Genomic DNA, 55,886 nt, shown 5'->3' with positions numbered 1-55,886 from the left:
TATGCGTGTAAAGTCATGAAGTGTGTCTGTTATGCTAGAAGAGTCAGAGTTTGGAACGGAGTGGTGTGTTACCAGAGTTTCTGGAGTGCTCAAATAAACAGGCCTTTTTCCCGAACGCTCCTCTGGTCTCCTGCTCGTGAGGGATTCATTACAATATCGTAACATGGTTTAGATTTCTAAATAAACATTCACCTCGTGGCTAGATAGACCTACTCCTGAAAAAGTCGTGCGCAAGGCTTTTTGTCCCTACGAGGCCGCTGTCATTTACCTGACAGGAGGGGTGAGCGAGTGAGCCCTGCAATCTAGAATTTGACCACTGATGTCACTGTTTTCAACCCATTTTACACACTGGCCCTTTAAAGTCGATCTCTCCCTAGGAAGTTTGACCGATCTGCATGAAACTGGGTGAACATAATCTAGGGACCAATATCTAAAGTTCCCTCTTGGCAAAAGTTGGAAAACTTACTAAAACTGAGCTTCTATAAGGCAATGAATATTGCAGAGGGCGTGGCTCATCACATAAAGGTGTATAACATCTCAAGGGTTTCACCCATCACCACGCAACTTTGTAGGCATATGACCACACATAATCTGAGGGGACCCCTCCATTATTGACCCTATCAAACAAAATGGGGGCGCTAGAGAGCTAATTTCTTATCTAGGCCTAACCGCCATATTGATTTTTACTAAACTTGGTAGATATGTAGAACAGGACGCCTCAAGGTGACTGGAGAAATTTAACTCTAATTGGCAACTGGGTGGCGCTATAATAACAGAAAAATGTTTAAAAATGGCTAAAATGTGACCGATCGCTGTGGCTCCCCCTGTGGACCAATGTTGTTGTTTTTTTCCCCTACTTTTTGGTATGACTAAGTCATGGTATGGTATGCTGTACATAATGGGTATGGACTAGTTCACTAATACTTTAAAGATGAGTTAAAAGTGATTATTAACACCAACTTTTGGGTTACAATAGCAATAACATGCTGCAGGAATGATTCCAAAAACATGGACATGAGTTAGCATTTTAGCACTCCCGGTTCCCTCATAAAGTCAGTGGGATTTTGGTTGGACGCCTAAAATAAGACATGCGGTAAACACAATCTTAAGAGACTTTCACATTTTCCTCTGCAACAGAAAATACTTAATCACCTCACATGAATTTTGAAGCTTTTGACGTCTTTATAAAAGCCGGTTGCTAATTTTATAGCCTAACATTAGCTTTTTTAAAGCTGACGATTGCATTTAGGCTTCAATAATTAAAAGTGTTCATTTGTGAATTTGATCTTGTTGAGCAAAACATGTAGGTATCAAACATTTGTTTGCCACAGAAGTTATTTACTGTTGTGATCCGAAAAAGTCCCACAGGCCCTTTAACGAGGGAACCAACACAACACCAATTTCTGGGTTGGCCTGCTTTCTCTGGCAATGATCAGTTGCCAGGCAATCAGCAGAGACACCCCCCGTAAAATATTAAATGGTTGTGCTAACACTTAGACGTGATCTGTTGCATTTTCTTTCATCTCTAAAATAAGCCAGGCAAGCTTCCAGACCGTATACTAAGATAAGCTAACTGGCTGCTGCTTCATATTTACCGTACAGGCATGCAAGTGTTATCAGTGTTTCATCTAATGCTCTGCAACAAAGGGAATATAGGTGTTTCTAATAATGAATTATCTCATAAATACCTCTGTGTCTCACTCTCTAATAAGCCTTCAGATCTGCAGTTATTATTATAAATGGCTTTTAATTATAAAGCACAGATGTACGTGATCAGGTGTGACAGATGAAGATGAGCCAAGTTAATTGCAGCTCCTTATCTCTCCTCTTTAGGCAGATCCTGATAAGCTCTCAAACCTTTGGCACCTCACAGCTAATGAGACTCCCCACTGAAAGGCAGCAGGACTCTGTGTGTGTGTGTGTGCGTGTGTGGTGGGTGAGGGGAGGTGGGGGTAAAGAAAACACAAAGATCTTTAGGCTGTCTCTCAGCACTTTATCACTCGACACCCACTGGCCAGCAAAAAAAGAGTGTTGTGGGAGGAAACTTGCCATGAAAAACAAGAAATCTTTGTATTATAATCATTTAAGAGGTGTATTTTTCTTAGAATCAAAGCAATGTAGATTTCTAAAGTGGGGATTTTTGCAGACCCCTTTTGTCTTGAAAAAAATGGAAGCAGGGTAAACATGTCAAAATATAGAGCTCTTTAATTGGGATGAGAGGTGAATATTAAATGTTCACTTTTTGCATGTGAAAAGTCAATGCAGCAGTGAAGGAAGAAAGTGAAACAGCACAAATAATTCCTGACTGCACTGCCTGTCACTGAGCATGACACATGTCTAGGACGCTGACTGGATATTTGGGTGTAAAAACACGTTTGTCCTTGCAGCTGTTACTAGACAACCTTTTCAAACAGGCACATGAGGCAATAAAAAACAGAAGTTTCTTAAACTGAACTCAGGCTCACAGCCATTCTTCTCCAGTATCCAAGCAGCTGAATATATACCAAAGTACAGAACATTAATATCAACTCATGTTTTCCCCACTGGCTCTGTAAATTCAATGCAAAGACCTGCCCTGTTCATCTCAGCACCGTGTTTAACGGATGAAGCTGACAAGGTTTTGTTCCTGTGTTTTTGGGTCCCAGTGTGGATGTATGAGGCAGTTTTGCTCCCCCATCAGGCTGTGTGGGGGCATTGCAACCCAGTGAGGACAAATCTGTCAAGTCTGCTCTACAACATGTGACTGTAGAAAGACTTCTGTGCTTGAATGATTTTAGACGCACTAACAATAAGCCACCAGAAATCTTGCCTGCTAAACTTTTGTTTAATCGTTAAGGCACATCTCTATACTTATCCAGAATTAATGTTGTATCACCTCGATTGTTAAACTCAATATATGATCCGTTTTTCAGGCAAACTGCTCAATGTCATTTTTCCTCTTCTTCTTGGATTTTGGTGTTTCAGGACCTTCACTAAAACCAGATGTGACATCTGTCCCAGTTTCACGTCTCCTCTTTTTGCTTGGCTTGTCACTAACATAGCCGCTCGAGTCACTGCCGTGGACCTCCATTGCAGAGAGCTCAACCTCAACCTCCTCTTCTTTCACATGTTTCTCCTTTTTCTTTTTCTTCTTCTTCTTTTTCTCACCGTCTGCCTCATTCACTGTTCCGTTCAGCTCTAATGTCGTGTTGCCATCCAGCTGGCAGGAGGGTGTACCTGTCACCTCCCCTTCTCTCTCCTCCTCTTTGACTTTGTCCTTCTTCTTTTTCTTCTTCTTCTTGGGGGTGTCTTCAGGAGACTCCTCTGTGGGTTCTGGGTTCGGTTCTGTCTCTGGTGGCTCTGGCTGGTCTGCGGGGGCGCCTGACTCTGAGCTCTCACACAAGGCCAGCAGCTCTTGCACCCTGAAACACACACACACAAAACAGAGTAATCAATCAAGGGCTTAACGGCAACTTTCAAGTAGGTGCAGCTGCAAACTAAATTGGGCAAAGAAGATGACAGCATCCAATCAATTTAAATATCTTTAGGAACCTGAAGACATCACCTCGGGCTCTGGGAAATTATTGAGTCTTTTTCACCACTGTTTGACATATTTTTAGACTAAAACAGAAAAACAATCAACAAAAGAAAGCTGTATAAAGATTGCAGGTTTCTTCTACTTCTCTCCTCTCTTTTCTACAATTGAGGATGGCAGGCAAAACACGTTGGAGTCACAATACTGACAGAAGTAGAAGTCGCACTATGGTGGCCAATGTGGCGATCCGGGGAGCGGATCCGGGGAGCGGATGTGATCAAACCGCTGCTTTTCTGGAGAATCAACGTGCACCCAGACGCTGCCTGTGCGCAGGACTTAACATAGAGAATAACAAGCGCAGGTATTTTGACACAAATCTTAACAGCTGTACTGCCTTGAGAGAGAAGCATCCTATCAAAAATGATGAACTTTTCCTCACCTACACAACTTTTAATTAGGGCCGTAACGGTACATGTATTTGTGTCGAACCATTCGGTACGCGACTTTCGGTTCGGCACGACCCTGTACCGAATTATTGGGTGCAGAATATTATTTTATTTTATTTTGTTTTATTTTAATTCCGTTTTTGCGAGCCGAACCATTTAAAATATCTAGTTCCCTGACGGACATAATTGAGTGACGGACCGAGTCTCCGCTTTCACTTTGTGCAGCGCATTCTCGCATTTTGACAACATGGCAAGTGAGACTGATGAACCTGAAGACCCACCCGCAAACCTTAAGTCCTCTGTTTGGGAACACTTTGGTTTCAGGGTAAAATACGAAGATGGAAATAAACAAGTTGACAAGACAAAAGCAGTGTGCCGACACTGCAGAACAGCGGTCGGGTATGTGCTTGCAAACACGTCTAACACGCTAACGCATCTAAAGCGACACCACCCGAGTTTGAACGTTAACCGGCGCGACTAGAAAAAGCAATCTGGTGCAAACTACGATATCATCGTCGTTTAAAAAGAAAAAGCATTTCCCTGACCATCGTGCTAAAGAAATAACCAACGCCATTGGAGTTGAGTAAAATTGTTTAAGCTGCACTTTAGATATAAGCATGTTTTGTTTACTGCACTTTAACAAAGTGGGAAAGCTAAGTAGGTTCCTAGTAAATCTGAATCTGAGCAGGCTTTAAAGCTGACCAGCTGCACTATACTTTTTATTTTAATTGAGTAAAACTGTTAAAGCAGAAATGTATATTTATATTTTTCATTCAAAAAATGTGTTAAAAAAACAGCAGGATTTTATTTTTCACTTTTATATTTCTATTTTCATTCAAACAATGTGAAAAAGCAAGATTTTATATATATTTGTTTCATTCACAAATTGTGTAAAAAGAGTTAACTGCTGTGGTGGTATGTTTTAATAAGGTTACCAATAAGTAAAATATATTAAATAGTTGTCTATTTCTTTCATTACTGTACTGAAAAAAAAAAAAAAAAAAAAAACGAACCGTGACTTGTGTACCGAGGTACGTACCGAACCGAGATTTTTGTGTACCATTACACCCCTACTTTTAATTGTTTTCTGCTGTCACAAACAAAGTTAAAATCCCGCTCTGCAGCTCAGTTGAATGCCGACATTACAAGTAACAGCGACTGAAAACTGCTTTCACGACAGACATGTCATCAAACACAATCCTACATCAAGTGCAGGTGTGATTTGCCGAGGTGAAACATGGACTTGATGCAGCACTGTGTTCATCTTTCTTTGTCAAATATAGCCACGCGTTGGACTGTTTCTTCCTCTCTGTTATGACTTCTTGTTGCAACTAGTTTCCAGCAGTTTAACATCATTGTCAACTGTCAGAAATACATGCCAGCATTGATAAAAGGACTCGATAAGCTTAGACGATTTGGACAATTACTCCATGAAACTGGTTCTTGACTCCTATCCCTACCAAGAGAACGCAGGTTACTTTAATCCTCATCCAGCAACCACCACAGCACACTTGCCTGGTCCTGTTCAGCCGTCCTCTGATCAGCAGCACCCCCGCAGTGTCAGCGTCAAGTGTAGTCACCTCGAACTCCAGCTCTGCTCCGATTCTGGGCCCTGCGTCCCGCCAGGTTTCCATAGACACCAGGTTGGGTTTAGGGATGCTGGCGTTGAAGCAGCCGTGCACCAGGCAGCCCACGTGGCTTGCTCCTAGTTTATTCACGTTACCCTGGGAAGAGAGACAAAGTAGAAACACATTTACATGAATAAAAGTGGGCCAGATATTAAGATTATATTAATGTTGTTGTTTGTTTTTTGCCCTATGAATATCTAATCACACGAAGAGAATGTTCTGCACATCATTATTGTTCACACAGAGAGTTTAAGAGTTTACCCGCCAATGCCAAAACTTACTATCAGTGTCTGTCCTTTTCGGGGCTGAAAGACAATAAAGTTGGCCTCTATGTCCATGTGGATGTAGCCGCTGTCGTTGTAGATGGCTCCGTGCTGGCCCACTATCCTGATGTTGTCGTAAGCCAGGGGTACTCCCTTTAGACTGCACGGGTCAAACAGGTAAAGCTGAATCAGTTCGACACAGATCCACATGATATATTGAGACTTTAACTTTCTATCCCATGACATTTCTTGGACAGCATTAGTAACTAGTTAGCGAGAAGTTTACACACAAAATGTGATGCACAGACTAAAATTTAACACATTTTTTTATGTGCTCTGCTCCTCTCACTTAGAATAACCCTCGAAAAGATCTGAAGCTTTTGAAACTACATAAACTGGTCTCTCCTCCTGATTTTAAAGCTCTCATAAGGACACTTCTACTTGATACTGAGTATATTTTATGTTTTTTATAGTGTGGTTACTTGGCTGTAACTTTTTCTGTGCAGCTGTCTTGGCCAGGCCTCCCCTTGTAAAAGAGATTATTGATCTCAATGGGACTCACCTGGTTAAATATGGGTTAACTAAAAAATAGTACAAAGTAGTAAAATCAGCTTTACTTACTGGCTGCAGTCTCAAATGTTGTAAACACAGCAATGCAACACTAATAATGACATAATAACGTAGTGTAACACTGACACTGGCTTTTACTTTAGATACTTTTAGGATGACGTTACTTTCTGCACCACTGCCAGAGCCAAACCTTGTCTTCAGCTCATCAGCACTGACAGGGAGGTGAAAACTTACAGTAACTACAAACCAAATGCTAAATGCTAACGCTACTAGCTAACGGCTAACGAAATGGCTGCCATGTCGACAGAGCCGAGGCAGCGTCCGGTGCCCGGTGTCGTTACCTCTGAGAGAACTTGAGCAGCTCGGCCTCCAGCTCCTCCTGAATACCTGTCCTCTTCTTGTTCAGGTACACGGGCGGAAGGGCGACGTGTCTCCGGTGCGTGTTCATCACCAGACACGAGTACGGCGCTGACAGCAGCTCTGAGGCGGCCGCGAACGACGGGACGGAGCACGGGAGCGCGCCCGCACCTCCGCCCGGTAAAGAGGACTCCTCTGTTGGCGTGACTTCAGCGCCGGTGGCGGATACTTCACCTGACATTCTCACATGTTTTGGTTCGTCTTCTGCATGCTTCAAGTTCGCCATGCTGTTTGGGAAGACCGGAAAATGAAAGACAGGCCACTTCCGCTTTGAGGAAGGCTGTCAAATATTTGTTTATATTGCCACCTGCTGGCCAGGAGGAGGAATTACAACCAAATAATAATATAAATACAGTACAGGTACAGCATCAGTTATTTAAATAACAGTAATATTTACACATATAAACAAAAAGACTTTGACTTAATTATCAAAACGAATGCATTTAATAATTAATTACATTTTTTTACTGTTGTGGTTGAAAATTAAAGTAAACCATCCCTTAATAGCAACAGAAAATAGGCTCTGTATAACTCCTCATGTGTTAGTAAGACCTGTAATGGTTAAATTATTGACTTATAAACATGTAGCCACATTTAAAGATGTGCTGTTGTAGTGGTGAGTTTAAAAAAATATATAATAATACATTTTTTTACCTGTTTAATTTGCATGTCAGATGCTTCCTTTTATGTACCTGCCTATCTGCATGTACATATTTATACACATTTATGTATATTTATTTGTTTTTATCACTCTGTTTTACCACTTTATTATTTACAGATACCTCATTGTTTATACTCTTGCTTCATTTACTTGTTTTCATTGTTATGTGAAGCAACTTGTAGCGTCTGTTTTGAAAAGTGCTATATAAAAAAATGTGTTGTTATATTATTAGTATGCTTTTAAATGCTGCAAAATGAAAGTACTCAAGTAAATGCCTCAGCATTTGCACTAATTGACACCTGAGCGGGTGAGGCTCCAGAGGCCCCTGAAAGCCTCATGTTCACAATATGGCAACTGGTTTGTGGTAATGTGATTAACTGTAACTAAATCTAGAGTTTAGAACATTATTTCAGGCGATGCTGTGCTTACTTGGTGCATTTAAGCAAACTGAATTGTGCTTAATCAGTAGGACAGAAAATCTGGGAGTCATGTAATGTTCTAGCACAGTGATACAGCACACACTGCACAGAAAAACAGGAGGTTAACAGAGGGTTAAAAGGGGTCCAGCAGGGCACAGCCAGCAGGCAAATCCAACGATGCTCCCTGCATTCAGTCCTACAATAAACCACATCCACTGACAAAAAGCTTTACTAAATGGGTTCTTGGAGAGAAATGTTGAGGACAGTATTTTGATAAGTGACATGGATCTTTCCTGTTATGTAAACCACTGAAAACGATGCATTTCCTCCCCAACATGCCCTTTGGTTATGTAAACTGCAAGGTGTGCACCGCCTACCCTGACAAGGATGTTGTAAAGCTGTTCGTCTGATAAGAGACGGTCATTGATTCTGTATCCTGTTCTCACCTGTGATGGCACATGAAGATCATTAGGGTGACCTGAGGTGTCAATTAGTGCAATCTATGCACACGTGGGCACACACACACACACACACACACACACACACACACACACGCATAGAAAAACACACTTGCACACACATAGTCTAGTGTTACTGTATTCTGACAGAACAGCATGACAGGAGGTCACATGATTCAGCACACACACGCACACACACACACACACACACACACACACACACACATAGTGCGGTGCAGATCTGGGGCTCTCTTGGGCGCCATGGCCCACTCCTGTCTGTTGTCACGGTGATAAATTGTGACGTGGTTTCTTAGTCAGCAAGAGCTCCCAGTGGCTTCTGCTGCTGTGGTCCCTAGTTATCACACACGCACACACACACACACACACACACGCACGCACGCGCACACACACTCACACATGGCAAGCACCATAATGAGGTATTGAGCAGCGTGATGTTGTCAGAGGAATTGTATATCTTCATTAGAAGTCACAGCTGCGTGTCTGTACGTGTGCATGCATGTGAGTGTATGTGATATTGTTTATCATTGCATGACAGGGGGTTTGAGATGTGCTATAAAACAGATTTACTTCATCACTTAACTTTACGATAAGTGTGTGAACCTCGAGCGGAGCCAAAGGCATCACTGAGATAAACTGTGGTCCCGTTGGAATGCACTGACTTCTTAAATCTTGCTCCACATTGATTATGTTGACACAGTGGTGCGCAGTTTATCAATGTGTGATACTGTACACTTGGTTTTTAAGATTTACTGCATGCATTTATAGAAAAGGTTAACGTTTAGCGTACTGATTAAAAATTCTGTGAGTGGGCAGCTAGCTAAGTAATAACTCAAAACACCTGCATACTTACAGAAACATGCAAATAGAGACACACACTGATGCACGGCAATAAAAACATCACACTCAATTCTACTGCAATAATCCATGTAAGAGAAATCATCACTCAGGTTTATCATACTTTAATTGAATTCACTTTAATAAGAAGCATTTATAAAAATATGTTTGATTTATAGGTACGACTAGATTCCTGATATACAAGCATAGATATATGGTACAGTACATTGCGCATCACTGTATTTCATATCAAAGCATTCCATTATCGGACGATACATACAGTTTACTGTGGGCTATCCCAAGATCTGCATTCCATAAATCCTTAACAAGACAGAGAGAGAGAATAAAGACACTGAGTCTGAAATAGCAGTAGCTCTTCAAGTGAATCAGCTGCATGCTCTGTTTGTGCTCATCACATTGAGGCATCTCATTGCATTATAAAATATCCTGCTTATTAGTTTAAAGGTCAGATGATGTCACGCAGATGTTTGTCACCTGAATCATGACCCAAACGGCAGCTCTCCCTCGCGGCTTTGGTTTGAGTTGATCAGAGGGGGTTTGAACCCGTGTTTGCATAACTGTTCAGAAGCACAAACACCTTCCCCTTGTTGTCAAAATGTCCTTCTTTTACTCCAGCGGCCCAGAAAAGGCGTCCCTGGTTTCGCTCCCTGCGGTCAGGATATAGACACTGCGTATGCCGCAGGATGTGTAGAAAGAAGTACATGCTGTATTTGTTGCCTGATAGCAAGCGATTTGTGAACCGTCTCTATTTAAGTGTGTGCAAGTCGCTTTTGGTGACACGTTGTCATGGTGACGCTGTGGTGTGTCCGTTGTAGGAGATCTGAGGAATGCCGTTACTGGAGTTGTCAAGGATCTCCTAGGGACACACAAGGACACTTGTTAAATTAACAGCAAGTGGCAAGATTCAGAGCTGAAAAATGAAGCCAACGCAGAAGTGCCGAAAACTGCAGTTCCTCAAATGGCCACTTGAGGCTGGCCCCCAAAGTGAGTCGATACCCAGAGACACTCATGTTAAAATGCCCAATTTTACAGCAGAAATATACATATTTACAGCCTGGTACAAAAAACATTTTGTCTCTGTAGCTTATTTCCTTGTTCATTACAACTTTTGTCACTTCCTGCTCCAAAAAACCAAGATGGTGACGGCTGAAATGCCAAACTTGAGGCTTCAAAACATGAGTCCACAAACCAACGGATGACGTCATGGTAGCCACGTCCATTATTTTATACAGTCTATGCTTAACATACACTACCACAACACAAACTTAAAAATTCTCCTGGGTCATAAAACATACATTTTCTGTACTGTTGGAACTTAAGGCCATACTGTGTAAGCTGACCAATTAGAAGCTCTCCTCTGCTGTAACATCCTACCTTCTCAGTCATTTCGTGCGAGTGGTGCAGCGAGTGCTCCCTCTCCAGGAACATCCTCTGCTGCTCGGAGCTGGCCAGGCGACAGGTAAGCCACGTGGATAAGGTACAGGAAGAGATCCCTGGACAAGACAGGAAAAAGGAAACCAGCTGGAGAAACAGTGGAAGAATTTTTATTTTTAAGGAAGAGTGGGCTGTCCATCTTTAGTAGTTTATACTTTTTATTGCCATGCTAGTAGCGCGTCTGATGTGGGTAGGCTAAATCATGGCAATTTAAGTCTGTTGGCTGGTCGATTGGTCCATCATTACAGTCAAAACTAAAATATCTCAATGACTACTGAATGGATTACCATGAAATTTTGCAAAGACGTTCATGTTCCAGAGAGGAAGAATCCAACTGACTTTGATGATCCCCTGATTTTTCCTTTACCACCACCAGTCGGGCAACATTTTCACGTATCTATTGAAATTTATTGACAATTATTGGACAGATTTCTTTGAACTTTGGCACAGATGGTTATGTCCCCCTGGGGATCCATCTGGGGCCAACATAGGTAACCTATTTTGACTTTTCCACAACATAAAAAATTACTGACAGTCCCACCAGCCTCAGCTTTACATTGTGCATAGTGCGGATTAGCAAATGCTACCACACTTAATTTGGATGGTGAACATGTTGAACATCACACCTGCTAAACCTTAGCATGTTAGCATTGACACTGTGAGTATTTAGGCATGTTGAAGTTAGCATTTAGCTCAAAGCAATGCTCTACAGCCTCATCAATCTGGGGACTGCCAAGTTTTCCAACGGCTCACTATTCCAAAACCTCAATAGTCCAAAAAATGTCCCACTGGACCAAAAGCCCATTTGTCCAAGAGCCTGTTGAGTCCAAAATAAAGGCCGATTATTCTCCCAAGCAGATCATGGGACCATTCCAGGTTGCTTTTTTTCTCTGACTGGATAGTGCTCATTGCCTCAGTTGGTTGGGTTGGTTAGAGTTAGGCAAGTGGAGTAAGATTTGTTATGTATGGGGTAAGAATACTCAATCCAATCCAAAGAAGCCAATGTCATGCCTTTGCCATAGTAGGAAAAAAAATATTGTAACAAGGCCGATTGCAGGTCATGAATCTTTCTAAGTACAGGAGTGTGTATTTTCAGAGCAATGGCTGTTTATTTTCCAGATAATGGGCTGTCGGACCAACAGGCTTTTGGTCCAATGGGACATTTTCAGAATATTGGGATTTCGAAATAATGAGCCATTGGCAAATCAGACCTGCTAGCATGGCTGTAGACTGTTAGCCTTGTTAAGAGAGATGAAGAGTGGCAAAAGACACAAATTGTAGGTGAGAATCGAAAGAAAAGTGTGGTGGAGGTGGAGCTACAATGAGTTTAATGCATACTGATAAGATAATTTGCAGTATTGATAGGTGCTTTACCTTTACTTTAAACTTCTGAATGTATCTGCTCCCATAAGACAGGTCGTCGAAATAAATTCTACCAAACCTCCTATATTTCGATAGCATACACATGTCACATACAACAGACATTAACAAATGCTAATGAATGAGTTGTCCAGTTGTGTTGCATTGCATCACATGGTGTAATTCCTTGTTTACCCAGACAGGCCAGAGTCATGGCAGCCAGATGGATTGACTGCATGGAGTCAGGTCGTTTGTTCAGTGCCCGAACAAACTGGAAGTTGAGGATCCCACCAATCAGACCGCAGATACAGCATGCTGAAAACAGGATCATCTGAGGGACAGAGACGGAGAGAATGGTTTATGTTAATGCAAATGGCAGAATTGATATCCTCTCAAGAAAACTACAAACAAACTGACAAAATGAGATGGGATGGGAGATATACAAACTCCTATTGAGCTTCCATCTCCATCATTCTGCTGTTTTGGACGACGGCTGCTCTGATGAGTAATGCGTATCAGTCAAAATAAATCTCATTTCCTATTAGAAAATTGGATCGCTCTCAAAGCACACTGTCTCTTCCAGAAATATTGCACGGCTCGTAAATATGCTTGCATCACTCACTTGTTTTAGTGCTTGTGTGTGTGTGTGTGTGTGTGTGATTTGTGTGGTAGACGGTTGGTGAGATATACATTTCATTATTTAATCAAACAAATTTTACGGATTACTTTGTTAGAATAGTAAAGCAGCTGGAAAACTCAAAGCCATTATGGGAGTCAAATTTGTTTCCCAGCAGGATCTGATGGGAAAATGACTGCAGGTCCATTACTTTGCATTCAAAGTATGAAAATCCAATTGATTTAATATCACTCCCTGTATAATGTGTATGCACGTGTGTGTGTATTGTGTCTGGAGTTCAGGCTCTCTTTCATTGCTCCCAGTACAGATGCCTTTAGTGCCTTTAACCGCATGGAAAAGGGCTTCTCCAATTTCAGTCATTACCCGGTGAAGTGTGGAAAGCGGGCTGGCAGGACTCCGGAGCCAAACCAACCTAATGCAATCATCACCCCTCAGGCAAACAAGGAGGGAGGGGATAGAAGGGGATGAGGAGAGGAAGATGGAGAGAGTCAGAGCATCAAAACGACTGGCGAGAATGAGATTGAACAGTGAGGGTAGGGAGATGGAAGGTAGATGGATGGGAGTGATGAAAAAGGGAATGTCACGAAGATAAAGACGGCGACAGAGACAATACGCGGGGATACGATAGGGCGAGACAGAGGGAGAGAAAGGTTGAGGGATGTCTCTGTTACAGCAGATTGTGCTGACATTGATCCATCATTAGTGCCCTCCCCACAGGAGACAGAGAGAGTCAGAGAGAAACACGAGGACTCGGAGACACAGAGAGACTGCGACGCGAACGCTGAGCGAAAAAGATGGAAGGAATGACAGAAAGAAAAGAGGAGAGGTGACTGCTTGTCTCCTCTGGTTTCCTCAGATGTCTTTTACAGAGCACACTGTATGCACCTGCAGGACAGGACACACACACACACACACACACACACACACACACACACACAGCACCTTTGGGTGTCTGATACAATTAGACAGTCTTTACTTGCAAACTTCCAGGAGTACAGTAGATACGTGTCAATATTCATGAAACAGGCTGTACACATATATTTGCATCAAAGTGACAGTATTTGGTGTTCAAAATAAATCTGTCAAAGGAAAATACTCAGTACATAATAGTGAATAATTATTTGGGTTACATCTTCATCATCTCTCAAAGGCTCTTTTGCCTCAACAAATGTTGATCATCTCGGAAGCTGTGTGTCCGAATCTAAACTGAATTTTGCTGCCAATTAGAATTTGGCATCATGAAATCTGCAACAGAGGGCACTGATAACATCACAAACTCAAACTCTAATCTGCAAAGGTTTGTTTGAATTGACGCAACCAAGAGCTTGCGATTCAAGCAAAAGCTGTGGAAGACGAGAGTTCGAGTGAGGCGAAAGATTAAAAAAAAGTCCAACATTACTCAGATGTACATTTTCTACTTTACAACAGAGTGGCCTTTTTTCTCTAGCATAAAATGCTCAACATTTTCGGATACATGTTTATTCACTTTCTTGAGAAGATTAATAGCACTCTCATCTGTTTGTTAAAGCTACAGCCAGCAGATGAAGAAATGACAGCTTCCCCAAAAGTGAAGCCAAAACATCTTGATCGCCCCCTGGTGGCTGGCTGCAGTATAGGTCATAAACCCACCCCCTCCATGTTGGCAAATGGGATATGGGCCAGTGAATTTTCCCAAAGATGGTGTCTGTCGTTTTAGATAGTTCTTATCACACTGATGTGTCTTCAAGTTTGCATTTTTCTGATTGTTATTTGTTAGTTATTTGTTGCTATAAAAAGGGGTTTTGATCAATGGAGCTGCTTGCGATTGGACGAACGAGTGTATGGGTGGGAACTCGATACCATGGAGACTGCTACTGCACAAGATGGCAGTGGCCATATCATTGATATTTTTGCTTCTTTTTTGCACAGTGGAAGTAAAATCAACCCACCAGAACCCCCGAAATGTTCACTAATCAACATGTTATATATCCGGGTAATCTGCCAGACTGTGTCTTGGCCAGGGAAAAACTGCCAGGCTACCAGACTACAGGAAGTTACTCACCCTGACCACATAATACTTTGGCACATACTCGATTTGTGCAAACAAATTATAATGAATTGATCTATGGATTTTAGACAGACTGATAAACAGACGGTGCATCTATTTTGAGTGTTATTACTCTATTAAATATGAGTTGTTAGTGGTTATCAGCATTATAGGTATCGTTTAGAAGGCTTCTGCTAAACCAATTAGTATGTTCAGAGTGCTGTTATCAGCACACAGGACATGAACCCTTCTTTTCTGGCTGAAAGTCCTGTGTTTGTTTCATCCACCACCTTGACTGCCTCCCCTTGCAGGGTTTCTGTCACTATTTATACCAACGTTACGTCATCAGACTTCCTCCATGGCTGCATTACAAGAAACACTGTGGTTTAATGAGCTGATAATGACACTCTGTAGCAAGAGCCCTCTAACCTATATCTATAACGCTGATATCCACTAATAGGGCCATTAATTAGAGTGATGAATTCAAACTGGGTGGGCAGAGCCAGGCTAGCTGTTTCCCCTTGTTTCCAGTCTTAAGAGAAGCTAACTGGCTGCTGGCTGTAGCTTACTGTACAGATATAAGAGTGGTATTGATCTTCCATCTGGTAAATAATCATATTTACCAAAATGTCAAATTATTCCTTTTAAACACTCCTTCATGTGTCATACTGTGTCACTGGAAAGCATTTTCTGTTTGCAGTTTATAAAGAGAGACTACAGACTAATACACATAAGAAGGGGCAACAAAAATGGCTCCTGGGTCTTAGGGGAACAAAACAACGACAGCAAATATATGCATGTACTCACAATAAGACCCGTCCTCTTGCGAGCACACAGCACTCCGCACATCCCACAGACCAGAAACTGTCGGGAAAGAGAGAACAACAAATGAGTAAATGAGCAGTTTCAAAAGCTGCAGTCAGAAGAAAATTACTGGTTCAGAGACGATGTGGAATTCACGCTATTTAAGCTCCATCATCTCCGTGTTGACAACAGGAAAGGGTGAATGTATTCTTTACACTTGCTTATTCAGATGCAACTTTCTAGCTCTAAAAATAGAGTGTGTTATTGTGGGCTCCTAGCAGGAAGCCACATTGTCCTGGATGTCAGTGATTCAGACTGAACTGGAGCAGCACGGTGGTGAATTACGCCGGCAGAATACACTTAGAAGGGGGACAGTACAATGAACTGTGCTGCATTGTTTTGCTGAAAGATGCTGGAAGAAGGAGTCAGTGTGTGTGTGTGTGTTTGTGTAAAGGGAAGGTGTGAGGTCATTCCTGGGTTACCTCTCAATGTCAGCCTTCTGTTACACCTGTTGTAGTTTTAAATTCATTTTGGAAGCACCTTAAAATCACTCTACTTTCACTTAAAGAGTAACTTCAGTATTTTTCAACCTGGACCTTGTGTTTTTGTGTCTACGTGACTAATGGAGACAATCATTTTTGATACTGGTCCAGCAGGCCTGTTGAGTGAAACAGGCTGCAGTGTAACACTAGGGTCATTTGTGCATTGTCAATTTACGTCCACTATAAGTGCTTGTTTTTGGCACTGACAGGCTCAGAAAACATTATGGAAAGCATCCCCACAGAGATAGACCTTTTTTTAACCAGAAACAGCCCTGAAATAGTGCTCACCACCAGTCTCCATTTAGAAAAACCTTAATTTTAGCGTGTATAGAACGGGCATGTTTTCCCATTTAACGGTGAATTAAGGATCTCTTTCAACCAAACCAGAGCTGGTGATTGTTGGCACTGAAAAGACGAGTCAAGGTGGCTTCTGAGAGTTTTATTTTCTTTCTGTCTACTTTAAAAGTAGTCTGTTCTACAATACTAAAATGTCTGTTTATCCAAATGGAGTCTGGTGGGTTTGGCGATAGTGATTTTGGGGCTGTTTCTTGCTTCTTGACACAGAGGTCTATCTCTGTAGGGACTCTTTTAATAACAATCTGAGCCTGTCAGTGGCAAAACAAACACTTTTGGTGGATGTGAACTGACAGTGTGCAATTGCCCATTAAGCAGTGATTTTCATGGCTGCTGGACTATTAATATTAATACTACTAATATTAGAGCAGCTTTAACATCAGTTGTCTCCATTAATCACTTAGACATGGGAAACATGGGGAAACAGGGTCAAGACTGAAAAACACTTAAGTTACCCTTTACTGTTGAAGGTTTTGAACTTGGGGATTTCTAAAAGTAACTTCAGATCCACTTACTTAATTTCTTTCAGAGCTTTCAGCCATATCTCATGGCCTTCATCAGAGGACAGAGTTTGCTAAGTTGGCGTCTCTGGAAAGAAATCTACTGAGTCTCGTGCTTTTTGGGTAGTTTTAGTAATTGCAACCGTTTAAATGTGAGTTCTAGTTTCTTAACTTCAAAAATGATTCTTGTTCGTCCACTAATTATGGATTAAAAATGAAAATATGCCCCAATCCTTGAATCCTTGATGTGTGACATATGTAGATAAAATACAATACACAGTAGATTTAAAGCGTCTGTCTGTCTTTAACAACAAACTTTTAGGGATTAATTGGTTTAAACAAAGACTGGCACTTCTGATTTAGAAATTACACACTCAGCAAAATCACTGAATGAAACAGATGGCCTTCCTGTTATCAAAGCGTTGCCCAGTAACTTGGAACAATATTAAAACAACAGATTGAAGTAATCTTGAAGAAACAGTTTCACAGCTGAACATGTACTGACAAACACAAGATATGAACGGGGATCACTTTTCCTGTTTCAGCAGGACACTTAGACCAAAGGTGTGACATTCAATCTACTTCTAGGACAGCGGTCAGTCGATCTGAGTGACTCCCAGTTCCTGACAGGAGGTCTAAAGTTTTGGGTAGTCACGAGACACGGTGGCTGACTCAGCAGAACAGCTGTGAGGTTGAACACACACCTGTCTCAGCGCATAACAGCTTTACAGCAACTTTATACACAAGCACTTACACTCAAATATACAATCCCATATATACAAGCCTAACAAACCTTTATATTGTAATATCACTACTAGCTTTCCTTGCACATATTTAAACACACCTTAGGAGTCTTTGAGATACTTTACACTTTGCAAAAATCAGATGTTTCCTTCTTTCATTCTTTATTTATTTCTCTACTCACATACCACCCGAGCTCCAGGCACTTACAGCAATAAGTCAGAGTGTGTTACCTCAGCTGGAGCAGCACTCATAGTACAGTAATTGAGTTAAGGTTATAAGGTTATATATAGCAACTAAAAATGAAAGTCAACTTTTCATTGCTATGCAGCAAAATCAAGACAATGAGGCTGAGAGCGGCACCACAACAGAGGGAGACATATGCAGAGGAGTGAGTGTGTAAAAAGCTTCGACCCTTACGAGAGCCGAGCAACTATTCAAGCATGAATGAATGAAAGTGATCTTTAGCTCCGGCACAGAATCGTCTCGGCCAAATGGCTGTGTGAGTCTCTATAACATACAACGGACAAACACAATGAAGGAGAACCATGACCAAAATATTTAATCTTCACCACACCCTGGGTCTTAATACTTGGGGATGAACCACAACTTCCAATTAGTGATTAATATTAGATAAACAACCACCAGCATGAACAAAAATATTTAATATCTTAACCTTTCTCAGAGCAAAAGCTTTATAAAAAGGAAGAAAAGTGACATGTAAACTGAGTATTGAACCATAGAGAAGCCCTTTATTAGGGAGACTTTGCTTTTTAAAGAAAAGTGTTTATTTTTAGTCTGATTTTTAAGTGTTTTTTAAGTTAAAGTTATAGTTGTTGCAATTTTATATAAACATATGACAATAATTTTAAAAAGAGATGAATTAGAACCAAACTTCTACTGATATATCCCAGTCAAAACCACAATAAAAGAGCAGTTAACCTTCAGAGTAGTCAGTCATGCCCTTCTCTTTATAAAGCCAAATAATAGTCATATATATGCCTTATTTTAATTCCTATACAGCCCATACTCTGTGAGGAATGTTTTTCAGTGGTAAATAAAAGCTGATAGTTCCAATAGTTTTAGCTGTGCCTCTGCCCTCCACAGTAACCCTGAAGATGCTTATTCTCTCTGGATGTAAATAAGGAAAAGTAAGGACCAAAGTTGTTCCCAGGACGTACACAGAGTCCGCTCCACACCGGGGACGCGTCGCCCTGCTGCGGCTTGTGCTCGCCCCGGACCCAGCTGATGCCCACGGCTCCCAGGACGATGCTCGCCACACCCAAGCCCACCTCCACCACGGACAGCAGGAGCAGGCTCCACAGGATCTTGCGGCTGGAGCACATCCTGCCCCGGGCATCTCTCCAGCTCCAGCAGGAGGAGGCGGCAGGAGGCGAGAGAGGAGTCCGCTTCTCGGTGCTCCGGCTGCGTCGCGGCTCTACTATGGTTTCATACCCGGCTGGAAGAGAGGGGTTATCCGAACAAGTAGGTCCAACTGGGGCAGAAAGGTTAAAGTAAACAGAGCTGGAGGAAGGAGGCTGCTCTGCGGCTGGATGTTGTTTGGGAAGAGGGAGCGCTCCGCTGAAGTTCCTCCGCTCGCTCAAGTGCGTGTGTGCAGCCTGGCGCTGTCCGAGGTACTTAAGCACACACACACACACACACACACACACACACACACACACATGCACGAATTGGCGCGCACGCAGACACGCGCGCAGTCCAGGGCCGTAGCCAGGAGACCAGAGGTGGCAGCCTCCGCCCACATGTCGAAACATTCAAACACCAAAACACCTTCACTCCTCAGGCTGATTGTGCTGCTTATTAAAAATGGACTTAATCACAGATGACAGGTGGCAATACAGGTTTATTTGTATCACATCTTCATAAACAACAACAAAGCACTTCTTTACAAGACACATTCAAGGGCATTAGGACAGGATTTAAAACTAAATCCTATTTAAACTCAGAATGTTTTATTTGTAGTTTCAATTGTAGTTTTGTGCCCCATCAACTTGATAATCCCAGCCCATCCTCATTCCCAACTCAGCAAATAGTGGCGCTGTATCAGTGATGTCAACTTCAGGTACTGGTGCACAAAGGCAACTTTTATGGCGTTATGAAATGCACTGACTGGCAGAAGTATGTAACACCGCAGGCAACTACCATACTACAAAGAGGGAGAAAGTCCCTATCAGGTAGGAGTGATGGTTGATGTGTCAAACTCCGGACTCTCACCCAATCAGTTGGCTCTTTATATCCCATGGGAAACCCAAAGTCAGTGGAGTTATTTTAATGAGAAAGTATTAGTGACTGTATGCACATAACAAGCACAAACATTTCCTGTGAAAATGGAAGTGTATTTTGAAAAGACACCATGCATTTAACAAGCTTAAATTGACACACCATCCAGACTGTCCAAAAGTGATGCAGGAGGGTAGCTGGCATGTCATATTTTGATGTTTAGGTCCACTGACAAAGCTGTGGTATTTGACGAGTTGGGATGAGAACAGGTGGGTAATACACCAAACACACCCAGGGCAAATAAAACCATAACAATGTGCATGTCAAAAAAAATCCCCAGAGGTAAGTATGAAAATGTTTTTGTTGATTTTTGTTGAGCGTCTGACTGCAGTTCAGTGTCCAATACAGCTCTAACGTTTTAGTGTTTCAGTAATATCATCTTTTTCATCACGTCAAACAGTAAAGAAAATTTAAATGACAGCAGCTTTAAAAGAAGATTAGGTGTATTAAATCATCAAGAATGATAATGTACATCACATAATCTCCATAAACAGATGTCTGTATATGTATGCAGAATCTGTAGGCAACATGACAGGATTTCAATGTTGGATGCACAAAGTAAACCCAAAGTAACTGAAGGCTGTTGTTCCATTTTTAATACATGTATATTCATGGTCACATTTGAGAGGAAACACTCAATTTTGTCCCCCAACAGTCAGAATCACTGCCAGTACTTCTGTCATTGAGTTATATTTTCAACACACTGAAATAAAAAAATGTTATTCATTTTCGCTTCAATATTTTCTTTAAAAAAAAATGCTGCAGATGACTACAACAGGGAGGTATTAGCTGGAAAACACAATGGAGCCCTATCATGACGCCCCACAGTCAGAATTCAACAAAGATAATAACAATATCACAGAAAATAAACAGCTTACTTGTGTTTTCTGAGGTGTTGTACAGGTGCTTTTAACAAAGTAGAGTAAAACAATAAGTCAGCAAAGGCAGAAATGTCTATTTAGGAACTTACTGTATGTAAAAACACTTCCAGAAATGCTAAATTGATGAAAAAGACTGTTTTCCCCCCCTTAAGACAACATAGGAGCCATTTGTTTATCATTTAGGTACATTCTTAATAGACTGTGATGACAAGAAACAGTTAAAAACTCCTCTGGAGGTGATGAGCATCATTGACTACAAGACCCATAAGCCATTGGGCCAGTGGGATGCTATTGATTGGCTCTGAGGCCAAACAAAGTAGGAAGGCACTACCTTCAGCACAGTTGGCTATTGAAGCCTGGACTGTCAGTATAAAAGCTTCCATTGGCTCCAGTGAGGAGTCTGTTTATTTACATGCAAATGCAGGATATTATGGAAATATCTATGGATGTAAAAATGTGTGTGGACTAAATATTTAGCTGGATTTCAATCATCTGGCTCTTTGGGAGTGTAGCAGGACTGTATAAACAGCATATGTGTTGGCATGTAATCCATCTGTGGATTATAATAACACTTCACAGGTGAGTTATAACTTTTTATTTGTGTGTTTTTTGTCCGATAGAAGTGTTTTTTGAGCCTGCTCTGGTGGTTGTATCTTAAAATGGTCCGCATCAGTGAAACAGCTTCTGAACGATAGATCATATGAGTACACCACTTAAACACACCAAGTACATACAATGCTGTTGTTGACACATGATAAACATGAAATGAAACCTTACGAGGGCCCATGGCTGTCAGATTCCTATTAACTGTTTGGTACTCTGTATGGCGAGATGCCAGTTTGTATTTTAACCACTTCAGAGGAACAGGTGATCAATACCAGCATCACAGTAAGAGCCACTTGTACAGATCAGGTACAACTCTGTACGCACTGTTCAAGCCCACATGATGACAGGCCTGGCAGATAGCGTGTGCAAACTCGTGATTCTCCTCAACAGGATGGCGTCTGGCAGTATAGAATCGCCGCCAATTAAAGTATCTCATATAAGCCTCATTATCTTTATCCAGTGTCAGAAGGAACTCAGCCAGTGTTGCAGCATCACGAAAGTCATTTACATGTATGAAGGAAGTACCTGGAGCGAAATCCTCATAGTTCCTTCTTGGTGGGCCCAAAACTATCGGCACAGTGCCGGCTGCCAGAGGTCCGTTGAACGTCTCAGTGATGTAATCTCTGTGAGTTGACTCCTCAAAGGAAAGGTAGAATTTGCAGCTGCTGATAGTCAGGAAGTAGTTCTCACCCTGCGAGAACTCAGCAGAGGATCTGTCATAGACATCCACCTCGATGTGTTTTATAAGCTCTCTGAAGTAGCTGTATCCCTCCGTTGATTTTGTGTGCAGGTCGTCGCCATCCACAATCCAACAAAGCAAGCACTCCTTCTTCGGTAGCACAAAATCATCCATGTTCTTCTTGGGAGTCAGTCGCCAGCGAACGTGGATATCTGCATCCTTCCTGTAGCTCATGGTTAAATTAAAAAGGCCTTGAATGCCTGCTATCCTGCGCGTGCTGGCAGGTGGGTCCATGTTAAACCAGATCCACCTCTGAAATCTGGCTCTAGGTGACGGGGGAAGGTTGGAGAGGTCATCCTTGATAGCTCTGTGGAATACCAAAACTCCATGAGCTCTGGAGTACAGTGATCTATCATCTGTGAGGTGGCAGCTGTCGATTTTGAAGAGCGTCTTACAGTCTTTAAAATCAAAGCTTTTATTCTGAGGCCAGAACCACAGCAGCAGTATGGGCTTGTCTGTGTTTTCTGTCACAGCAGGGCTGTTGGGCTGCTCTGTAACCACTGACGTGCCGGAAAAATTAGCCGGGTTTGTCAGCCACCCTGACTGAGCCGGGCGTGGGTGACATTTTGGAGATGGAGGTGACTTATAGTACATTGATAACAGAACTATGAATCCAGCCACAGCAAGAGTCACCGTGAGGGTGGCTCTTAACACACGAAAAATGATAGCCATATGTAACTAAGTATACTTACTCAAGTACTTTACTTAAGTACAACGTTAAGGTAAATTATGGTGCAAATATTCCATTTAATATATTTGACAGCTTTAGTTACTTTACAGATTTTTAACTCATAATAGAAATCAACTAATAAATTATTATGTATTATCACAGGTTAAGACTCCAACAATAGCTCCACCTTTAATTATACAAAAAATAAATGGGACATTCTACATAAATATATTTGATGTTAATATTTTTGTACTTTTACTTAAGTGTGTGAGTGCAGGACTTTTACTTGTAGTAAATATCTAATGTCTTCCTCCACCAGTGGCCATATAAACCCTGCAAGGAAAGAAGAAACCTGTGTAAGAATCACTGGCAACACATTCCCTCATTGAATTATTAGCAGTCTGCCATTTAAGAATTCCCAAAGAAGGTATCACATAAAGCTGAAGAGTCTAAACTATTGAATCAAAATCATTTAAGAGTTCATAATCTTAAGGTTGCCTTAAATAATCTAAAGCAGTTTAACCACATGTAGCATGAAAAGTAAAGCTGGATGGCTTCCTCCACTCAGATATGGTGGCAATGATCATTTTCAAAGAAACAAACGTGGAGAGTTTGGTCAAAATACTTGCGTACTCTTGGAGCCAAATATGACTTTGCTGCTTGGAAGGTGAGCATGTAGATATCCTGCAGGATCCAGACTGAAGCTGCACGGGTCTGATAAGTGAAACACAGCTTAAGGAAACTCTCTCATCCTTCATGGAGTTTTCCTTTCAGATGTGACATCTGACTGATGCTCCACCTACTCATTAGCTGAACCAACACAGACCAGGCAGTCAAGCAGCTGAAACTTAGAGATTTGACTTTGAAAATGTTTATTATTATAATATTTTTTCATTTGGTTGAGAGAGAGAGAGAAAGAGACTTTATTTAGTTTTTATTTGATGACTACTTGTGCAGATATCCTGAAATGTTGCTGACTGTAAAATCACTTAAATTAGTCGATAAGATTGTATAAAATTAAAAACAGAGCAAAACTATCACATCTACCACATAGAGTGAATTTAACATTATCAAAATTCATAAAAGATATCGCCATTATCAGCCATTTTCATTCATTCTTATTTGTGTATGTGGACATTACATGTGTGACAACACAATCACAGAGAAGCAGTCTGAACTCAGCCTAGCATACCATGTTTTATCCCGAGATATTTGCATCCTCATCCATCTTCTTCAGCTCAATAGCTAACCTTTCACCCACACTAAGGTGTGTCAGTGTAAACCATAAAGAAAGCAGGAGTGGACAAACAACATGACAGATGACTCTAAGCAAATACTAGACACAAACAGACGGAAGCATCCCTGTCTCCATGTCAACTGGATTTTCTTGACCGTCTGTGCAATATACAAACAAACAGATTTACCTGCCGTCAATACTTCTGAACAATTAAGCTGGAGATGTTTACACTGATGAAGTTGAAACACTTAGAGGTAAAAAGAAGACTTTAAAGAATACTTAAAAAAAAATGTTTTTCGATAATGATCAAATGGGCTTTACATTTCTGAGAAAATTACCACTTTTGTTTTATCAGAATAACATTTGACCTGTTCATAAAACTCTAATAAACCCTTTGAAACCTGAGCAAATTGGCTTGATTTTTTTTTTTTAACAAAAACAGAAGAAGGCAATGAGCAACGAAAGAGGAAATTACCCCCAAAAATTGCAAGAAATTACCCCCCAAAAAAAGTTAAAAATAAACAAACAAGGAAATGACCTGGCAAAAAAACTTAAAAATTCTTATAATGCTGTGCAAAATTCTGAGTATGTAAGAATTATAAATATCTAATTTTTCCTAGCTTTTTTCTTTTCTCCCAATTTCAGCCTGTGGGACATTTCTCACCAAGCTGCTAACTGCTTTTCCCTGATGTTTTTGAAAGAAATTGTACCAATTTGCTCGAGGTGCAAAGGTACAAATATTTGTGAAAGGCGTCTGAAAGCAGCACAACAAAAGTGATGTCGCTCCAGGTTTCAAACGGTTAAACTTCATTTGCTTTCTTGGTGAGAATGAGATGAGAAGATTGACAACCACTTTTATATGTGTCCATTAAATATAAATATGACGTTTTCAAGTAGAGTACCACTTATAAAGGTCATGAACTACATGGAAATCCTTGTCTCTTGACATGTGGTCGCAGGCGAGGCAGACAGGTTGAATGAATTCATTGTTGATTGACAGGAGATGAGGGGTAGCTGTGTAGAACTTCCTCCACTCAAAGTAACGCATGTACGCCTCGTCCTTCATGTCAAGCAGAAACTCCGCCAGCGACTTTGCATCAGGAAAATCATTTATGTGAATGAAGGCGTCAGAGGGGAGGAACTGCTCATAGTTTTCTCTCGGTGGACCCAAAACTACAGGGACCGTCCCTGCCACGAGGGGCCCGTTAACCTTCTCTGTTATGTAGTCTCTGTGGATTGAGTTCTCAAATGAGAGGTAAAACTTACAGCTAGCAATGGTTGAGTAATATTTCTCATAGCTCAAACGATACCCTGCATAGGCTGTACCGAAGACATGGATCTTGACGTGTTTGGACAGTTCACGACAATATCTTTCTCTCAAAGCTGTTCCAGTGGCTTTGTCCTTGTTACTAACAATCCAGCACACCAGTTTGTCTTTCTTCGGCAGAACGAAGTCATCTTTCATTTCTGTCTTCCTGATGGTGAGCTCGTTCCTCACCGTGATGTCAGCATCTCTTCTGTAGCTCAGCGTCAAGTTAAACAGGTTGGTCAGACGGGGTTTCTTTGCCGTGTTCGTCGGGGATTCCACATTAAACCAAATCCACTTCTGAAAAGCTGGACGTGGACCCTTTGGCATGTTTCTCAAACCCCAGTCTATGCTTTTATGGTAGAAAATGACCCCCTGTGCTTTGCTGTAGAGGGATCTGTCCGCAGTCAAAAAACAGCTGTTAATGTTGAAGTAGGAAGAGCAAACTTTAAAATCAAACTTCACACCGAGAGGCCAGAACCACAGCAGGACTATGGGCTTTTCACTTGGATCCATGCCTTCATCATACTCCTCATCGGCTAATGTAGATTGGCAAACAGGAGATGGAGGCTCAAAATACAGAGAGAATGCAAGAATAGAGCAGATAAGGCCGAGAGCAGCCATACTTGCTAAGTATAGTGTTTTCTTGGGAGCTGGCATCATCATCTGTGGAAGCAGAAAAAGAAACTGTGAGATCACTTTGATAACTGCATTGCCACTGGTTGCACAAGTAAAAGTCCTGTTCATTTTTCACAGAGTCAGTTTTATATGACCCACAATTAAAGCTTGGACTGGCATTGAACTCCCAGGTAAATCATTGGTACCAAAGATTAACAACTGTGTTAGAAAATACCTGTTTACTTGCTGAAAAAATGGAACGTACAAACTTGTGTACATAACATTTTAGGTAGCTATGACTCCTAAGGTGCATTTCAACATGAAACATCCAATCAGGAATCACAAGGATTGTGTTGAGAAAATGGATTTTAAAATCTACTGTTATTTCACTTTTAATTTCTGAGTTAATTTTGGGGAAATTGAATTCACTACCACTCTGACTCATAACTCTGACTGGCTTCTTCTCCTGAGCAGCCGAGGCCGAAGCTGAAGGGTAGGGTAGTTTTGAGAAATGGTAACGTACCAGTAGAGTGGATGTCTGATCGAAGAAGTATCTGGCAGTGAAACAAATAAATCTGCACATCAAGAAGCTCATGGTAAAAAGGTTTTTAATGCTGTGTGACTTTGCTGGCTTGAAATGTTACACAGCATTCAAATGTTGTTTCTGTTGTTTCAGAAACGAAGGTGAAATTATTATGTAACATTATCCAGGAGAGGCATGTTTTCTCTGTTAAATAATATTGAGGACATCGTTTGCCAAAACATTTAAAATGGGAATACTAAATAGGGAAAAAAAAACCCCACTAGAACCAGCAGCTCCACCCAAAAGTTGTCTTTTTTAGCTAGCTAGCTACAGTAGCTAGAAACAACTGTCAGTACAGTCACGACAATTGACAATTGTCAGTTGGAAATAAGAAGCCTGATTTTGTATCTTTCTGTAATGAAGGACCCATGGCTTCAAATACAACCAAGAATTTAAAGGTGTAACTGTGGAACTATGGAGGACGAGGCTTATTAAAAGATCAATTCTGACAATATTTTGAACCTAGAATGATATTTTAAAGGTCCAGTGTGAAGGATTTAGGCTGATATATTGGAAGAAATTAAATACAATATTCAGAACTATGTTTTCACAAGTGTATGATCCAAGCTGTAACCTTCAGGGCTAAAAAATAAAGCCAACACAGAAGTGCCAAAAACTGTAGTTCCTCTAATGGCCACTTGAGGCTGGCTCCAGAAGCCAGTCAATCCCCATAGACCCTGATGTTAAAATGCCGAACTACAGCAGACATAAACATATCAATAGCCTGGTAGACAGACAGGATTTGGTCTCCATACCTAATTTTCCACATAACTGTACAGAGGGGGTGGATTTTTATATAACTCATCTGTTTAGGGCTTAAAGGCTTAAAGTTACGCATAATTTAGGGTGGGCTGCTTTGAGTGACAAGCTCTGTCCCTATAGTGTCCTTGGCTTCTCAGTCAGATCCACTCCTCGCTCCTCCACAGCTCCTGCCTCCCTTCCAAATAGTCACTTCTGACTCCAACAAACCAAGATGGTGATGGCCAAAATGCCAAACTCCTTCAGAACAGGAGTCCACAAACCAATGGGTGACATCACGGTAGCTAAATCTATTATTTTCATGGCCTATGCTGAAACTAAGAATCATTGTGTTTCTGCTTTTGCGTCGGCCACCATAGTTCTTTTACATGCTTGGCACATGGGAGAAGTTTCATTTGGTTGCAATCTGCAACCTCACAGCGAGATGCCACTAAATCCTGCACACTAGACTTAAAGAAATGCATTAAACAGAATTATTGTAAGTAACGCAGCACAAGAGACTTCTAACCATGAATTAGAAATCCAACATGTCAACATTCTTAATTCATTTAAGATTAACACCACTGAATAAAACATTCTGTTCTCACCTTTCCACAGAGTAAAAAGGGCTGGATGTCTCTCTCTGGTTGTCAGTAGACCAACTGTGGCAGGCGTTTGACACTTAAACACACATGTGAATGCTGAGAAATAGATAACCTCCTGAGCCCAACAAGAGAAACCAGTTGTGTTTGCTTCCACTGCTGACCACCTCTAAAGTTAACGCATGTTCCTGTGGACTGCCTTTGTGATCATCATGCTACACCTCTGTCATTTAGTGTGATGATAGTCAAGGTGGTCCAGATGATAGTGATCAGGTGTGGGACACACAATCAGTCTGATAACACAGTTATCAAAATGACAAACTTGTGAACTTTAAAGATCTGAGAAACTATTGGTAAACAAAACTACACTCTGCACCTGCAGAGGCCTCCAGCTTTGTTAAACAAATGAGGGGCCCCAAAGAAGAAAATGTTTACATACTATGAGCATGTGCACATGAAATTTGTAATTAAAGGTGGAAGTCAAACTCGCGTCATTGTCAGCTTTTGTAAGAAAAATGTTTCTGTCACTTGTAGATAATACATGAACAATGACACAGCGACTCCACACAGAGCACTCAATGGATGATCTGTGAGAGCAAACAAACCCTGCCTGAAGAAACACAGGGAGTGCACACCTCCTGAGATATGCTTCTGAAAAGACTGCGGGAAATATTACTGATAACAAATAATGTTATCTCATGCAATAGGACCTCTCACCACTTTTTTTAGTACTTGTCAGAGGTACAAACAACTAAAATAAAGCTAATTTTGATTTTAATCACATAATTTTAATCTTGTCTGCACTTGTCTTGAAGTCATTAAAGTCACCTTATTATGTTATTATAGTTTTCTATGATGTCTCACTAACCTTACATTGAGTGATAGGCCTACACTAGAAGGATGCAGTCGAAAACATAGCTAGATTATCATACCCTGTGTGTAACTAATTACGTGCCTTACCCTTATTGATCCAAAAAAAAATACCACGAAAAACAGGGAAAAAATTATTCCGAAAAACAGAAAAAAATACACCAAAAAACAGAAAAATAAATAAATTACACCGAAAAACAGAAAAAATTACTCAGAAAAACAGGGCTTTTTTTATTTGTCAAGGGAATGCAATACGCTTCCGTACTATTTAAATAGAAATATATTATATTGTTTTTAATTTCCCTTTACTGCACATGCTACTAGAGATTAGGGAAATTAAACCACTTGTGTTTTTGCAGATAACATATCACTAGATTCAATATTAGGCTTTAAGAATAAAAGTAAAAAGAGTATAAAGAGTAAACAATACCTCCTCTCTGATCAGCTTTTTCTGCTCTGAGCATACATGTGATTTATCATGCGATCACTTGAGAGCTGCCCTTACAGTAAAGGTTACTCTTCTGCTTTGCAGTAAGTAGCAGCAAGCCACTTGATAAATGTGTCTTATTGTTCACACACACCAAAGAGCCCTTTGAGAGCTTACAGTAACCATAGCATCTTCTCTCCATGTGGAGACAGCTCCCCACAGACAGCATGCATTTCCCAGCCCTCTCTAAGAAAAGACACACTATCAACAATGCGACCTACAGCAGGTTACTCTCACCCTTAAATAAAATCGATGCATTTGCGTGTGTGTGTGTGCATGTAGAGGTTTTTAAGTGATCAATGACCAGCTCGCTACAGAGTACAAAAACAGCCACCGCAGGATACGATCTGTGTGTTTCAGGGGTGTGTTTGGAGTTGGACTTCATTTTCTCTGTAGCAGTTCCTGGACTCTTACAGCAGAGGAAACTTTGCAGAAGCAAGAAGCAGCAAAACACCAGATTAAAACCGACATAGGTTTATTTGAACACATGGATTAAAACACATTTTATTACTCTCTCTACCGCATGAACGATCAAGTCATGATCATGTTGGATGTGTTGCGGTTTCAACAAAACCCGAACATTGTAATTCCAGCTGAGTTTATCACTGTAAAATTCCCTGAGATACAACACACTCCCCTAGATGAGGTAAAAGGTTTCACTTAAACAGCAAGGTGTCCTTTGTTGAGCTTCTATGGGTAAACAAAGGCAACAAGTTAGACTGGTGTCCGGTCTGGACTGGCCATCTGGCATAGGGGACACTTTCCAGCTGGGCCAATGTGACTTTTGGGCTGACACAACTGTCTCTCACTTTGTTTTGTAACAGGCCAAAACACAGGTAGATTGGCCCATAGGTTTATTTCCTTAAATGACACTGGGCTGGCCCTATCACATATTTAAACCCCTCCCCTCTAGGCTCAGTGCCTTCATTAAACAGCATCTGCGGAGAAAAAGAGTGCCAAAATGTTAAGACAAAACACAAGGAACACAGAGAAATAATGGGCTCAACACTGGACTGCTCAGACCTTTTCAGCGACTTGCTTCTCAGAATAAACTCACAGCAGATGTGTCTCTCCTTCTCCTTCCTCGCCAAGCACACCCAGACAAGACTGAGTTACAATGATTATCAGCGTTGCCAGGTCATTAAGCCTGTTGTAATGTTAGCCTATTTAGAACTCACAAAAACATTCCCAGCTCTGTGTGCGCATTGCGGGAGATGGTCTGATGGTTCGTGATGGGTGACAGAAGTTACAATAGGAAGAGTAGAGGAGGAACGGCAGAGCAACATAACTCCTGCTCATACGACCCGCTCATTTTACTATAACCCAGGTCAAACTTTTTCTTTAGTGGAGAGAGACAGATAGATAGACATTAGTTCAATCAGGAGAGACACACATGAAGGCGGTGCCCATGTCTCATGGTCTCACGCAAGCGCACACATGAGCGTGGTGTACAGAGTGGCAGTTAGAGCTACAGGCTACAATGAGGCTAAAAACAGAGTTCAAATGACGTTTTTCCAAACAACTTTTTTTGTCAGGGCTTCAGGACACTTGGATCACTATGGACGAGCAGTATGGAGATATTTTGTGGTTTCAATTATGTGTTTTTGGATGTTTGAATGTGGGGCGCCGTAAGCCTCCATTAGGTGGAGTTGTGTTGCTACCCCCTCTCCCCTGGGATCGTGTTGTGAGGACTCTAAAACTTCACCGGAGCCTCCCTTGGCATATGGGTGAGTAGATAATGGCTGATTTTTCATTTTTGGGTGCACTATCCCTTTAATGTTGGCTTCATCACACTGTGACCTCCAGCATGCACTGGGGAGGTTCACAGTCGAGTGTGAAGTGATCCAGATGAGAGTCAGCAACTCCAAATCTGAGGCCATGGTTCTCTGCCGGAAACTGGTGGATTGCCCTCTCTGGGCTGGGGGAAGAGTTAATGCCTCAAGTGAGGGAGTTAAAGTATCTGGGGTCCTGTTCATGAGTGAGGGTAGAATGGAGTGTGAGATGGATTGGCTGATGCAGCTTCTGCAGGGATGGGGGCGCTGCGCTGGACTATCATGGTGAAGAGGGAGCTGAGCCAGAAGGTGAAGCTTTTGATTTACTGGTCCATCTACGTCCCAACCCTCACCTATGGTCATGAGCTCTGGGTAGTGACCGAAAGAATGAGATCACGGATACAAGCAGCCGAAATGAGTTTTGTCTAGGGATGGCTGGGCTCAGCCTGAGAGATAGGGTGAGGAGCTCGGACATCCGGAGGGAGCTCGGAGTAGAGCTGCTGCTCCTTCACATCGAAAGGGGTCAGTTGAGGTGGTTCAGGCATCTGATCAGGATGCCTCCTGGGCTCTTCCCGCTGGAGGTGTTTTGGGCACGTCCCACTGGTAGAAGGCTCCGGGGCAGACCCAGAGTACGCTGGAGGGATTAAATATCTCATCTGGTCTGGGAACGCCTAGGGGTCCCCCAGGAGGAGCTGGAAAGTGTTGCTGGGCAGAGGGACGTCTGGGGTGCTTTGCTTGGCCTGCTGCCCCCGCGACCTGGCCCCAGATAAGCGGATGAAAATGGATGGATTTTGTAGTTATTTTGGAGCTTATGATTTTCAAATGTCAAGAATTAAATTTCCCTCTTACATTCTTTGTTTCTAGCAGGAGCTGTAGTGGATACTCATTTATCTGGATGGATACCAAACCCTAGGAACATGTTTCAGGTTGCCAAAAAGCTGAATGAGCGATTGCATTAAGTCACTTCTGGCCAGCCTGGATGTGGCGTCAGGAGATCGGCTGTCTGTCATGTTTCTGGAACGTTTGGTTACATAAGCGTGTTTTATAGCAGCAGCTTCAGTAGAAAGTCACTGCTCACTCGGCCCAACAGACTTTTATTAGTCTGGGATGAGATGCAGCCGCTGGCCCGTTGCCCGAACTGTACAGTAGCTTCTAATCAATGGCAGACTTGATGACACACTGAATTTCTCTCTTTGCCTTGCTGCCTTTCAAACCAACACCCATCCACCTCCTCTGTCTCCAGCATCTTGGGCCCTTTTTATTGTTTTAACTCAAAACAGCAGTGTTTTGTGTTCATTTTCTATCATTGGCATTGTGGTAGGGTGTAACCTTCCTGTCCTGTATGCTGCAGAGAGTTAAAAATAAAAGTGCTTAATGTGGCCCCCCTAATGATCTTATTGACGATAACAGCTCCAGGTGGCTGGGTGTGTATTTGTCAAACAGGAACCTGCATGCTGAAGCTAGAATATGTGAATAAAACTGTGCAGAGCTGTTTTTATGCGTATCACACTTGAATATTAAAAATAAAAAGTTAAAACTAATTTCCATCATTGTAGCAGATATAGTTTGGTTTTATGAATTATGGTTATTAAGGTTATTGACAATTTAAGCTTGCACTCTCAAACACCTCCTGGCATCATTTACATTCATATGAAAACCTCTGTGTGTTGATGCAGGTAATGGTCCTTGTTACTGATACACATGGGTTACTGTATGTTAAAGAGACAACATGAACGTCAGATTTCCATCATGCTTTCCACATGACTGTCCATCATTTTGAGGTTTGACTGCTGCCCTTTTTATTATGTCATCCAGCGCTGCCAGATAGAAAATGTTAACCTCTCATGCCAGAGGCTTAAAATTCTTTTTTTTTTTTTAGAAAAAAAAAAAGATTGTACACGAGTCATGACCACAACACCAAAGGGGCTCAAATGTGTCAAAACATGGCACAGTGGTGGAGTGGTTAGCACTGTCTCCTCACAGCAAGAGGGCTTCTGGTGGGGGAGCCCTTCTGTGCGGAGTTTACATGTTCTCCTCATGTCAGCGTGGGTTTTCAAGGGTACTCCAGCTTCCTCCCACAGTCCAAAGACATGCAGATTAATTGGTGACTCTAAATTGCCTGTAGGTATGAATGAGAGTATGTCTGGTGACCTGTCCGGGGTGTACCCTGCCTCTCACCCAATGTCAGCTGGGATAGACTCCAGCCCCCCTGCGACGCTCAACAGGATAAGCGGTTACGGAAATGAATGAATGAATGACCAACTATCTACCCACATCATTATTTTTGTTGTTGTTTCTATTGTTTTTTAAAGCAAGCCAATGAGGTTATTATGCCTGGAAGGAGGTATGTGTCCATAAGCCCTGTTATGTTCATCATAGCTCACACCAAGAATGACTAGCTGGAAAGAGTTCATGTGAGTATATTAATTCCAATAAGACATTCATTCATTTTCCGTGACCACTTATCCTGTTAGGGGTCATGGAGGGGCTGGAGCCTATCCCAGCTGATATTGGGCGAGAGGCGGGATACACCCTGGACAGGTTGCCAGACTATCACAGGGCTGACACATAGAGACAGACAACCATTCACACTCACATTCACACCTACAGACAATTTAGAGTCACCAATTAACCTGCATGTCTTTGGACTGTGGGAGGAAGCTGGAGTACCCTTGAAAACCCACGCTTACACAGGGAGAACATGCAAACTCCGCACAGAAGGGCTCCCCCACCCTGGGCTTGAACCAGGAACCTTCTTGCTGTGAGGTGCTAACCACTGCCCCACCGTGCTGCTACGCTAAGACAGTGCAGATTAAAACTGACGACTAACTGTAAGTGTCACTAGAATATGATGATTAAGGGGTTAATTAGCAACAAATTATTCTAACAAAAATCATTTAACTTTCTATGATGAATTGTTTTTGAGCAATACAGAACTATTGAATATTTAAATTTCATCTCTTTATTGAGAAAGGTTTAATCCCTTGAGTTTTTATCGTCTTCCTGTTCTGCTTCTGTACAGTCCACTTGTAATAAACACAGAGAAGAAGAGTGTTGTTGTGCAAAGTCTGCCTTGTAAATAAACGAACAGACGGCAAAGCAACATGGTCGTTTCACTGCTGTTATTGCCATTTCCGCTCCACACATATGGCGGTCTCCCATTCATCCTTCAGATGTGGTTATTAACAGAGGTTAGTGAAGAATAAGGAAAATGCTCTACAGATAGAACTACAGTGGTATTGATCTTCTCGTCTAACTCTCAGCAAGAAAGTGAACGCGCGGATTCCTCTAAATGCCAGACTTTTCCTCTGTCAGCTGTCGGCTTGTCCTCATGCAGCAAGGTGCGTGGTGAAGAAAAAGAGGGCAGTTCCAAAACATGTCAGATCCAGTCCATCAAAGACAACTCTCAGACTTTCTTTTTACTGAGACAGGGATAAACAGATTTAGGTTAGGAAAGCTTTCATTAAATGATTTATTTTGATGAAATTAACTGCAGTGTGTTTGTCTTTATCTCACTGAATCACAGGAGCAGGCACCTTGCTCTTTACGGAGGCTCATACACTATTTTTAGTGGCATAATGTTTTCACTTTGGCTGTTGTCTCTTTCCTGTTACACTCTGATGCTCAAGGAGGCTGAAAGAAATGATTCAAATCTGCGTCTCATTCAAGCAGGTTGTCATTTTAACTGTGGATAATCATTTGTGCGCTTCACGGAACTGGATTATTACAATGAAGAAAGCTGAAACCGCGGGGAAGGAATGACACATACCAGTCCTGCTCTCTCACACACATCCTTTGTGTTGGCCCAAGGCAGCAGAGTGGAGATATATAAGATATATAAACTTCTACCCAGCTAAGTGGATAAAGAGAAGAGTTAGCAGGAGGTGCCTGGAACTACGGTGTCCCCAGAGGCCCATTATAAGCTTCTCAGTGGTACCATCCACTCTCAGTGTGACTCTGAATCATTAGGAGATACAGTATATAGCTGCTGGCCCATAATGAATGTAGCACCGGGCAAACGTCAATCTGTCATTGCTCCCGGGAGAGGGGAGGAATGAGGGAGATCGAAGGCGCCGCGGGCCACTTGGAGATTGCCTTTGTATCTCAGATGCTTCAGTGTAGGTGTGACAGCATCAGGTTAGACGGGCGACTCTGCTGTTAAATTGTCTCCTAAAGGAATATTTGAAGTGCTGTGACACCCTGTTTTCTGACGCCGGATAGTTACATCTTTCAGTCTGTTAGTAGATTGCACCAATTCCCCTTGTTGTGCATGAGAAGGACAGAGACTAAACACCCACTGCACTCCCACAGCACAACAGTGTTTCTATCACAGTGATGCATACTCCTGATAATCAGAGAAGAAAAACCCCACAGTGTCTGCAGGCATGCTCACGCTGACGCCCGGAGCAGAGACAATTGGTTTCAAGACTCGTTAATTGAAGGGAGGCAGTTAAAAGAATTTCATACCCAGTCAATTTTAGATACTTTTGTCAAATGCATGCCACCATTCATTCATCTAAACATTGTCCTCATCTCACTCAGGTCTGCAGTCTCTCTGTTTTTGAATTTTGGAATGGGAGCTTTCCCCACCATGACAACTAGAGTATAACTATATCTGCATTTCAACCAAGTCATGTTATGTCATGTATTATTTTACTTTTGCTTATCAGTCTACTTAGTGTTTAATATTTAGGCTTCATTTAATAGACACTATTTAAAAACATTTGAATGCTGTGGTGGAATATAACTGTGCATTTACACATGCACTTTAATAAAGTTCGATTTTACTTTTACTTAAAGGAACAGCTTGTGGGATTTAGTGGCCTCTAGCGGTGAGGACTGCAGATTGCAACCAGCTGAAACTTCTCCCAGTTGGAATTCCCACAGTATTCATTGTTCAGGAGGATTTTACTGGGAGCTGACTGTGTCTGCTGATGTCTCTTCCTCTCTAAAAAAGGGACCAGGTGATGTAATCCACTGAATAAAGCAGTTTATTGTCAAATGCTTCTCTAGTGCTGTTTGGCTCATTGCAGAGAGGCTGCTAACTACGATAGTTAACGTACTCGTACTCGTACTCATCGTCCTCTGCTCATCCGAGTCCGGGTCGCAGGGGCAGCAGCCTCAGCAAAGAAGCCCAGACAGTCCTCTCCCCAGCCACTTCCGTCAGCTCTTCCGAGGGAACCCCGAGGCGTTCCCAGGCCAGCCGGGCAATGTAATCCTTCCAGCGTGTCCTGGGGCGGCCCCGAGGTCTCCTCCCGGTTGGACATGCCTGAAACACCTCCCAAGGGAGGTGTCCGGAAGGCATCCTTACCAGATGCCCGAACCACCTCAAATGGCTCCTCTCGATGTGGAGGAGCAGCGACTTTACTCCCGGATGTCCGAGCTCCTCACCCTATTTCTAAGGCTGAGCCCAGCCACCCTGCGGAGGAAACTCATTTCGGCCGCTTGTACTCACGATCTCGTTCTTTCGGTCACTACCCAGAGCTCATGACCATAGGTGAGGGTTGGGATGTAGATCGACTGGTAAATCGAGAGCTTCGCTTTCTGGCTAAGCTCCCTCTTCACCACAACGGACTGGTTAAGCGCCTGCATCACTGCTGACGCCGCCCCAATCCGCCTGTCAATCTCCCGCCATCCTACCCTCACTTGTGAACAAGATCCCGAGATACTTAAACTCCTCCACCTGAGGCAGGACCTCCCCCCTGACCCAAGTCCGAGGACCATGGCCTCAGGAGGTGCCGATAGTCAACGAGAAAACATAAATGGCTTTACTTGGTGACAGTTTTTAGTTTGTCCGTTCTGAGGCCCTACTACAAATTAGTATTTGGTGCTCTGGGGTTTCAGTACTATGAAGATTCTTTTCTTTTTACCAAGATAAATCGCCATGGTAACTTATGCTGAACAGTTAACCTGCTCCGGAGCAGAGTATCGGATCACAGCCTGTCAACACCCCGACCTCTGACCAATCAGATCACTGAAGAGAAAAGTAAAGGGTAAAGAAAAGCATTTCATCGTGTCAGGGCTCTGTTTTCATTGGTATTAAAGCAGAGCTTCTAAAAAACAGAGAGACTGTTTACAACACTAAAAATATGATTTTAATCTGCATTTTGACTTTGACAAACTTTATCTTTGTGTTGCTGTTTTTACACTCTAGTTCCATCACTGCAGCTCAATAACACCTGTGTAATGAGAACTAAGAATACAGATAATATTTTATTTATTAAAATAATCCACATGCTGTTAATTGGCTCCCATAACATTTGGGTCAGATAGACCCCATCAGTCATTAACTAGGCTACTTTTGCACCCTTTACTTTGGTAGCAGAAGCAGTCTGGTGTTACTTTGAAGTGTGTCATGTGACATATTCAGAGTAGTTTTGTCATGATCCAACTAAATAGCAAAAAAATACTCTACACTACATGTAATTTAAGTCTCAGTCAACACCACATTTTCTGTCATAAGATGACAGAGTATCGTTTACATCCCACACCTTTGACATTTTACTGTCTGGCAGCCCCAGACACACACACTTCCGGTACTGTTTCATCTCATAAGATATGAAGTAGCCTTCTTCATTCATGGTTCTCATGATGTTGCTTGTAATTAACACCTCCACCTCTTTCATTATGACATGAACAAGCTCGTGGCTGGATAGGAAAACCCAGAGTTGACTGAACTAGATGACAACCAGCTTTGTGATACCGGTTATCCAGACAGCCAGTGTTCGGGTTACTGAAGCCAGATAGCAAAAATATATCCTGGGTAGGTTGAACTGGCTTCATAGTGCAGGCCTCTGGACTACTGTAGGAACATGATGGTGCAACATGGTGATCTCCACAACAAGGACAAGCTCCTTATGTAAATATAAACAGGTCATTTAAGGGAACAAAAACATGGTGATTGTTATTTTCAGGTGATTTTACACTGAAGAAAACATACTTATTATATTGTATTTCATATCTGCCAATACAGCCCTCTAATACCTACACCGAACCCTTAAAATAAGTATTTTAATTTTATGCTACTTTATAAAGTCAGAGCTAGATATTGTACTTTTAACTCTATGACATTTATCTGACATCTATAATACTTACTTACTAATTACAAAATAATTTCCGATAGAAAACACATGATCAGCACTTAATAACACTCTGCACAGGGCCATTCTGCGTTACGTCTACTTTACCTTCAGTACTGTACATTTGGCACACACACAATTTTGGGATGCAAAAAAAAGCACAGACAGCAGCCGGCCACTTCCGTAAGTCACTTGAGAGGACCCTGTTACACACACATCATTAACTCACAGTATCTCTTTCACACACACACAGCTATTTTCAGTTATTAACCATGTATTAGCACAAGAAAATACACACACACACACACACACATACAGTGCACTTCTGTCCGTCCAAAGCCTCCAGATGGTGTGTGTCCACACCTCTTTCTGTTCCGGTTTGAGGGGATATGGCAAGCTGGACATCCATTGCATTCCTGAGCTCCAGATGTTGCCATACACACACACACAGAAACACACACAGAAACACACAGTAACTGCTTCGCTTTCAAACAGGAGTTTGGATTATTTATGGCTCATTTCCTGTTGCGTTTTTTTTTTTTTTTTTTAACATTTCCTTCTTCGAGGAGTGAGAGTAAAACAGGAGAGGTTATATTTCACCTCCTACTGATGACTTAGGAAAAGTGCACGAATCTGAGATGATGGTGTGTATCAGTGTGTGTGTCTGTGTGTGTGCAAAGTAGGGTTGGATTGGCAGGAGAAGGAGGGGAAGGGAGGGGAGAACAGAAAAGCAGTGTAGAGACTCCTGTAGAGGAATGAAAGGACGATGGAGGACATGAGTACAGCAGAGGAATGAAGGACAGAGGAGATGAGGGATGAGAGAAGATGGAGAGGAGGAGGAGATGAAGAAAGATTATGCAATCAATCAATAGGTTCTTACAGTGTGAGCTCTGACAAAGACAACCAATTCTAAAATCAATTCACCCTCTGGGGCTCACAGCAAAGAGGCCTCTCTCTGTTACTGTCTCTCCATTTTGTTCTTCCCTCTTCCCTCCTTCTTTCCAATCTCCTCCTGTTCTTTAATACACGGAGCTGGAATCTCCACCCTGATCTGCTGTCACCTTCTGACTCAAAGCTGTAGCCAGCACTCCTTCTGTCAGCTCGTGACAGGATGCCAAACTTGCTAAGCACACGATGAGAGGCTTTTGGTCATGGGGGGTCAAAGGTCACACGGGTGGCTCACTTAATTAGTGCCTTTACGGTGAGAAAGGTTAACAGAAAGGACTCAGTTGCTTGTAAGAAAAGGGGATGCTGTACGACTAATTGGCGTTGGTGTGTGTCTGTTAGCGAGCGTGTAGAGAAGACAGGCGTTTCGTCCTTCCACCTTGAATGCAACGTGACTGAGCTTTTAACCACCTGTCATCTGTCAAGAAGCATGAAGTAGAGCGATCATTTCCTGTTTCGTAAGGCAAGCAGTTTGTGTGCATGCGTGCGTACGTGTGTGTGTGTGTGTGTGTGTGTGTGTGTGCTGACTCGAGCAATGAGCATGCAGCGAGAAAATGTGCATTTCTTCCGACTGCTGAGCATGTTGCTGTATTCAGGGCCAGAACACTGGTGGAGGAATGCCCTTGAACTCAGGACAAAAACAACACACCAAACAGGCTGGCATCACTCCCAGACTCCCTGAAAAACAACTGGAATCAAAGAAGAGACAGAGAGAGGGAAAGTCTCTTCATGCCACTCAATGCTGACTCTAACAAAATGGGGTAATTTGTGGGAATTTTCTTTTGACAAGACTGAAAGGTGGCACGTTGCTGCAGTGGTTAGCACTGTCGCCTCACAGCAAGAGGGTTCCTGCTTTGAACCCAGGGTGGGGGAACCCTTCTGTGTGGGGTTTGCATGTTCTCCCTGTGTCAGTGTGGGTTTTCTCCTCTGGCTACTCCAGCTTCCTCCCACAGTCCAAAGACATGCAGGTTAACTGGTAACTCTAAATTGTCCGTAGGTGTGAGTGTGCGCGTCAATGGTAGTCTGTCTCTATGAGTCAGCCCTGTGATAGTCTGGTGACCTTTCCAGGGTGTACCCCGCCTCTCGCCCAATGTCATGACTCCCAACAGGATAAATGGTTCTAGAAATAAATGAATGAAAACTTAAGAACTTTCCTTGTTTCCTGTTGCTGAAAAGCAGAAGAGAAGAAGAAGAAGTGAAACAGAAAGACAGTGACTCATGACCATGACAGAACAGAACAACTCAACCGCCAGAGAAAAAATGCTGTACATTTATGCAAACTACAGACATGTTATATTTGGATGTCAGTGGTATATATAGAACAATTATGTTTCAACAGCGCTGTGGTTAATGTGTGCTTATGTTTAGGCACAGGAGATGATTGGCTTAAAATACCTTGTCTTGGCTGCACAATCTTGGCAGGAAAAGCAGCGATGTCTCAGTAAATCACAGCTGGTTTTGTTGTTTGTTGGTCTCAAACAGTGGTCGGCACTAGTCTGCAGCTTGGCAGGTGTCTCGCCTTGGTGACATCCATGATCTCTTTGACCTCCAGATGACAAAGTCAGCTCCTACACTACGTCACTTTAGAAACGTTGTTATGATACATATTAAAGATGCAAATTGGTTTGCAGAAATGTGCAATTCCAACATTTTCTTCTGGTGACTGGGAAACTGTGAGAGTAGGCGAGAGGATGTGGAGTAAAAGGAAACTGGACAGTTGGTAAAAGAAACAAAAAAAAGAAAGTCCAATAATTTAGAAAAAAATTAATGTAATTAATCACATGCTCTGTGAATAATTAATCTAGATTAAATTGTTACATCAATCTCAATTCAAATGAATTTTGGCAGATGTGTCGTAGTGAAGCTGTTGGATTTTGGACACAGTTGTACCCCTGTCCTCTACCACAGAAACTGGTCTACAGTCCATTGCAATCCATTTTGCAAAGGAAGTTAGTTAGTTGGTCACAGGTGGACTAACTCAGTTTGCGTCTGAACGCCTGGTTGAGTGTGACTTGACGAGGCTGGCTGAGAGCGCTAGATTCACAGGCTGTGCTAGCTTGGACCTCCAGGTTCGCTGCTGAGTGCTTTGCGTTGAGATGATATTTCAAACTTGCAGTACTCCATTGGTATAAAAATTCCTTCCTGCAGACATTGCAGAGTACGGTGCTCCTTTTAACAGTTCCATTTGGCATAAATTTTTCATCGATGGGGCCAAGCAGCATCGTCTTGTCTGCCTCCATCAAGTGACAAAGCCACTGTGGCCTTCAATGACACACCGGGTCAAAGGGCAACATGGAACATGATCAATCAGCGTTGTTTTTTTAATTTGACAGCCCTAGAAAATACACATATTTACTTTCCTGCCAAAAGTTTGATAAGCTTTGAGACGAAGCGGTGGCCTAGCCAGTGAGAAGCACGTGCTAACCTGATGCATGCACATATCAACTAACCACAAGCCTGGATTACAACACACAAACAGGTAGCGTGACTTCATTCTCCCTCACCATTACTGCACACATCTTTACATGCTATAATAAAGGAATCTTTGTTGAAGGAAATTCACTTTCTTGCCAGGAGTTAGCTGAGAAAATTGATACAGCTCTCTGGTCCAAACACTAAACATCTTTTATAAATCTATGGGACTTGAATCACCTGAAGGCGTGACCTGCTCTCTGTATATTATCCTGCTTATCACACAGTCACTTTGGCTGCTGAAGAAATCAATAATGTGACAGAAAATATTGATATAAAAATAATTTGAAAAATGATTTTAATGCTTCCACCACATCATCAGAACTGCATCTACAGCAGTAGTCTTTTATTCAGAAAAACACTCATTGACCCATTTCTTAATTACCTGGATGCATCTGCATGTCGTAGGATGAGATCGGGGCTGGGAAAAGGATGTGGAGCCATTTTGTCATGGCATGAAGTGCAACGTGTGATAGGCTGGACTCCCTGAATTTAATTTAATGTATTTATATTTTTATTATTATTTGTTTTTGTCTTGTCTTGCTGGGTTTAGATGTCAGTAATTTGTATACTGTGACTATTTTCGCTGTATATTGTGCTTTCTTTGTCTTTCCTGTGTCACAGTCTGCTGCTCTCCCTCACCTGCTCCTGGTAAATTTCCTCTCTCACCTGCACCCTGCTAGCCAGCCATGCCCCCTCATCAAGACAACCCCACTCACCTGTGCACACAGCTGCTCCTCATCAGCACTGTGTGTGTGTGTGTGTGTGTGTGTGTGTGTGTTCTTCTTTTACCTACCTGTCGACTCATTCCCTGGACCCTGAACCCAGAGAATGTGTATGGGCTCTGTGCCCTGCTTGTGTTCCTATTACCTTGTGTATAATAAAGGTTATTACCAACTGTCTGCCTGCCTCAGAGTGCTGCATTTGGGTTCAGTCACACCTGTTACATCCTGCTTTAAAAAATGTTCAATAAAATTATTCAAAGCAGCAATCTGCTATTCAGAAATAACAGACTGCTGAATGCCATAAGTGACCAGCCAGAATTAAATATTCAACAAGGCCGTGTAATGAATTAAGATTAACCAGCTGCTAGCTTTTAGCTTCATTATATGAGAGTTGGCAGACTGTCGACCTAAATGATATCCACATTTTGAATCTTGTTTCTTTTATCCCTGCATACTGTACTGTGTGTGTGTGTGTGTGTGTGTGTGTGTGTTTGTGTGTGTGTGTGTTTAAGTGTGTATTGTCTCACATACAACTGAAATCTTGGATAATAGCATCTCTCCTCCCGGTGGACACACACTTGGACACACAACACACAGAGATATAGATGGGATCATTACAGCAGAAATCAATGTGTTGTCTTTCATCACTGTATTCTCCCACTTATTAAGGTCGTTAGTCAGAGAGAGAAAGGTGCTTGTTAGCAGTCAAATGTGTGCTAAAAAGTCAAAGGTGGTGTTTAATGGTGCTGCAGCACCCCGTTGGTGTTCTGCTGTGGTCAATACTCCAGTTTCAGTACAGACAGCCCAATAAGTATAGAGGGTTACCGACAGAAAGGAAGCAGATGAAAGAGAGAGATGCATTTGTAAAGATATTTCAAACCATGTATTAAGACATTAAATAAAAGTGAAAACATTCCACACGTGCATCTGTCAAGCAAGTTCTGCTTTCCACATAGTCTCCACACACTTAGTTTTTCAACTTTTAATCACACTTTAAAAAAGAGAATCTAACTTTAACTGTGTGAAACATCCCGATAAAGTTCAGTGTTTCAACACAGCAGCAGCAGCAGTAACTTGTCAGCTGTCACTTTGCTGTAAACCTTTTGTTTTTTTCCTTTAACAGCAGCTGTTTCAGATATACACAGTTCAACGAGGACCCAAAACAAAATATTGGAAAAGATACTTCGATAAACATGACATCTGTTATCTTATAAAGGGATATGGTATTTAAAGACAATACAGCTGACACTCTCCACCTGCCTGTCTGTCTGTGGGCTTTTGTTCCTCACATTTTATTTGTTTGTTTGGCTCTCTCTCTCACGTTGACTCCCCCCGATGTGAGCTGGCTCACCTTTCAGTACGAGGTGATTGTTTTGTCGAGGTCACATTGCCACCCTTAAATTCTGAACAACCTTTCATGCATTATCCATCGCAACAAGCATGCAGGGTGCCATGGGATGATGTCGCTCACCTTGTCCTTACTGGTGGTTTTCTGTGTGCTTTCACTATTGGACTGATCTTTATGTTGGTATTTAAGTCATAAAAATGAAACAAACAAGAAAATCATGATTATATGTCAAAGACAGATGACAGTTGTGATTGAGAAGGTGTAGACTGAGGCCAGAATTCATTACATATACCTTCATCACGATACAAATGGTGTTTTTCTTTTCTTTCTTTTTAAAATTTATACAAAATACACAGTACAGTACAAATCAGACTACAAAGCACACTTAGTTTTACATTACTGTGTGGGATTAATTGTGTTTTCCTTCACCTGCATGGTATGAAAATCAAGTTTAGATGCTGTGCCTGAAATGTGTGTTGAGTCACAAGTTGATTTTACTGATATGACATAGTGAAATAAGGGAATAAATTCGAGGCAATCTATTGCACGTGATACAAACACATAATTGTGCTCAATGTGATATATTCAGAAAATGAGCTGACACATGTTAAACCAGGGGTCTGTCTGCAACCTTTCATATCAAAGGAGCTACTTCTGGCCATAAAAAAACATGTGTTTGTAGCTGAAAAACATATTTGAAGCTTTTATTTACGTATTTTACGACAAGGTAACTACTCTGCAGTGGGCTATTTATGATTATTTGGTGCTTTAACTTTGCAGCGTTGGCAGTGAAAGTAGACAAATCTGTTCACACACTATTAAATTCTTTATTTTCTTATGAGACTTTTCCTTTTTGGCATTGAACTCAGGAGCCAGCCTATAGGGAGACTCAGACTGGCCACCACTATTGAGGTTCAGCTAAATTTAACACAAATTTTAGTTGACGAAATGCTGAAACTTTATTTTATTTGTGTAGTTTACCCAGTTTTAAAGCATATATAAGAATCAGTTTAAGCCTCAACTATTTTTATTTAATTTTAATTTTAATTTTAATTTTAATTTTAATTTTAATTTTATTTAAATATTTTTTGTGAAAGAAAGGAACACTCAAACTTTAGATTTTAGAAGCCAAGCAACAGCAACATGTGTATCTGAGTGTCTCTGTGTGTGCTTTGTGTGTATGTATGATGTGTAATGGAACTGAATGGTAAGCCAGACAGCAGCATGCACTATCTCTCTGGAGAAGATTCCTGTGGGAGACATACAGTATTGATAAAGAAGCCAGTTGATTAGGAGGATTCATGTTCTGTGGTTTATTTCATGTGGTCGTAGAAAAATGAGACGATCTTTGTGAGAAGTGGTGCTTTATAATATCGCTTTCATATCTGTTCGGAGCCCAATTATGTTCCAAACACACAAAAATATTGTAATGGTGTGTTTCTACTCTAAATGCATTATTTTTTTCTGTCCATCCCAATGAACAGAGCATCTGAACAAAGAAACACCTCATGGTAAAAATTACAAAAAGAACAAAAAAATGAAGAAACCTGATCTTATTGATTTTTGTGAATTTTTGTTCTCCCCGTGTCAGCGTGGGTTCTCTCCGGGCACTCCGGCTTCCTCCCGCAGTCCAAAGACATGCAGATTGGGGACTAGGTGAATTGATAACTCTAAATCGTCCGTAGGTGTGAATGTGAGCGTGAATGGTTGTCTGTCTCTATGTGTCAGCCCTGCAATAGTCTGGCGACCTGTCCAGACATCTCGCCTGATGTCAGCTGGGATAGGCTCCAGCCCCCCCGCGACCCTCAAGAGGATGAAGCGGTTAGAAGATGAATGAATGAATGAATGGAAACATATCTATTTAGAAATCTTTCTGACATCCCCCGCCCCCCTCTTTGATTTAAAAAAAACAGCAAGAATGTTTTCTAAATAAAATGTGGTAGACTTTTAAAACATCCAAACTTGTTTTCCATCTATTTCCTGTATTTCCTAAGTTGTATTTCTCAGCATTTGAGCAGCATCTGCTGTGTGGGCAGCAGCCCTGCCAAGTAAACAAGGCTCTTATTAACTATTAAACACTTCTCAGCAGGAACCGCAAAACACACAAACACACAAGCGCGTGCGTGCACACACACACACACTACACACACACACACATATTTACACAAAGATGCTGCACAAATGCAAGTAAGTCTGAAGAGTGGTTGAGCGCCCTGGTGCAGAGTCAGTGGCCTCCTTTTTCCTCCAGTCACAGTGAAATTGGATCTCTCTGACTCCACCCTCTGTAAAGAGGTTGTACACTTAAACAGCAGCCGGACGGTGTCCCACTTGTCCTCTAATGGACGGACCGGTGAGTGACTTAGTAAGCAAAGTGCGAGCCAGTCTGATTCAGCTCCACTACAGACACCTGAGACCTTGAAACATGCTCATGTACAGTTATGTGAGTGGCTACAGAATCTTTTGGCTGAATTAAGGACAAGTGTTGAATGCTGAATCTCAACAAGCAAAAGTGCTGGACCCTGACCTTTGACCTGCATCTGTAAAGACACAGTAGCTGTTAACACATGATCATTAAGGGCAAAAATGCAGCTTCATCTCTTCCAATTTGTGGTTTCCTGTGAAACCTCTTTTCATGTGTCCGCATGAAAGTAAATAGAATGCAGAAAGGAGAAAAGGATATGAGATCCAGGATAGTTTTGTCACTTCTCCTCTCATCATGTGATGACATCTGTTTGCAAGAAGGCACCACAAGAGGGCCCTGTCACACAGTCAGAGCCTGTCAATGTCCTCAACAAGAATATTAATAAATAGCAGCTTAAAACAAAGAGGTAAAAGATCACAAAGTGGAAGGTTGACTTGTATCAATTATGCTGTACCTTTAAATTAAAGGGATGCATTTATTTTAATCAATTCATTAAGTGTATCTTGGAAACTGTTATCAAGCTGAATTAGACATGATTGGATTATGTTTTAAGGATGCAATCATCATCGATTAAATTGCTAAATTCAATTTATATTTAAGTCTAGTCTATGAAATGTTTAAAGAAAATGTTCTGTTAGCCTAATATGACTTTTTACAATGTCTTATTTTGTTTGCCCCTCAGTTTGAAATCCAAATGTGTTCAATCTACAATTATATAAAACACAGTAAAGCAACATTTGAGGAGCTGGAAGCAAAGACACTCTGACACTGCTGCTTGATTGATTACCTAAAATGAGTTATTGACTGTCAGGATTGTTGCTCATTGATTTCCTGCTGATGCACTAATTGACTGAACAGCTAAATGTTTCAGCTCTTTTTTGTTTTATTGCCAGCACAATAAAAATTGGCAAAACAGCACAATAATAAAGCCAGAGTGCTGCAGTGTATTTAATTTCAGTACTCACTTGTGTCACACACACAGAGTATACCATGCAGTAAGACTGAATAACTGCACATCACTGGTAGAGAGTAACTTCAGTATAATTTTAAGGTACTTCACTTCAGTATTTTTGGCTGCGCTGTGCTTCTACTCCACATTTCAGAGAGAAATATTGTACGTCTTCCCTACTTTATTCATTTTGACAGCTGCAGTAACTTTTTTTCTTACAACGTTTAAAAACCAACTTATTAATCCTGTGATCTTGTGAGTGTCCAACCCACAAACTGGGAACATGTGTACTAAAATACCTGTATATAAAGTAGTTAAAGGAGTACTTCACTGACAAAATGACCACTTGTATATCAGGTAAGCGGGATTTATACCTGTGCGTCAGCTGTATGCACAGCCTACGCCTTAGGGCAGTTTCATAGTCGAAGCATGCAAAGCGAGCAATGCACTTCCTTTCATAGTCAACACTTTGAACGCGAGTGACGCAGGCGACACTTGAAATTCAATACATCGCTTGCACAATAGGGGTTAGCAGAGTCACCAGTACATTCCGGCTAGCTAGTACTGCTGTAGCTAGCTAGTACTGCTATTTTATTAGAGTGCAGGGCACTGGAACTGTCATATAAATGGGGGTGTGCCCGTACGAGTTCGCAAAGTTTTTCCTCCGCATGGTATTACACGCGTTGCTGCGTCGCTTATCAAAAAATGGACAACACATTTTGAGACGCAAGCAGGCATCATGGCGGCCAGTGCATTCCAATGAGTTCCTATTTGCGTGCTTTTGCGTCGACTATGAAACGTCCCTTAGTCTTCGCACGTGTCCTACGCCGTTGTGTGCATTTATACTCGTGCGGTGGTGTGTCTGTGTCACTCTGCAGTTACACCTCCAGAACACTAGTCGGCGGTGGAGGTTTCTGTGAAGTGCAGTAAAGTTAAGTTGATTCAAAACACACCCAAAACAGAGAGGCCTCTTTTTCTCAGTTCCTGCCACCCCGCCCCGTCCCCAGCTCGTTACACTTATCTGCTCTCTAGGGGGAGATGGCCAAGTTATCTCACATTACGTTAACCCTGAAACACACTGTATCATTATCATCAAGCTCTCTGGTGCCCACTCAACTACCACTACACTACTGAGAAGAGCATATGTGGATAGAAAGAACATGAAATCAGCAGAAGGAGAGCTAGCTGTTAATTAGCTATTAGCAGTTAGCAGCTAGTTATCGCTACCTCTGAGCAGTCAGTAGCCACAATGAACAGCTCATGGAGGTTGAAGTGATTTACATTATAAGGGGGCTCAAGCTCTCAAGCTCTGTTCTGTAAAAATGAGTCTTGGGCAAAGGTAAATTATAATGTCCTCATGATGTGTTCAGTGTAATTTTGTAAAATGTAGCTTTTGGTGAGAAACTTAATTAAATTCAGCTGTTTAAAGGTGAAATGTGTTGATGTTTTCGCAGCACTATACAATAGATATTTTTTGATGTATATATAGAGTAAAAAGGCTTATTTTTCAAGGATGTTTTTCTTGTGAAAAAAGGTTATGTTAAAGTTTGTTTCATAAATGTGTATTACTGAATTTGTGCTCATGCATAGGTAGTGTAATGAAGGCCTGAATGACTTTCAAATAGTGTAGATTTCTTTGTTTCCCTGGCACAAAAGAAGAATAAGGCACCAACTGGGCTTGGGCCACTACATGTCACCTTAAAACCTTTGTTTGTCCTTTATTTAACTTTTATATATAACCTTTATTGATTGATTAAGGACCATGTTTAACAGCAAAACTATGTCAAAGCATTCATTGACAAACTCTCACACGCCTAAGTTTCATTTTTCCAGTGATACACTCAGTGCTTCCCAAACACAAACATCTAATTAAAACATTACTATTTAAAAGTAAACTGAAAGTGAAACTTATTTATGTTCTCTTCAAAGCCAGACCACTAAAATTTATCAGCCAAAATACATATGTTTGGGAAGCACTGAGCATATGGCTGGATTAAACTGCACGAGTTGAGTTTGTAAACAGATGTTTTGATATAGTTTTGTTGCTGTTCCCTGGGCTCCCCAGTCAGTCAATCAATAAATCAATGTTTGCTGTTTTCTGTGGAGGCATGCAAGAAAAACTTTTCTTTACAAATCTAAGGTAACACGGCATGACTTATTAATTTGCAAATGGTCATTTTGTGGGTGAAATATTCCTTTAAAGCTACACCCACCTCAGCTAACAGTAAAGTGCTACTCACACATGAATGCATCAGTATTAATAAATAATGTCATATATAGTAATGTATCAGTCTTGTAATAAAAGATCTCAGTACTTCTTCCACCAATGAGTTCAGCCTATTTTTGGTGACTGCGTAATGCCCACTGACTTCATTTTTTGCGTCAGCTAATGGAGGAACAGTCACTTTAACCTGGTGGTTTACACTCACTGTGACATCTTAAAGCATTATTTCACTGATACATAAAGCAAAATAAGGAATTACTGAGAAAAACTAGGATTACATTTCCACAGTATTAGATGGGAGGCTGATTTTGGTCAAATTCATGGGTGTGTGTGCATTCACTCTGAAGGTGAAAAGTTAGCCTTGATGTTTTCATTCTCCACCTCTCCTGACCACAGCAGCAGCCCACTGAATGACACAGAAACTAGTTCACCCAGGAAGGAAACTCCCTGCTTTCCCAGAGGACGTCAGTCCAAAGTCCGCTCTAGCAGCTGTGTGTTTGTGTGCATGTGTTTATGGGAGAGTCGAAGGAAAGAGGGGGACTGAGTCAATAGACACACATTAGCTGACTCCCTCAAGTGTACCGCAAAGCATCAAAGGCTGAGTTTCATAGTGATACTAGCAGCAGTTTGTTTTAATAAAAACAACCCTCCCACCTCCTCTTTCTTCCTTCCTCACAGCAGATTCTTTAGTATTCGCAGGACTGCTGTCTGCCGGTATGAAGAAGATCTGCTGAAATGCAAACCATAGATGAGTAGTAAGGATGATATATCCATGAATGACGCATGGGGAAGGGGAGGGACACACACACACACACACACATAACCTCACACCATCAACCCTACTTGGACAAATACATTTACAAATCAACACACACACCCACACACAGTTGTAGAGATGATGTAATAGCTTCCTGGACCTGCTGTTTCCCAGAGTGAATATCTAAGTGTTGGCCTCAGCCAACTGTAGGACAGTAGATATAGTGGATACAGAGTCACAAAAGAAACACACATCTATTTGCACCACTGCCACTGCTCCCATTATACACCCCTCTCAGACCTGCCTGTTTGAATACCTATATGTGACGCACATGAGCCTAAAGCTGCAAGCTTAAACATTTAGTATGTATCTCTATATCTCTTACTTTCACATCAGTGCTTCATGCTATTTTACTCTAGCCCACATTTCCCATAAAACCTGCTTCCTCCTGTTACACTTACAGATCAAAGATTTCTTTCTCCAATGCTGGAAGCAATTTCTATTTTTGGTCCTTTACTCTTTCCACACCATAATGGAAATTATGTCTGCATTATGATAACTAGATGAAAGACAGTTCATGCGCTTATTCGTTTCAATGAAAGCACATGCTCCCAAAAAACGGTAAGATTTCTACATAGAGACTATACACTGAGATGATGCCAGACACGTAAAAATAACTTTAAAATATTAAAATTTATGGTTCAACAATTCAAACAAAGAGAAAAAATGCATTTATACTGTCATGATGTATAACACCTCTCAACAACAAGACAGACATAGTTGAGAAAGTTAAGAATGATATTAACAGTAATAGGAACATTAAGTCCAGAAGAGTCTGTTCCAGGCGTTGATCGGGGCCACTCCAAAAGGCCAGGGGTCCATGCCCAACAGGAGTAAGAAGAGGCATATTGTTGGGAGTAAAATTGGGGCACGGACCCTGTCTGTCTGTAGGCGTCCTCTCTCTTTCCTGCACTGATGCCAGGCAGATTTGCTCGGTGTTAATTTGAATGGATGCAATTCAAGATGTGGCGCTGCAGCTTAGTGCCATTAATTAACATCACATAAGGAGATTAGCAAAGTTGAAAGAGCAGTAAAGGAGGCTTAATATGAAGACCAACTAAACCAAAGTAAATCAAATACAGATTTCTGTGGGCTTAGGCTGCGTTCCTGTTCAGTGACGGGCTCAGGCTGTCTGAGGGGCTGGGGTGAAAAGAATAAGAAGGGCACCAGCTGCAGGCGGTGGGACGCCAGGGCGAAGGCTTTCTAGCATGTAGCCTACAGCACTGCATCATGTTTTCTTAATTTTAAGACCACCCTAGAGGGCACTTCATCATGTTTTCTCTACTGGAGGGGCACTTCATCACATTTTCTCTATCGGAGGGGCACTTCATCACATTTTCCAACTGAACTATGCAATCTGAAAACATTTTATAATCAGCCAGAAATGGATGCTTACGGTCACATTCTCATGTTTCTTGTCTTGTGTTTCCTGTTTTATTTTGAAACTCACATCTTGTCTCGTCACAGGTCTCTTCACTTCCTGCTCCCCTGTGTTTCCCGCCTGTTTGATTACCTGCAACTGTCCTAATGTGTCACACCTGTGTCTTGTTGTCTCCCCTATTTAGTCTCTGTGTTTCCCTTTGTCTGTGCCAGTTCGTCTTGTACTTTGAGTCAGCGGTCCAGATGTTTCTTTGTTAGTTTGTTTGCCTTGTGATATTGACCCTCTTTTGGGATGTCTGGATTTTGTCTTTGCCTGTTGTTTTTGGATACCTTTGCTTGGGTGACTGACATCTGTGTACCGAACCTAGCCTGAAATTAAAGGACCTTGTTTTGAACTTTGTTCCATTCCTGAGTCTGCATTTGAGTCTCTTTTGGTTCTGTGTGATACTTTTTAACTTACTACCTATGTCATTAAAAAAGTTGCTTGGCAGCTAAATTGTTTCTAAAAAAAAGTGAAACTGTCTGTTTGAAATCTTTGTTGATACTCTGACCGTCCTTGGTTTCAGATGACTGCCATGTGAAGGAACTGGTATCGCTTGCTGGGAAGGAAGGAGGAAAAGTTCTGGGAAGTGAAGCAGAAAATTGATGCAGATGGTAATCAGATGATTGTCACCCAGTCATCTTCTGTTACACATTGCTTTCATACTGCTCCTGTCTGTACAGATATGACTAGTTTGTTACAGACCACTTGAGGTTTTGTCCACTTCCATCTTTAACAAGACCACAAAAAAGTTGGACCCGTCTTCTACCATCACTGCTTTCCAAGTGTTTGTCTTTGTCTCTTCAGGACAAATAGAAATGTGGGGACATTCATAAAGAGTAGCCAACAAGCTGAAAAGCTTCTCCCCTGGCCCTTTGATTCAAATTATCCATCTGAGCAGGACAGGATTTTTGTCTAACATTAGAGAATTTTGCTTGCGTCCAAATTACCATAATATTCTCTGAAACCACTCATTCCTGCAGGTCTTATCTGTTGTGTTGCCTTCAGGGAAAACAAGCCAGTGCTTCCTGGCCCAGAGTAAGAACTGGACACAATGGCCACATTGAGGCCTAATTAGTAATCTGCAGCAGAACTTTTGCTTCACTGATAGTGGGTGTATTACCTGGAAATCAGAGCCTGTATCCACATGGTTTCTGGGGCACTTCACATCATCCACCGCACCGTTGTGTCAGGGAAATATAAGCTGGGTGGAGATTCAGAGGAGCCAGTGGTGAGCGTGGGTGTGTATGTGTGGACTGGACTGCACACTGAACCACAGTATGGTGTATCATTGTTACTCCTCCCTGCTGCAGCCCTGCAGTTCAAAATGTGTTATTCCCCTGAATTTAGACACTGTGGCTGAAAGTCCTTGAGACCAGTGACCTTTCCCCCTCCCTCCCTCTTGCTCTCTCTTTCATTTTCATGGCGAGGTTGGCACTGAGCCGCAGAGCAGCTCTGTTGGCCTTGATAGAATTACAGTTGCAAAGTGCACAGCAGCTGGCACCCAGGATGTGGGTGAGAAAATCAGGGACTCTCCAAGACTCCCTGGTGAGCGGAAAAGGGCATAATGAGGAGAATAGATAACCAGGCTCTTCAGGCAGTCTCTTCTTGTGTTTCACTTTCACATTTCAAGGACAAGTGAGTGAGTGTTTCTGAAATGTGCCATGAAGATTCCCGTCACAGGTGGCCCTCCTACATGGTTTCAATGGTAGGAGTGCAGAGACGATGTGTTTTAGCTGAATGTTGTCCCGTTTGCACTGTGAACTGACTACAGTAAACTCATAAGAGCTTTTGTTAAAAAAGGCAAAAATCAAGTTTTGGAAGCGTTAAAGGATAACTTCGGTATTTTTCAACCTGGGCCCTATTTCCCCATGTATATGTGTGCGTTTGATTCATAGGTACAACTTGTTCTAAAATTGGTTCAGTATTGAGGGAGGCGGATGCAGCCAGCAGCCGCGAAACAAGCTAAAACGGTAACGGGGGCAAATGCGTCCCGTATAATTTTGCGCATTAAAAGTGCTTTTTATCGCCACTGACCGGTTCAGATCGCCAGTGCTATCTCTGTAAATAGCATACTAAGCCTTTTGAACATTGTTTATATAACATTACCTCCACTGTGTCTGTAGCTCTCTCTACTCGTGGGACAGCCGTTTTCTTGAGGAAGAGGTGTTTCGGGATTGGATGTCTTCTCTTCTTCGGCTGGCAGTAGTCATCTTGGGAGAAGTGAGCACTGCAGACCCGATGGTCTGCAAGGCGCAGTGTCTGGACAGGAGTGTTAGCATCCATTTGTAGCACAACTAGCCACAACTTCAGCATCTCGCCGTCCGACAAAGGCAGCCTATGAAAGCTGTACAGGGTGTTGCGCGACATCCTGTTCTTGCAATTCGGATAAGCACAAACACGAACGATTGTTTTCAATCGATGCAGTAAAACTCTCAACTGTACTCCGGGACAACCAGCGCCACTCTGAGCTGTGCTCAGCATGGCTCCTCTGTTTTCTTCCGGCAACAAGCAAAGCTCTTGCAAGATGACGTCACAGCCCAGAGGAAGTGAAGGGTAAGGGAAACGCTTAGTATGCTGTCTACAGAGATAGCACTGGCGATCTGAACCGGTCAGTGGTGATAAAAAGCACTTTTAACACGCAAACTTATACGGGACGCATTTGCCCCCATTATCGTTTTAGCTCGTTTCGCGGCTGCTGGCTGCATCTGCCTCAATACTCAACCAATTTTAGAATGAGTTGTACCTATGAATCATACGCACACATACACATGGGGAAATAGAGCCCAGGTTGAAAAATACCGAACTTATCCTTTAACTTGGTCATAACACTGGGAAGATGTTTTGTTTTTTCCACAAGCAATCTGAAAGGGCACTCCGCTGATTTTACACATGAAGTTCAGGTTAATCTTTACAAGGAGCCCATGAGAACAGCTGCATAATGCCCTCTGATCTGAAGCTTTGTCAATGCAGAGAAAAAAAACTACCCTTTAATTGAGGGTTACTAGCTTTTCCCAGACCTTTCAACTGCATCTCATGGTCTTCATCAGTTTGCTCAGTTGTCTTCACATGAGATAAGTATGGAACTACGGTCACATTACAGCAGGTGATCATTAGACTGTAATTTCTATCTCTGTTCAAATATCTTCTAGTCTTTGGTCTAGGATGTGAATATCCGCCTTGATCTTTCTCTCGACACAGATTCCTGATCAGTGACCTCTGACCTTTTCCCAGTCAGCAAAGATTTTAAGGTGTTGAATGGTTGGCGGTAGGAGCTGACGTCTTGTGACTGAAAGATTGTGGCAAGGTGTTCTGGCAGCTCAACCAGTGGCTCAGGTCATATGTTGACTCCAGACGTAAATTTCAGGCAATTTCAGAACATTTGTATCGTTCAAAGAATAGTCCCTAAAAAAACCCTTTTTTAATTTTGTCAGTGCTAGAAGAACTGGTATTGATAAGGGCTCTTAGAACAAAATTTTAAGGACTTTTTAAGCTCCTGTTTTAGAGTAGGTACTTTCCCAGCAGGAGGAACCTTGAGTGAATCTTGAGTGATACAAGTGTATAGTGATCGGTCAAACACAGCCAGTGCAGCAACCGCCATTTTGTTTTGTTTTTACAAATGCATTAGCTGTGTAAAAAACAGACAACACAAACAACAGCTCGAAAGGAAAAAAAACTGAAGACAACATGGACAAATCGACCAACAGTTAAGTCCTTTACTGAGCATATATGCAGCAATGGAAAATCAACGCAGTTTTCACTCGTCAAAGCAAAGGTATTGTTGCTATACCAAGCTAGCCAGCTTATGTCACTTCAGTGTTTCTCTCTTGGTGAAGCCTTTGAAGGTATGTAGTGGTCAGAGGACACTTCCTCTTAGGGAGTCCCCAGTACAATTTGGTCCGAAAACACCATAAGAGACTTCCAAGGTTCAAAGGACCGGCCACTTCCTGGAGTCTCTGCTAGTGACGTAGCAACTGGTCTGAACCACTGGCACATAACTGGCTGTAAAGCGTCAATTTCACATTTCACGCTTTAATTTTTGGACAGATTAAAGAAGCAAAAAGTTTTCATTAATGGGCTTTAGAGCTGTTGATTGGCAGATTTTGTTACCTGTGGACAGAGCCAAGCTAGCTGTTTCCACCTGCTTCCAGTCTTTGTGCTAAGTTAAGTTAGCATTTAGACAAAAGAGTGCAGGCTGTTCTCAATCACTGTTCACACTCATACAAATGAAACATAATGCATTATGGTTTGTATATAACCCCCACTGTCATGAGCCAGGAGGCTGTAATCATGTGACCGATGCACTGCAGGCAGACATCCATCATGGATGTAATAACGAGCTACAAAGTCTGCATTATGAGGTGGCTGGAGTGGTACACGTGTCAAACAAACACAGGACTTTGACCAAGGACACCAGAGGGCCAAC

The 55,886-nt window shown here is 41.8% G+C and overlaps 4 protein-coding genes across 5 annotated transcripts; all 4 read right to left on the bottom strand.

The window, feature by feature from the left end:
- Window positions 1–1,972: 1,972 nt before the first annotated feature.
- polr1f (RNA polymerase I subunit F) lies at window positions 1,973–7,092 on the bottom strand. The gene is made up of 4 exons (XM_033636340.2): window positions 6,763–7,092; window positions 5,870–6,011; window positions 5,476–5,684; window positions 1,973–3,401 (listed from the first exon to the last, which is right to left on the bottom strand). Exons 1-4 carry the CDS (start codon window positions 7,062–7,064, stop codon window positions 2,909–2,911), a joined length of 1,146 nt encoding a protein of 381 aa, XP_033492231.2. The 5' UTR covers window positions 7,065–7,092; the 3' UTR covers window positions 1,973–2,908.
- Window positions 7,093–9,351: 2,259 nt separating this feature from the next.
- tmem196 (transmembrane protein 196) lies at window positions 9,352–23,556 on the bottom strand. Of its 2 annotated transcripts, XM_078175812.1 has the most exons (6): window positions 23,480–23,556; window positions 23,133–23,179; window positions 15,516–15,572; window positions 12,241–12,376; window positions 10,627–10,745; window positions 9,352–10,108 (listed from the first exon to the last, which is right to left on the bottom strand). In XM_078175812.1, the coding sequence occupies exons 3-6, from the start codon at window positions 15,555–15,557 to the stop codon at window positions 10,037–10,039; spliced, it is 369 nt and encodes a 122-aa protein (XP_078031938.1). In that variant the 5' UTR covers window positions 15,558–15,572; window positions 23,133–23,179; window positions 23,480–23,556; the 3' UTR covers window positions 9,352–10,036. The 2 variants fall into 2 exon arrangements, with proteins under 2 accessions (XP_078031938.1, XP_033492378.1); XM_033636487.2 differs by lacking the exons at window positions 23,133–23,179; window positions 23,480–23,556 and adding an exon at window positions 18,831–19,248.
- Window positions 19,494–23,120, bottom strand: LOC117263257 (4-galactosyl-N-acetylglucosaminide 3-alpha-L-fucosyltransferase 9-like). Its single transcript, XM_078175810.1, has one exon. It carries the CDS (start codon window positions 22,846–22,848, stop codon window positions 21,715–21,717), a length of 1,134 nt encoding a protein of 377 aa, XP_078031936.1. The 5' UTR covers window positions 22,849–23,120; the 3' UTR covers window positions 19,494–21,714.
- Window positions 23,557–23,701: 145 nt separating the features above from the next.
- On the bottom strand, window positions 23,702–28,100 carry LOC117263927 (4-galactosyl-N-acetylglucosaminide 3-alpha-L-fucosyltransferase 9-like). Its single transcript, XM_033637666.2, has 2 exons — window positions 27,937–28,100; window positions 23,702–26,055 (listed from the first exon to the last, which is right to left on the bottom strand). The coding sequence occupies exon 2, from the start codon at window positions 26,053–26,055 to the stop codon at window positions 24,973–24,975; it is 1,083 nt and encodes a 360-aa protein (XP_033493557.2). The 5' UTR covers window positions 27,937–28,100; the 3' UTR covers window positions 23,702–24,972.
- Between the last annotated feature and the right edge of the window lie 27,786 nt (window positions 28,101–55,886).

The sequence above is a fragment of the Epinephelus lanceolatus genome, chromosome 16 (assembly GCF_041903045.1).
Source record: "Epinephelus lanceolatus isolate andai-2023 chromosome 16, ASM4190304v1, whole genome shotgun sequence".
Classification (NCBI taxonomy): domain Eukaryota; kingdom Metazoa; phylum Chordata; class Actinopteri; order Perciformes; family Serranidae; genus Epinephelus; species Epinephelus lanceolatus.
Note: the sequence above shows the minus strand (reverse complement) of the source record. Positions and strands in the feature narration are given on the sequence as shown.

Coding starts and splice junctions, on each gene's coding strand:
- tmem196 (XM_033636487.2), bottom strand. CDS start 18,995: ATGTGCTCCAGCCGCAAGATCCTGTGGAGCCTGCTCCTGCTGTCCGTG. Junction 10,746..12,240: donor CATGACTCTGGCCTGTCTGG/GTAAACAAGGAA, acceptor TGTCTTGTCCAG/GGATCTCTTCCTGTACCTTA. Junction 10,109..10,626: donor CGCACGAAATGACTGAGAAG/GTAGGATGTTAC, acceptor GTGTGTCCCTAG/GAGATCCTTGACAACTCCAG.
- LOC117263257 (XM_078175810.1), bottom strand. CDS start 22,848: ATGGCTATCATTTTTCGTGTGTTAAGAGCCACCCTCACGGTGACTCTT.
- LOC117263927 (XM_033637666.2), bottom strand. CDS start 26,055: ATGATGATGCCAGCTCCCAAGAAAACACTATACTTAGCAAGTATGGCT.
- polr1f (XM_033636340.2), bottom strand. CDS start 7,064: ATGGCGAACTTGAAGCATGCAGAAGACGAACCAAAACATGTGAGAATG. Junction 5,685..5,869: donor GAAAAGGACAGACACTGATA/GTAAGTTTTGGC, acceptor CTCTCTTCCCAG/GGTAACGTGAATAAACTAGG. Junction 3,402..5,475: donor GGACGGCTGAACAGGACCAG/GCAAGTGTGCTG, acceptor TGTGTGTTTCAG/GGTGCAAGAGCTGCTGGCCT.